The sequence below is a fragment of the Nerophis ophidion genome, linkage group LG26, assembly GCF_033978795.1.
Source record: "Nerophis ophidion isolate RoL-2023_Sa linkage group LG26, RoL_Noph_v1.0, whole genome shotgun sequence".
In the NCBI taxonomy this organism is placed as follows: domain Eukaryota; kingdom Metazoa; phylum Chordata; class Actinopteri; order Syngnathiformes; family Syngnathidae; genus Nerophis; species Nerophis ophidion.
Window position 1 is genome coordinate 25,081,622 of NC_084636.1, and position 55,471 is coordinate 25,137,092.

A 55,471-nucleotide genomic window follows, 5' to 3' on the forward strand; every position below is an offset into this window, starting at 1 on the left:
CTTCACTCAGCTACGAACCGATCCAGTGAGAGCTGAAGATCCTGGTCAGATGAAGCCATCAAGACCAGATCTGCAGATAGCAGAGACCTAATCCCGCAGCCACCAAACCTGACTGCACCTAGAAATTCTGTCCATAAAAGTTAGGAACAGAATCGGGGACAAAGGGCATCACCGGCAGGGTCCAAACTTCACTGAAAACGGGTCCGAACTAATTGCTGGCAATGTTAGTGATATATTGTAAAAAAAACTAAACAGTCCTAATGAGAGTATTATTGATAGAGTTTGAATGCAATTTTTTATTGCCGCTTTGCATTGTACACTAAGGGTGTTTAATATTTAACTGTTCAGCATTATAGACTGAATTAATATATTTCAAAATAAATGTTCCCTTCTCACACTACAATGATACAATCCACGTATCCATACCGTAAAATTAAAAACTCTAGGCAAACATTTTACAAAACTTGACTTTAATTTCCACACATCAATAACAGCTGTTAGAATGCGATCACTTTTCAATTATTTATTTTTTTTACAATCATCAGGCTTGACACCTTTTAAGTCCTCAGCGACATCATCATCATCAGGTATCCAATAGCTCGTCTTCCCAAAGTGTGCCTGTAGGGACAACTGGAAGCAATTCAAAGCTTAATAATAAAATATTAAAATTTTATTGTCTTTTTAATATGAACATATAAAAACCAAAAACATTTACACATCATGGATTGTAAGCCTCTGTCCATGCTACCTTAATGCAGGTTTACCATTATAATGAGATGCCACAGCACCCCCCCCCCCCAAACATCACCTGGCTCAGTTCCACACAACTTAGTGTAGCTTCCAATGTGAGGCAAACAAAGCACTGAATGGCCATCTTTTACAGCCTACAGCAACAAATAAGTGTCCTTTTTAATAGAAGCGTTTACGTACAAACATGATGGGTTTATTATATTATGTGTACTCCTCATTGAGAATAACCTATGGACATAGAAAGAAATCGGAAGACCAGATATAACCGAACCCTATTTTAAAAAGCAAATGTGTATGCGCAACGTAAGAGACATGCAGTCCTCACCTTTCCTGGTCCTCTTGAATGAAACAAGGTGTGCGAACAGTTCCAGCGACAACGTCTCTCAAGGACAACAGAAGTATGAAGCTTGGAGGTGGCCTTAATCGACACTGCCAGGAGGCCGACGGGGATTGACAACTTGTAATCCTATCAGTGACTCTTTTAAACTTGGTGGGCTTGAATTATCGACCAGCTGAGTTTGGATTGAATGTTGAGGCGCGCGGCAAAAAGCAGCAAAGTCCTGTGAAATAATGCTAGAATTCCCTGACCAATTACAAAGCCCAACGTCCAAACCGCTGCGATAGTAACCGTCCATTCAGAGACAAATGCGCGAGGTGAAAGGAAAACATGCGTGAACAATTTAGATACACGTCTGCGGGACATCTCAAGAAAAAGCACACAAGAGTTCTCTTCCGCTGACAACACAGCAAAGGCTCCCAAACATCACAATTGTCCTCTACTGGCGCCGATATTGAGCCTGGTAAATCCTGTGTCACATCACTCAAGATCCACTGCATAGAAGGTTTAAAAAATACAATAATGAAAACAACGAAGATCTCCAGTGTAAAAATGGGCTTCTAAGCTTTTTACCCCGCTGATCAGTCTGCTAAGTGTATAATGACTGAGGTAGGTTTTTTTGATCTACTACAAAATAAAAAAAGAATCTCAACACATTGAGGCCTGTGTTGTTATATACTTTCTCATAATAAAAAGGATAAATTCCTGAACAAAACAATTTTATGTGAGAGGATTCATCAAGCATCACATTTCCATCCTTGTTCAGAGTCTGTTGCCATTTTTCTGTCGCCCACTTTATCACAAATTCGCCCCCAACAAAGAAAACCAGATGCACGCTGAACACCTGCGGCTTAAAGAGAGTAGTTCCTGGTCGGAGAGCAATGAGGAAAAGGTCTGTCAAGAGGAGAACGAGAGAAAATAGGTGTTGGTGGAGAAGGGGGATGACGGGTTTACTGATCCATTTAATTTCTCTCACTGAGGAAGTAGACTTTGAATATTTGCTGCAGGGACAACGGTCGGCCAAAACTGGTAAATAGTGCCTTCCAGTGGTGTCAAGTACAAACAGGGGTCCTAATAACGACACAAGATCGAAGTTTACCGTGTGTGTTTTTGGAGTTTAGCAGAATTGCTAGAAGGTTCTGATGTTTGGCCGTCTAGCGCGTCTCTCGTGCTTTCAGCCCCCCATAGCTTTTTCCGCTCGTGTGTCAAGAGTCCATGAGGGTGTAATGGTAGTGGTGCACAGGGCGGAGGGAGATCAGTAAGCCGTGACCAAATCCTTGTCGTAGTTGTATCGACCTCTCTTGGAGGCGGGGCTTTCCGAGCTGTCCTCAGTGTCCTCGCTGTCGCCCCCGGCCCCGCCTCCTTCTTCCTCAGAGGAAGAGTCAAGAGTTAGATCGACCACAACGCCTCCGGGCTGTCCTGAGTCCTGAGCGCCTCCGGATTTGCCCGTCAGACTGGCACTGCTGTGGGCCGGCGAATGGCCGTTTGTCTCAAGAACACCTGCAGTCAGATGCAGACTAAATTAGGCTAACTGTGCGTACAACTTCACAGTTTCAAAAGTAGACAAAAGGAGTATTTTTTGTCTCACAACGAGCATGTGGATAAAAAAAATAACCCCCAGTGGCCTGCGTTCACAGTAGATTAATTTTTTGGTTTGCTCGTGCCAACATGTGCACACTGCAAAATAATTGTATGTATTATTTCCAGTCTTATTTCTTGAATTTCTTATGTGTAAAACTGACATGTTTGGATTGTGTTCAACATTTTGATTGTGCTTGTAAATATTAAAAACATGTTCAAAATAAACCTTAATAATTGATTTAAAAACAAACAAACGTGATGGCGGTCATCAAAACGTGTGGGAGGAGCTATTACATTAATAAAATTACCCTAAGACTTTACTCACTTTTATTGTGATTGTTGCTGATTTTGTAGCAGACTTTTCAAAAACGTGGAAAAAGTTGCCATTTTTTCCCCCCCTAAACAACATTGCATTAGCCTGAGTGTTCTTTGTAACCTTGACTCCAAAAGCTCTGGCTTTCAATGAATCAAATCAAATATTTATTTAAACACTATGTGCATAGTTAAAAATACTGTTGTTTCACTTGTTTTATTAGCAGTGTAATGAAACCTAACTTAAAAGTACATTCTCTATAACCATTGTCACATTATTGTATTATAAAAACAACCATTAAAGGCTGCCTTATTTGCTCATCTTTCTTTTTAAATAACCACATGCAGTTTCACAGTCAGTCCACAAGTTGTTGAAATTCTCCATTTATGTTTTGCAATTGAAAAGTACTAGTCGATTGTTAAATTTCATTATTGTGCCAACACCTTGCACATAATTTGCACACGTCCACATGTGTCAATCTAAACAAGCAAGTAAAGACATGGGTGTGTTGCTAAATCTTTGTATACTAGTAATGTAACAATTATGGGGTAAACATGTTGCACAGAATTTGCACACATACACATCTGTCATGTAAACAAGGAAGTCAAGATGTGGGTGTGTTGACTGTGTATTTATATACTACATTGCCCAAAAGGCTTGGCGATGAGGGGGTCTGAGCTACCAGTAAATACAAGCGCTGTGACTTCAGAGCAGGGATTTCTCACAAAAAGCCAAAATTCAAAGCACACTTTAAATTGTAGCTTGGATAGGATTATCACTAAATGTTTCTTTTCCATCCATACATGCATTTTCGGGGTCGCGGGGGGTGCTGGAGCCTATCTCAGCTGCATTCGGGCGGAAGGCGGGCTACACCCTGGACAAGTCGCTACGTCTTTGCAGTGGTTATTTTCTAATAAAGTTAATGTTGTTCAAGTACCTCCTTTGTGACAATTAATATAAAGCTACAGTATTTCATATGCACACAAAATCATTAGGGATCGTTTTTAAATTCAGGTCGGGATGTTGGTAAACAATGGCCATGTTTACTGTGCACACCAAGTCTTGATTTTTTTGCCCTCAAGTGATACAGATCTGATTTGTTTTTGCCAGTCGAAATGCTTCAAAGTGCTTAATCTGACCTTTTTACATCAGATTTGGGCTAAATCAGAAGGTAGTCCAAATCCGATTGGAATCGGATCTTTTCAAATGTGACTTCAGTCTAAACCGAAATGCGACCTGACTGTGACACGAATGTGAGTTTTTTGTAATCTATGGGCGAGCTAAATCATTCATGTGCGCGGGGAAAGACACAGCCCAACAGCGAAAGTTCATACATCATCCCAACTCTGGTTTCAGTAAACAAAATATTTTTTCGTCGGGCAAATTTTTAGTGTATTACTAGTCAATAGTGCGAAAAAATAGGCTATATTAAAGTTAAAGTACCAATGATAGTCACACACACACACACTAGGTGTGGCGAAATTATTCTCTGCATTTGACCCATCACCCTTGATCACCCCCTAGGAGGTGAGGGGAGCAGTGGGCCGCAGCAGTGGCCGCGCCCGGGAATCATTTTTGGTGATTTAACCCCCAATTCCAACCCTTGATGCTGAGTGCCAAGCAGAGAGGTAATGGGTCACATTTTTATGTATGTAATAGATGAATATATATATTTTGATTCCATAGAAATAGCGATTGTTAAAAGGACGAGAATTTTGACACTGTGGCAAATCTGCTTACATGTTACGTACATTGTGTAGATTTTTTTTTGTAACTGAGATGAAAAATAAAGCTCACATAGATCAACGCAGATGTCCGTGCCTCCTCTAACAGCTACAAAAAGATTAGAACCCTCCAAAATATAGTACACTACATATATCCAATCTTCCATTATATTATCGTACTTTATTTTCACGTGAAAAAACACTGATTTTTAAGGTGTGACAATCATATCTATGGTGGCAACTTTTATTTTTTAGTAGCTATATTTTTTGTTCATTAATGAAATCCGGTCAACTTCCCTTTTCCCAACTGCCCTGGCCAGATGTGCCTGGGAGTTGGACAGTTATATTTTAGTGCAGTGGTTCTCAACCTTTTTTCAGTGATGTACCCCCTGTGAAATTTTTTTTAATTCAAGTATCCCCTAATCAGAGCAAAGCATTTTTGGCTGAAAAAAAGAGATAAAGAAGTATAATACAGCACTATGTCATCGGTTTCTGATTTGTTAAATTGTATAACAGTGCAAAATATTGCTCACTAGTAGTGGTCTTTCTTGAACTATTTGGAAAAGATATGAAAAAAAAAATGTTGAAAAATAAACAAGTGATTCAATTATAAATAAAGATTTCTACACAGAAGTAATCATCAACTTAAAGTGCCCTCTTTGGGGATTGTAATAGAGATCCATCTGGATTCATGAACTTAATTCTAAACCTTTATCAAAATTTATGGAACATGTCCACAAAAAATCTAGCGGTCGACACTGAATATTGCATTGTTGCATTCCTTTTCACAGTTTACGAACTTACATTCATATTTTGTTGAAGTATTATTCAATAAATATATTTATAAAAGATTTTTGAATTGTTGCTATGTTTAGAATTTTTAAAAAAATCTCTCAAACCCCTTGGCATACCTTCACGGGTACCCGTAACCCCATTTGAGAACCACTGCTTTAGAGGAATACAGAGTGCAAATATTGTTATGCAGCTGTTTTAGATTTGTCAACACAAAAAAACATACATTTTAAACAGGCAATTGACACGCATGTTTAAGTGCTGCTCAGGAAACAGTTGAACTGTTGAATGGGGTTGCAGATTTTTGAGAAAAAAAATACATTGCGGGCTTCACGGTGGCAGAGGGGTTAGTGCGTCTGCCTCACAATACGAAGGTCCTGAGTAGCCAGGGTTCAATCCTGGGCTCGGGATCTTTCTGTGTGGAGTTTGCATGTCCTCCCTGTGAATGCGTGGGTTCCCTCCGGGTACTCCGGCTTCCTCCCACCTCCAAAGACATGCACCTGGGGATAGGTTGATTGGCAACACTTAATTGGCCCTAGAGTGTGAATGTTGTCTGTCTATCTGTGTTGGCGACTTGTCCAGGGTGTACCGCCTTCCGCCCGATTGTAGCTGAGATAGGCACCAGCGCCCCCCGCGACCCCAAAGGGAATAAGCGGTAGGAAATGGATGGATGGATGGATGGAAAATAGATTGCGATTTTTCTCTCCAAAATTGCGATAGCGATTCGTTTTGCAATTTTCATATTGTATACATATGCATACAACTGCAAAAAATAAGTGAAGGAAAACATGTTACTTTTAGATGTCAATCAACATATTCTTGACTCAAGGTTTCACACATTAGAATATGCATTAATTTACTTAAAAACATTTTTTGGCTTTATGCAAAGAGATTGTGTCTCCATCATGCTCTTAAACTAAATAAATATAACTGATAAAAACTATTAAGTGTTTATAATGTAATGTAATCATAATAATAATGCAAGTAACCGTTTAAAATTATATACACCTTTTATGGTCATTACTGTAGAATTGTTTATTATTGTAGTGTATTTGGGGGGTAAATAACTTTGTTGTCCTAAATAAACAACCGCCCCCCTAAAAAATTAATTTCTGTAAGCACAAAATGAACTTAAATGAATATTAAACATCTTAAAGTGCATTTTTCCCCAGATAGAAAAAACATCATCATACTTTATTGGTTGCCATCACGTGATCACAACATTCTCGCTCATTCGTCCGTGCTGATGGGCTCACATTGCCTATCCTAATTGAAATTGAAATGTTCCCACAACGCGACAAGTGGCTTAGTCATCATATTTATGTCCTCATTTTTGTCACTTTGTTTAACTTCTCACTAGCAAGTCGCGAGGCTCTCGGTTCGTGCTTCCTGTGTGTGTGGTATGGCTGAGTCGCTCTACGCCCACTGAAACAATGATTGTGAATGGCTGTGAAGACGGCTCACTGCGTTCAATAAATGCTACTGTTAAATGAACACGCTCAGGTGCTCAGAGCGACGTACAGAGTGAGATGTCTTTCTCCCTGTTTGAAGCGAGAAATAAAACGATAGGCTCAACAATTCTGATTGGCCATCAGGTCTGTCACTCACACTAGTCAGTTTCAGTTTATTTCCAACATGCATACAATACAATTACAATGTAATAATACATTACATATTTCCAGTGGTTTCATTACAGCATGTCCAAAAGTGTACTCCTGCATATTGCTGCGGTTACGTAAACGCACTATTTAAAACCTGAATGTTGATTTGATGCTGATTACTCGTGCAACCCTATTGTCGAAAATGACGATGCTTGCTGGGACGCTGCGAGGCTATGCATAATATGCAGGAGGTGGCATTGATCGCAAGATTACAAATTCTTGGAGGGTCCGTTTAACATGCCGTTGGTTTTAACTTCATGGATTAGTTTGAGACTTTCGATTTGTATTATAAAAGACGGCGATTATCAGTGGGAATTGCTGTAGAGCAGGGGTGTCAAACTCAAATACAGCGTGGGCCAAAATTTTAAACTGAACAAAGCCGCGGGCCAAGGTAGAACAAATTAACCTTTTAATAGGGACCCAAACAAGTTTTGCATTGAATATTGAACAAGCAAGGCTTGTATAACTTTATAGTGACATGCAAAATCGATTTTCAAATATTGTATCATCCCGGAAGAGTTAGTGGTGCAAGGGGTTTTGGGTATTTTTTCTGTTGTGTTTATGTTGGGTTACGGTGCGGATGTTCTCCCTAAATGTGGTTGTCATTCTTGTTTGGTGTGGGTTCACAGTGTGGCGCATATTTGTAACAGTGTTAAAGTTGTTTATACGGCCACCCTCAGTGTGACATGTATGGCGGTTGACCAAGTTACCCTTGCATTCACTTGTTAGTGTGTAAAGTCCGCATATAGTATGTGAGTGGGCCGACAATGTTTGTATGGAGAAAAAGCGGACGGGACGACAGGTTGTAGAGGACGTTGAATGCAGTGCCTTTAAGGCATGTCTCCAATTATGTTGTTTGGGTGGAAATCGAGAGAAATTCGGGAGAATGGTTGCCCCGGGTGATTTTCGGCAAGGGCACTGAAATTCGAGAGTCTCCCGGGAAAATCGGGAGGGTTGGTAAGTAGGAGTATTAGCGGTGAATGCGGTGTTATGATACCGGCGGGCCAGCTCTAATGTTAATTTGATATTGCCTCAAGGGCCAAATTAAATTACACGGAGGGCCAAATTTGGCCCGCGGGCCAGAGTTTGGCACCCATACTGTAGAGCGTTCACATTACAGTAAGGCCTTAGGTGTGCCCAAGAATATGAATGGTATAGTCTGCAAAAACACATTTAGAGAAAGCAACAAATACCCAACAGCACAAAGTGATGTTAAGCATTTTCCCACATACTTGTATCAAGCACAGAGTACTCTGGCGTATTGCTGCGTTCCCGTTCCTCCTTCTCTTTGTCGTCACTGAGGGACCGCCAGGAGCCGTCGGTCAGGTACTCAATTTCTTCAATATCCTCATTTGTCTCTTTGAGAATCTCGGACAACAACCTGTAACACAAAATGATCCATTATTACAACACTTTTAAATATATTTAAGTATATCCTCTGTTTTCTTAGGAGTCAAATGTTTGCATTGACAAGATTTTTTTTAATAGTGATTAATTCATTTATACACTTGTGTGACAAGGAAAGCTAAAATAGTGAAGTAAAAAATTAAATAAATAAACAATGGTTATCTTCTTTTTGCACTTCTAAGTAGGGCTGGGCGATATATACGATATATCGTGGGTTTGTCTCTGTGCGATATAGAAAATGACTATATTGTAATAAATCGAGTATACGTTCTCACGCAGGACTTTTAGCTGCGGGCGTACACTTCAGGGTCTCCTCGCTCTTTCCTGTGTCGCCTTCTCACAGACAAGCAGGCACAAATTCTTACATACGTCACAAACTGTGACGTCATACGTCACACGCCCTCGCCCAGCAGAGAGCTAGCGGCGTGGCTAACATTAGCTGCTAAGAAAGCCGTACGAGAGAAGGAAGGTGCGGATCTGATAAAAAAATTAAGGAAGACTTAATTCCCAATAAAATTAGCAGGGTTTCCATCGTCTGGCGGTGGTTCGGCTTTAGGTGGGAATATGTCGAACAGACAACCGTAATTTTTCAAGAGTGGGGGGAAAAAGCGTTGCTATGAAAAGTAGCATTACTGCTAATATGTAGCATCATTTGAAAAGTCACTCGCTAGAGAATGAAGAGAATTTCATAACCTTGGTAAGACACCACATAGTGAAGGACGAATAATATTTGATTTCCTATTATTCGGCTCATTTTTATTTGACACTTAAAATGTCTCTGACAATCTTGCAATTTATGTTTTGGAAATAATTTGAATGTTTGTGCCATTGCTTAAAAACTTTAATAAATACACTTTTGTTCAATTGACTTAGTTGTGATGTCCCTCTCTGCATGAAAGTTTAAAAGTAGCATATATTAATGCAGTATGAAGAAGCATGTTTTAATGTAGACACATAGAATCATCATACTGCTGTGATTATATGCATACAGTGTTCATTCAAGGCCAAGGCAAAATATCGTAATATATATTGTATGTCGCGATATGGCCTAAAAAGATTGCGATATTAAAAAAAGGTAATATTGCCCAGCCCTACTTCTAAGTAGGGATGGTTGCAAAACTCTGTTCCATAATGCCAGTGGTGCCAACAAACGGTAGTAACCATACCCAAAATACAAGTATCTATCTGTACATAATTTGGTGGCAAGTAAATGTAAATTCAGCTACCTGCAACAAGTGCTTGACGATGATATTGAGCAAGTAACATCTTGTAAGTAGGCACAAAGAGTCCGAAACTCTTTAAAAAAAACTTTACTGCCAGTCATAACACGTTAGTAACCGCAAGATCCACAGAATCCATCAAATATTACTAGTAACGGGCAGCAGTGAAACCTCGGAACAGATCACTTCTAATTCCATTGTTGGTCAAACCGGGAATTCATATTAAATTACTTTTTTGCCAATGTTCTAAGAATAACCAATGCTTTAGTGCCGCTGCATTTTTTGACATATTGCCGTGAGTAATGGCACCCTTCTCCAATTATGTGGGCTCTATCAATAGGTTTACTGATGACTTTAATGATGCTCTGCGCAACGCCACAAAATGGTGTGGCACCGTTAAAACCCTAAGAGGCACACCCCCTGGTTCATGGAAGAAACCAGAGCTCTCGAACACTTATGTAGACTGCAAATGGTGTGCAACCAAACTTGGTTTTCCGTCCGGCATGGAAGGATAGTTCAATGACCCACAAACCCGCCCTTGTTTTAGCTAAAACCAATTATTACTCCAATCTCACCTATCCAAAAAAATAGCCCAAACTTTTTTCAACATTGTAGCATTGTTAACCGAACAGAACCTGCCCCTAGGAGCTGCACCCACTCAACTAATGACTTTATGCAACTATTCCCTAAGAAAATTGAGCTCATTAGAAAGGAGATTGATAACAATGTCTCAACAACAAAGTTCTATTAACGCAGATACAAACGTTGAAATTAGGGCAAATGCTCTCCAAAACAATCTCTCATTTTGAGGAGGTAACGCTTGAGAAACTCTAACTCGTTAATGGGACAAAACAGACATGTTCACTTGACCCACTTCTTTGGAAACTCAGTAAGGAGCTGTTTTCAGTATTAGGAGTCAGTGCTAAATATTATGAACTTATCACTGTCCACTATTACTGTTCGCTTAGCATTCATAACAGAAGTTATTCATCTTATGCTTAGAAGACCTTTTCTAGACTCTGACTTTCTGAGCTACCGGCTGGTGCCACACCTCCCATTTATTTAAAAAAATCCTCAAAAAAAATAATTGCACATTGGGTAAATGAACACTTGGCGTCCCACAATCTCTTTGGACTTTTTCAGTCAGCTTTCAGGCCAAATCCCTCTGGAACGGCGGCCCTTGCAAAAAGAGAACAACTATGGAGGTTGATATGTCATCTTGTGTTGGTACTGCTTGATCTCATCACTGGCTTCGATACCTTCGATCACAACATTCTTTTAGAGTGCATCAAATCATGTATCTTCTGAGTACATTTAGGTCACCAGAGGAGTCCATCAAGTTTTGGGTTCTTTGCTCTGTACTATTCAGCATCTATATGCTGAATATCCTAAAAGCTGGCCAACACGCCAGATTATAGTCAACTGGTGGTGTCTTAATGAAATTAAACAATGGATGTTTTAACTGTAAAGAAACGGCGATGTTGATTATCGGTCTTACTGTACACAAGCGCTTGTTTAGGGATACCACTTTGAATTTCGACAATAAAACAACAGAGTGCAAAAAAATCTTGGGATTTTTGACTTATCTCTCTCCTTGCAGCTGCACATTGAGAATGTTGCTCAGTCTTCTTTCCGTAATATTTCTACTGTGTCCCATGTTTCCACTATTAACACAGCGATCATTATAGATTAGTTTGTTACGTCTAATCTTTCTTAGTGTAACATTATTTATGGGTCTTCATATGTAGCATTTCAAGTTCACTGAAGACTGCTAGACTTTTTACGCCTGCACTGGCTCCCGGTACACTTAAGGTGTGACTTTAAAGTTTTGTTACATATGTGCAAAACACAAAAAGGTCTACCAGCAGCCTTATCTTGCGGATTGTATCGTGCTGTATGTTTTGTCACAAAATCTGTGTTCTGAAATTGCTGTCTTATTAGTGAATGCAGGCTACAACGTTTTTTATTCGGGCTCTAGTACCCTGGAATGCCCTACCGGCAATGGTTAGAGAGGTTACCTCAATAGAAGCATTCAAGTCCCACATTAAAACTCACTTATGGAATGAGGTAAACAAGAATTTGGCAGCCACCAATTAAGCAAGTTTTCCTACTTAAAAATACGAGGTCTATTATTTTCATCAGTGCACTTTAAAGGCCTACTGAAATGAAGTTTTCCTATTCAAACGGGGATAGCAGGTCCATTCTATGTGTCATACTTGATCATTTCCCGATATTGCCATATTTTTGCTGAACGGACTTAGTAGAGAACATCGAGGATAAAGTTTGCAACTTTTGGTCGCTAATAAAAAAGCCTTGCCTGTACCGGAAGTAGCAGACGATGTGCGCGTAACGTCACGGGTTGTGGAGCTCCTCACATCTGAACATTGTTTACAATCATGGCCACCAGCAGCAAGAGCGATTCGGACCGAGAAAGCGACGATTTCCCCATTAATTTGAGCAAGGATGAAAGATTCGTGGACGAGGAAAGTGAGAGTGAAGGACTAGAGAAAAAAAAAAAAAAAAAAAAGGCGAGGGCAGTGAGAGCGATTCAGATGTTATTTGACACATTTACGAGGATAATTCTGGAAAATCCCTTTTCTGCCTATTGTGTTACTAGTGTTTTAGTGAGATTATATGGTCGTACCTGAAAGTCGGATAGGTGTGGCCACGGGTGTGGTGACCGCCAGTGTCTTCGATGGAAGCCACGTTTTTTAACGAGTCAAGGCAACCGGGCTGAGATTCCCACCCCCCCTCCTCCACGGTGTAAGCATCCGACCGTCAGGCGCGGCCGTTGGGAAGAGGCAAGAGAGTCCGCAGCTTTAGGAGGCGAGGCACGACGCAAGCTCTCCTCTCAAAACTACGGTAAGAGCAGACTTATATCCACCATTTTCTGACCCAAATCTGCTGGTTGACGTGGTAGGGAACCATGTTCGCTTGACGGCTGTGTTCCATAGTAAAGTTTCACCATCAGCTTTCGGGAATATAAAGAAGGAAACACCGGCTGTGTTTGTGTTGCTAAAGGCAGCCGCAATACACCCCTTCCCACCTACATCTTTCTTCTTTGACGTCTCCATTATTAATTGAACAAATTGTAAAAGATTCAATAACACCGATGTCCAAAATACTGTGTAATTATGCGATTAAAGCAGATGACTTATAAATTGGATCGGGGATGGAACAAAATGTCCGTGACAATCTGTAACATCACGCACACGCGTCGTCATACCGCGACGTTTTCAACAGGATACTTCACGCGAAATTTAAAATTGCAATTTAGTAAACTAATGGCCGTATTGGCATGTGTTGCAATGTTAAGATTTCATCTTTGATATTTAAACTCATCAGACTGCGTCGTCGGTAGTAGTGGGTTTCAGTAGGCCTTTAAATTTGAAACAGAATGTGAAAAAAAATCTAGAAAATAAATCAGTGTATGATTTTTAAACAATTTATCTGTATTAAAATATATTTTGCACCAACAAAACAAGCAATAATTCTGGCTCTCACAGACCTCTTACTTCTTTAAAGTACCAGTAGTGTAGAAAAAAGTTCCCTCTATATTGAAGTTAATTACAAATAAATCTGATATATAACACCGCAAGACTTATGTTTGCGAGTAAATCGATAAGATTCAAATAATATCAATCTCACTGAGATTCTTGAGCCATTTTGAGAGAGAATGAGCTATCGTGTCATGTTGAGGTAGGTACCGCATAGCTCTTCATCACAAACAATGCAAATCATGCAGACTTTGTGAGAGCCAACAACAATTACTTTGGAAAATTTAAGATCCAGAAAGTTATATTGTTTATCCTGAATATAAGGAGGATGAACTACAAGTTTTAGAAGCTCTGCTAAACAAGTGCTAACCAGAAATACAAACTACAAAAATAATAGCTTACTGTACAATGTCTGCTCTTACTTACTATGATGCACATATCTTCCCGTTTGTATGAAAAATTAATCATGATGCACACAAAGGGTTAAAAGAAAAGTCTACCTGATTGATAACTTTAAGTTATCAATCAGGTAGACTGCGTTAATAGAACTTGGTTGTTGAGACATGAAGTTATCAATCAGGTAGATTTTTCTTTTAACCCATTGTGTGCATCGAGATTAATTTTTCATTCAAACGGGAAGATATGTGCATCCTAGTAAGTAAGAGCAGACATTGTACAGTACGCTATTATTTTTGTAGTTTGCATTTCTGGTTAGTAGACTTTTCTTTTAACCCTTTGTGTGCATCAAGATTAATTTTTCATACAAACGGGAAGATATGTGCATTCTAGTAAGTAAGAGCAGACATTGTACAGTAAGCTTTAAGAAGCTCTTCTATCCTCATCTCGTTACCTGTAATAATTGAACCGATTTGAACTGGTTTATCTGCATTAAAAACACCTGTCCACACCATCAACAGTCAGACCCCAACTTCCATCATGATCAAGACCAGAAGCACAATTGTAGACCAGCATAAAGCTAAAATAAGCAAGCAGCTTGGTGAGAAGAGATGAACTGTTTCAACATGGAAGAAATACAAGAATAATGACAATCTTCCTCAACATGGGGTACCATACAAGATCTCACCTCACGGGTTACAAATGCTCTTGAGAACGGTGATGAATTAGCCCAGAACTACAAACGGGGAAACTGTTCAATGACCTGAGAGAGCTGGGACCACAGTAACAAAGGTTACTATACATTACGAAATCTTGCAGAACCCAAAAAGTCCCCCTGCTTAAATAAGCCAGCACGTGTTCAGGCCCATCTAAAATTTGACCATTTGAATGATCCGGAGGAAAATTGGGAGAAATTCATGTGGTGAGATGAGACCAATGTTTAACTATTTTACTAACTCGCCGTGTTTGGAGGGCAAAGAATGCGTAGTTGCATCTCATGAACATCATATCCACTGTGAAGCATGGGGGTGGTAAAATGTGGCTTTGGGGCGGGGACAAAACAACTGATCCGTATTAAGTAAATAATTATTGGGGCCATGTATTGTGATATTTTGGGTAAGAACCTCCTTTTGTAAGTGATAGATAGCATTGTAGGTGAAATTTGGCTAGGTCTTCCAGCATGACAATGATCCCAAACACACCGCACGGGTAAAGAAGAAGTAGCTCAAATAAGAAGCATGTCATGGTCCTGTGGTGGCTTAGCAAATCACCGGACCTCAACCCAATAGAAAATCTGTAGAGGGAGTTCAAAGTCATAGTTGCCGCAACAACAGTGCCAAAATACTGGTCTAGAGAAGCTCTGCATGGAATGGTCCAAAATACCAGCTACAGTGTGCGCAAACCTGGTAAAGACCTACAGGAAATGTTTGACCTATGTCATTGCAAACCAACTTTACAACAGAAGTATTTATTTTCAACACCATTTTACATATAAATTCTTAAAAATTCATACTGTGATTTCCTGGATTTCAAATATCTGGCGTGTGCCGCTGAGAGAGGTTTCAGGAGATCAGAGTGCATAATCGAGTATCAGTGACTTTGAGTGTGCTCTGAGAAAGCAAGTGATTGAACGTGTGAAAGTAAACTGTTGGCCATGTTTATTGTGTACCGAAGTCCAACTTAAACATATTTTCCTTTGATTTATGAGCAAAATGTACATACAAAGTAAACTGATTTTTTTTTATGATTAGTTCCAGCGCCAAAAACGATCTGGATGTTGCGGTCGTCATTGCATACTTCTACACAAAAAGGGAAATATCAAATCAACAGCTGTGGTTGCTCCCTCAGGAGACACTTCCCTTTAGCGTTTTGGAAGAGAATTGCAAGTCACGCATCAGCCTCTGTGGAAGAGCTAGAAACAAATCACAACGCTGTCAGCTACGTGACGTGAGAGCAATTTTCTGCCTTTAAAGTTAAAGTGCCAATGATTGTCACACACACACTAGGAGTGGTGTTAGTCCAGGGTTAGCAGTCTGCATGTGGGGTGAGAATGACCGGCATGAGTTGTGGCCATCAGCACTTCCTGTTGAATAAGTTTGTTACCGCTAATTAATTAAGTGATTAAAAGAGCATAAACAGTTCTGCCTCTCATTGAACACAAGTGGTGTGGTGCAAAAATGATGTGCTACATTCAACTGAATAGTTGAGGTGGGACTCTTTGGGCACCTCACAATTTGATCCGATCCCAATTCTTGGGGTGACAATTCTAGTTAGAATTGCTTCCTGATTCAAACAGATTTTTGCAATATGTTATTTGGTATATATAATACATATAATTTGGTACTATGATAAAAATATTTTTCAAAAGATGCTTTTGGTTGATGAAATGTGATGTAAAATGTAAAAAAAAAATAAAATCTATTTCGAATCAGAATAAATAAAAATCGCAATTTCAACGAGAAATATTTTTTTTGGAGCACCACTAGTAAGTTGGGGTAACATTTTAAATAGTATTTAAATTGCCGGTTACAAGAAAACAGTAACATACCGTTGGTAGCATTTTGGACAACTCCGTGAGCAACCACAACTCCTGTTGAGTAATTACCTTTTTAGCTTCCTTCATTGCACAACGAAAAAAATGGTAATTAAAAAGAATTGGGGAGTGTTATTGGAGCTGAAACTATCCAATAAGTTACAACAGCCCTTTTTAAAACTACAGAACTTACTCCGAAGTCGAAAAAGTCGTTTGTAAAAATGGGCTGTACGCCCTCTGAAGGAATGGTTTGCACGGGAGGAGCAAGCCTGTGTAAAATGCATACCGGAAGAGCAGCGAAACATACAAGGGTCAAAATGCGTGACAAGTGTGAACAATGCCACACCATGGCAAACACTAAAAAGGACCTAAAAACTAGTTTTGCTCAATGAAATATTTAAGTTATCCATGTTAACATGTCATCAATCACACAAATTAGTGCAGTATCAAAAAGCTTTTACAGCATTTGGTATTGCTCACCCATCAATAATGAGCAGTTCGAAGGGTGCAGGCTTGTCACAGACAGGGCAAGTCCATGTAGGCCTCTTCTCGTTCATCTGCAGGAAGAAGACTGCGTCGAAACACTGAAGGTGGGCGCAGGTTAAAACTCGGCACGGCACTCCAATTCGCATCTTCACCAGCTGATGAGAGAAGATGTCATGTTTTAGGTTGCTCTACAATACAATATTGCAACAACAACAACTAGTACTCACAGGACAAATAAGAGAAACCCTGAGGCCTGTAGTAGCGATCTCACTCTCTGGGTCAAAACGAAGTTTGTCTTGAACTACAAAGACAAGGACATTACATCAGCTTCTAAAAGACTATCTTTAATCGAAGAATAACAAATGAGTACTCACTACGCTCACGGCAGCGTTCTGCGCTCTCAACAGAGCATAGTTTGAGTTGGCTGAAGAGGTCTGCTGCAGTAAACATCCTCACCAAATAGACTGCTACAGAGTACCGCTGAAGACACATTCAAACTTATTACATACTGATAAACACTGATGAAAATACAAACTGGACATTATGACAGCATTGACTCTGACCTTGCCAAAATTTCCCCAGGTGATGGTGACTCGGTTAGTGAGGCTGGAGGGATGCAAACAAGGAGTGATGTTCACGGGACGACAAGGACGACGAGGTTCGACGCCAGGCTTGTTTGAGGGGTAGTAGCCCTGAAAAACACAAAGTATTTAATGTATATGCATTTAGATGCTTGGATTAAATTGATAATGCTCAGACATTCAAATAGTTAAAAAAAAATAAAATACTATGGGTACGGAAAGTATACAGACCCCTTTAAAAAATGTTCACTGTTTCATTGCAGCAATTTGCTAAAGTTAAAAAAAAGTAAATTTTATTTCCATGAATTGATTAAACAAGTTGAAAAACTTATTCGGGTGTTACCATTTAGTGGTCAATTGTACGGAATATGTACTGTACTGTGCAATCTACTAATAAAAGTATCAATCAATCAATCAATCAACGTACTAGAGATGCACGGTTTGCGGTCTCATCCGCAGAGTCCGTGGATAAACCGCGGGTCGGGCGGGTGACATGACGAAAAAATAGATGTTAATTAGATTCGGGCGGGTGAACCATTCGGAAATATTTTATACACACGGTTCAGGGATCGGTATCCTTTACCATTCAAAGAGCCATTTAGGACCCGTGTCACAAAGCGAAGAAGACAATTGATTGATTGGTTGGCTCGGTTGGTAGAGCGGCCGTGCCAGCAACTTGAGGGTTGCAGGTTCGAAACCCGCTTCCGCCATCCTTGTCACTGCCGTTGTGTCCTTGGGCAAGACACTTTACCCACCTGCTCCCAGTGCCACCCACACTGGTTTAAATGTAACTTAGATATTGGGTTTCACTATGTAAAGCGCTTTGAGTCACTAGAGAAAAAAAGCGCTATATAAATATAGTTCACTTCACTAATTAGAACTAAATGAACTTTCTTGATCTTAGCAAATGGCTGCAATGAAACAAAAAAAACATTTAAAGGGGTCTGAATATTCCATACCCACTGTAAAACTGCGGCAATTGCTGAGTTGCAACCATGTAACTTAGAAGCACTGCCGGTTTTGGCTCAGGAGACAAACATTCAATAGCTCCCATTCGAGTATGATATTGAATATATGAAGGATTAGAGCCGGGCAAACAAACAAGATATCAAAAAGTTGCTGAATGTGATGAATGGACCCATACACACACGAAGAAATATTTTTTTTTACAAGATTAGATTCTTAGGTATATCATGGGATGAATAAAGGTCTAACCTATCCTATCCTTATTTCACACCTCAACTATTACAAGAGCTTATCTCAACTATTGCAAGAGTTTATCAGGTTAGGTTGATATCCTTAAATCAATGAGGAATATCCTCAAAATACTACTTGCAGTAAACATTATTCATTGCTTAGTAAATAATCAATTTGCAGATTTGTATCTAATTTTATCTTGGAACCAACAATAGTAATTACGAACCACTGGGCTCGCTGTAGTTTTGTCTGTTCATCAAATATACAATATATAGCTGTACACCTTCCCTTCTTCCTCTTATGCATGTAACATAGGCATCAAACATGTCCTACTGGGGTTAAACAGTAAAGTAGACAATCATCATCCATCATAGCCCAAAAAGATGAATTTTTAGCGTCTTTCCTTACAAGTTTCATCATGAAGTTAACATTTTCCAAATATGTTGAATTCGACCCAAGCACTCAAATCAGCCCTGCCCACTGAATTCAACCTGTGCTTGACCCACCCAAAACAAGACAAATTTAACAAGCAACACTTGCCTTTTAAGACTAAATATATTTTTTTAATATGATATATTGTTAAATAACATATACTACAAACAACTACAATAGTTTCATAAAATTATGTAATTATATTGTCCAGCATTTACCTTGGGGAGCAGACTTTTTTGTAGGTGTCTCCTAAGGTCGCAGTGTTTTTCATAGTTTCGCCGGGGGTGCAATATATAATCCGGAGTGACTTATGTGTGAAACTATTAACACATTACTGTAAAATATCTAATATTATTTATCTAATTCGTGGAAGAGATGAAGAAAATGTCAGCAATCGTCACACACACGTCAGCAGTCGTCACACACACCTCAACCAATAAGAATTCGGCAGGGGAGTGTCATGGCAGAAGTGCATTGTTGGTCATGAGATTCTAACTGCTATATACTAAATGCTACTGCCATAGCTATTAAAATGGATCATTTCAAGGTTGGCGGTAACTTATAAAAACTGAGAAGGTCTGAACAAAAATGGCACAGAAAAGGAAATCATGTACTGCAGATTACAAGCTGGACATAGTGAAATATGCAGCAGAAAACGACAAGAGGAAGCGGCGCATACCTTTGGAGTTGGCAGAGTTGTTTAGAAGCGACATCGAGGAAAAGTATTTCATTGGATTTAGCGATGAGGAGTGAGATTATTTGGTAAACGTATAGCATGTTCTATATGTTATAGTTATTTGAATGACTCTTACCAAAATATGTTACGTTAACATACCAGGCACGTTCTCAGTTGGTTATTTATGTGTCATACAACGTACACTTATTCAGCCTGTTGGTCACTATTATTTATTCATTTTAAATTGCTATTCAAATGTCTATTTGTTGTGTTGGATTTTATCAAATAAATATTCCTCAAAAATGCAACTTGTACTCCAGTGCGACGTATATATGTTTTTTCCGTCTTTATTATGCATTTACGGCTGGTGCGACGTATGCTCTGGAGCGATTTATAATCCGAAAAATATGGTACGTAAAATTATGCCCACAACTTAAAGCATAACAAAATGTCAAGAGACAGCTCACATCTCAAACTACCACTTCATAGAGTTTCAGAGAAAGACATTTGGATTTTCTAACATTTAGACACAATTATATACACTTTGCAGACAATAGAGTTCTTAACGCTATCATTATGTTGTGATAATGCATGTTGCCACATTCTCGCTTTGTATGCAAACTAGACAGCGACAAGCGAAAAACACGTCTTCAAAGCAACAATGTAACATTCTAGCTAGCAGTGAACTTCCCTCCATGGCCACTTGGAAGTCAGCAGTCCTCGTCTCCGTGGCAGCAAATATGCTACACTTCTTGCAAGTATCATCCCAGGAGGACAAGGAATTGCTAAAAATTTTACAGAACCCACAGTAGGGGGATATACTGACGGCAAGCTAGAGCTTTTGAACGTTAAAGGTGGCCGGATCGATACAAATATTGACAGTAACGACACAAAGCATAACATCCAATATTTGTCATAAAAATATTTTCCCGTTTTTGTTATTGTTATAACGCAGGAAATAAATCCCTGCATACAAGAGGGCTTAAAGGGGAACTATCATATGTTTTTGTATATTTGGGATCTGCGCAAGTTTCAAAAATGTGAAATAAAAACATGGACGCATGGCAGAGACATTTATAGGACAATATTGTCTTCATTCATACTTCCTCCAACTGAGCAATTAGAAATTTACAAAAATGTTGATGTCTTCCAATATGTGACGATCAGAAAGCGGCTTGAAGATGGTCTGTAAAACTATCCATGGAAAAAATTTGACCAAAGAATCACCATTACATGCTACAAAGTGTTTTAAATGTAAAAATAAAATTCAATATGAACCCTTTAAGGGCAAAAGCCAAAGTATTATATTTAGAGCCATAGTTGGAAAAAATCTAAATATTTGATATTGTTACACCGCTATCCTGTGTTGTGATCAAAAATGCAATCAATCAATGATCTTCGAATATTTCAAGTGTCAGTAATGGTATGAAACTACTACCCAAATTTGTAGTATTTACCTAACTGAATGTAAAGTATCCAAACATAATAATTGTATATTACGGTACATTTTAACAGAAGTGTAGATAAAGCCATGTTGCAACAGATAGTAAACACCTACGACAGTCAATAAGTATATTAAGTTTTGAGAAAATAATACTACTTGGAAAAAACATTACCGCAAAAGTTAACATCTAAATAATAGCCTTTGTAACCCATTTTGAAATGGTTCCATTATTATTTAAACACAAAACCGTGCTATATAACGTAATCACAGGAGGCTGGAACATGTATTGTAATATACATTTATGGCCAGATCACCCATCCAGAGTGAACATTCATATTTTTACTGGTCTATACTTACTGGGACATGACAGTATGTCTGGTTAACTTTGACAGCAATGTTAGGAGGATACTGGTCCTCTTGGACACCAACAGAGTCCGCGTAACATATTCTGCAAGAAATAAAAGATTACTACATGAGAACAAATCTAAATCGGCACACACCAATGATAAGAGATTCTCTTGGCCAAGTGTGGTAAAAATGGCTTCCAAAGAAGAATAAATAATGATTTTTGTCTCTGTTTAACTGGAATGCTTTGTAATTAGCTCTAAGTTGGGTTATTTCTGACTTCCCTTGAGCATTTCTTTCGTTTATTAGACCTGGTAGATATGCAGTTTCTTACAAAAGTAGCAGTTTCTTACAAAGTACTAGCAGTCTCTTACAAAGTAGTATCACCAACTACTGGCCTGGCATGCCTTTTGCAGCACTTTCATTTTGATTCATATGACTCTTTTGAGAGTACTACTGTACTATCTTTTCTGTTTAGGAAGCTTCATAAGGCAAAATGAACAAAGTTACTGTTCTTAGTAGGCTGTTGTCATGTTAATGTACATTCAAATGAAAAAAAATATTACACAATACAGTGGGCAACATTCTATGAGAGCAACTACTTACCTAAGAACCACTTGGATTGATGTCATTTCTGGATGAATTTCACTGCAATAATCAAACATCAGAAGTCAGGCAGTTGTACTTGCTAAATAGGACAGACAAGGCTGAAAATGCTCAACATTCCCACCGTGCGTTTCTGATTTGGTCTGCTTGACTCGGTGTCAGCTCAAATATGCACTGATTGTCTTGCAGTTTCCCATTAGTTTGACTAACTGTTAAGACAAAAAAAAAAATTTACACGACACAAAAAGAGCAGGACTGTTCATTCAGGGTACCTCACACACTCACACATGAGCACTGCGTTGTAAGACACAAAGTCCTCACTCACTTAGCTCTGTCGGGTGCATCAGTGTTTCCAATGTTTGATAGAAGGGCAGGGACACCAGCTTGACCTCTAGAGGGGGGGTGGCCATCGGTTTGGAGATGCCGTTGAGGTATTCAATGCCCTGAGAGTTGGCAGAGGGGGACGAGCTGATGGACGAGTAGGATACCGGGATGCCGTCTGGGCGTCGCGCTGCCAGCCAGCCGGTGGTTTTGGGGAACCGCGACTCGTAGAGCTGCCGGACGTTCTTTAGTAGCTCGGGGCTGTATTCGGTCTGCACCAGCCTCAGTGCGCGTCCCACCAGGTCCTGCTTCAGCCCGCTTTTGCTGCGACCCATGGAGGCCAGCAGTGTCTGCAGGTCTGAGACCCGGAAACTTTTGACCATGTTCTGGATCGAGGATAAGAACTGGATGAAAATAAGAACTTCTCGTAAGAGCTGCAAAATGACTTTTTGTGTACTTAAAAAAATGTGAGTTTGAGTGCATTGTTTAAAGCTAACAAATGAAGGGAGAGGCTCCAACTGGCTCCAACCGATGCATATAAGCCATGTTCTCTATCCAGGCTGTTTAGCACTAGCACAATAAGTCACGTTTACATGAAGCAACTTGCTTCTTCCTTTAAAAATATGGGCAAGTCAACATTTGATCTCGTTAGTAACAGCGGTTAACTTCCCTTTACACACATGAAAAGGAAATATACATCAAACCTTAACGAAATAATTCATCACATTTCTATGCACTAAATTAGTTTTTCAAACAGTTTTTATTTTCACACCTGTGTGTGAAGTCCAAGTGTTTATGCACGCTCTCTAACGCAACAAATGGTCATATTCCATGTGCCTCCCATACACTGGGGGCAGAGCTTCGGGCGGGGAGCTTATTTAATTTTAGCGCAGGTAAATTAATTACGTTTCCGGTTGATCTAGGACATCACACTAGGCATTGCGGATCCTTACTGATGTCCATTGTAATATTGGCACAGACTACAACTATGTCGCTAATGGCTATGGTGACGTTAAATAGTAGACAGAATCAAGAAATGGGCTAAGATTGCGATACAAACATGATGCTACGGGGGCGGATGCAGCAAAGACCGGCTAAAGAGTTATTTCGAAAACATTTTTGGTCAGATAATCAAGGAAACCAAACTTTTGAACGTGTTGAAGTTCATTCATAAGGCTTTGTGGATTGATGGAAAGAGTTTTAAATCGGAAGTTAAAGACCATTCATGCCCCGACTGATACCGTTCCAAATGAAGGTTGCTATTATTCTGGAAAATCTTGCCACATGTACGGATAGTTAATCAGTTTGGAGTGCACAAATGCAGCGTGGAGAGGTTTGTGGAGACTTTATTATTCGCCTTTAATATACCTTCTTCATTATCTTTTGTTCAGGAGTCTGATTAAAGCTGGCATTTTACATTTCCTTAGCTACCATAAATAAATCTGTTTTTCTACCATCGATGCACTCCAAAATGTTCTGTTCTTTAAATTTGTGAAGCGAATAAACAAAACGCCTCCTCTTCATTACAATTATTACTATGTTTTTATTGAATCGTATCTGCTTCCGAGTTGTATCTGGCACGTTGTGACTGGAGCATGCACGATACGAAGGTGTGTTAGTTTGACTTTAGAAAAAACGAATATGATCAGATTAAAGGGTTTCAGTGGGTTGTAGAATGCTTATTTCGAGCCGAACCTTTTGAGAAATGGGACCAATGTAGTGCAGACACATACTGATACACTGTATAGTTTTGCTACGCAGGCTCCTTCTAGTGGTACGCCCAAAAAAAACCAATAAAATATACAAAGGGTATTACTGTTCAATGTGTGTAATGTTACAGTGGCCAAAAGTATTAAATGTAATTGTCAAATCACTAAAGTGTATATGTAAATGCTTTTCTATTGGTGTTAGACCTGTGATGAGGACAAGTGGTAGAAAATGGATAAATGAAATTAGGCCTACTAAGCTACTGTATTTTAATGTTGGTAATAAAGGTGGCACCTGGAGAGCCACCTGGAGAGCCAAAAGCTTAAGAATCACTGGTTTAGAGGCTTCAAGAAGGCAACAGTTTGACCCTGGAACAGAGTCAACCTTCAGAAATTCCACTGTACTGATTATCAATGTTGCTTTAGTTTGTGTATAGAAGGTACATCAGGTAGACAAAAACAAAGATTAATTAAAGCATCATGTAGATATTTTTTTTTTTTTTACTCCTTGACAGTAACTTCACCTGCAGGAAATGTCACCTATGATAAAATTGTCTAACTGTGGTGAAATCACTCAGCACTTGATCCATCCCCTTGTTCCACCCCCTGGGAGTTGAGGGGAGCAGTGAGCAGCCAGGCTGCGCTTGGGAATCATTTTGGTGATTTAACCCCCAATTCCAACCCTCGATGCTGAGTGACAAGCAAGAAGATAATGGGTCCCATGTTTATAGTCTTTCGTATGACTCAGCCGGTTTGAACTCACAACCTACGGCCAAAAGGATAAACAGTGCACTGACATTCTCAGTCTCAATATTGGTTAAATGTGCACCACAGAGGCAGCTACCTATTTTTTTGTGCGGCTATTCCCTGCTCCCTCCATTTTTTGTTTTAAAATCTTATGGTAATAGTGGTTCAGATCTTTTTACTCTTGCAACAATGGAAAATGGTTCACCCTGGAAAATGATTATTGTCAACTGAAGGGAAGATATAAACACAAGCTTGACCAGTGTTCTGAGATCAGCTGTATTGACCTTCCATTGCAGCTAATATTAAATGTTTTAGGTCATGTCCACACTAACAGATACTTTATAAACGCATAATTATCTCTGCGTTTAGGTCTCTTGTCCACACGCAGATGCATATTTGTGTCTTTAAAAACGCATACTTTTACAAACGCTGGCCAAAGTGTAAAAATCCAAAACTCTCCGCTTTATATACTCTATATAATTAAGCTCAACATCACTGCCTTCAAACACACTATAAGAGGACTTAATGTATGTTTGAAAATAAACATGCTGCTCTTTTCACTCAACAATATTTAAAGCAAGCAAGACTTTTGGCTGTGTGTCATAAGAAAGGTGCAACATTTTTTTAATGTTTTTAGTCCTAATTTAATGAGAAATCATGTCAAATTACATGTCTTGCGTCCATTTTTGTAGATGGAGTTGCGTAACAAGCAACTAAAAAATAGCGTCCTTCTTGTAGTGTGTACTGAGGTTAAAGAAAATATACACTTCATTATACATGTACCATCACTATATTGATGATTAAATGCTTTATAATTCCACAAGAGTTTTGCAGCAGTATACAAAATTTATATAGGCACTTAAACATGCAAAAGTGTTTCGTTAGTGCGTGCTGATTTTAGAAATAATGTGCACTTCCCTGCAGATGTAATACATTTCCATGTTGCTGAACATGTTATAATTCAATGAGTGGTGGGTTTTAGCAGCACAGGCGTGAATTCGCTCTGTAATAATGTCCCCAGGGCTCTATGTACGTGCAGGCAGCATGTAAAGATAATGTACGTCATTGTACATCTAAAGTTGATCAAAGTAAACATATTAGGAGGTGTAATGCCACCAAGTCAGATATTGCTGCTTTTTTCAGGCTTCTGATTGGACAAAATGTGCCTGACAGCAGGTGTAAGCGTTTGTGTGTAGGCAGAGACCGTTTTGAAACTACACTTGTGTGGATGAGATTGTTTTAACCCCAAATGTGTGTTTTTTTAACGCTGTGTTCGTGTGGACATGGCCTTAGGGTAACCTGACTCTCGCCAGATCCTTGTAGTTCGCTGAGCTCTACACAAGGATCTTGGACTTCTCAATAGGAGATGTATTTCAGAAGGCGGGGGCTTGTAAAAAGATGTTATTGTTGTATGTGATTGGATAAACCACTTGTCCGTTATCTTGAATGACATTCTACTTCAACCACTCACATCGAATTCAACCCTTGACGCTGATTAGAGCGACACTGTGAAATTCAAAACATAACGATATAGAGCTGTTTGCTCTATATCTCCTCCCTCTTGGATAGATTTTTAAGAGGCATGGAGTGTCTTATCACTTTTATGCAGACGACTGGCAAATTTATATGCCCCTTCTCAACTGTCTATGCGACGTCAAGGCTTGGTTAGCCCAGAATTTTTTTAATAATGAACGAGGGACAACCTTAAATTTTAGTTTTTGGTCCAGCCGTCATTGACTTGGTACCATTGCAAAATTATGTGCGTCCCAAGGTCACCAGCCTTGGCGTCACTATAGACAGTGATTTTAAACTTGACAAACAAGTCAATGGCGTTTAAAATCGTTTATCAACTTCGCCTTTTAGCAAAGGTAAAACCGTTTTTATCTTTTTTGAACAAGTCGTGCATGCTTTATTATCAAGTTGTCTGGACTACTGCAATGCACTTTATGCTGCCATTAGCCAAAAAGCTCTCTCCCGGTTGCAGTTAGTCCAGAACGCGGCAGAACGACTTTTAACAGGGCCAGGAAATGCGAGCATACAACCCCAATACTTGAGAGTCTGCACTGGCTCCCTGTTCATTTTAGAATTGATTTTAAAACATTGATGTATGTTTTTAAAGCTTTACATAGACTGGTACCTCATTATAGCTCGGACCTCATCAAAATTTACACTCATGCGCGCGTTCTGAGGTCTAAGAGCCAGCTCCAGCTCGTGGTGCCCAATACCAGACTTAAAACCGGGGGAGACAGGGCCTTCTCTGTGGTCGGCCCTAAGCTCTGGAACACTCTGCCCCTCCATGTTAGAACTGCTCCCACAGTGGAGTGTTTTAAGTCTCGTCTTAAGACCCACTTTTATTCTTTGGCTTTTAACACTACGTGAGTTGTGTGGTCCTCTGTGTTGTTGTTTTTTATATATTATTATATTGGTTTTATTTTTTATTCAGTAGTTGGTGGAGCTAAGGATATTTGAATATTTTTAATATTGTTGTGCAGCACTTTGGAAACACTTATGTTGTTTAAATGTGCTATACAAATAAAGTGGATTGGATTGGATAGAACAGCCAACATATTGGATAACGACAGAGCGAAAAGTTAAGAGAACTTTTACTGAAACAACGAAACCATGACAGTAGACAATCGATGTCGCAAAACAGTTGCAATAGCAAGAATCAATGTCAGCACACGACTGCTCGCTGGGTGCCGCCATTGTTGTTTGAATCGAACAGTCGCTTCGGCGCTACGTCTCATCTATGAAATCCCGCCGGGCGATCCTCATTGTTTCATTATATTTTTTTGCTTTCCTGAAAATTTGCAATGCCCTTGAGCCCAGAACCTTCTGAGGAGCTATGCAAACTACAAGGATCTGGCCAGGGTCCAGTTAGCCTCAGGGTGCTTACAGGGCTGGGCGATATATGGATATACGCTATATATTGCGAGTTTATTTGTATGCGATATAGAAAATTACTATCGTGATATTCGAGTATACGTTCACACGCAGTTGCTTTTAGCTGCTCACATTACACTGCAGGCTCTTCCCACTCCTTCTTGTGTCTCCTTCTCAGACTGTCAGCGCACCTTCTTACACACATCACATACTGTCACGTATTACGTCACATACGTATACGCTCTCACGGAACAGAGAGGCAGCAGACTGGGCAACGTTAGCTGTGATGCTAGCGAAGCCGTGCGAGTGGTAATACGAGAGAAAGAAGGTGCGAATCTGGTAACAAACGAAGAAAGAATTAATTCCCCAAAAAAAGCAGGGGGTCCATCGTCTGGCGGTGGTTCGACTTCAAGCGGGAAGATGTCGAATAGACAACTTTAAATTGGTCAAGTGTGGGGCACAAGCGTTGCTACCAAAAATAGCATTACTGTTAATATGTAGCATCATTTGAAAAGTCACCTGCTAATAACTGTTTAATAAATACAGTTTTGGTCAATTGACTTAGTTGTGATTTCCTTCTCTGCATTAAAAATTAAAATGAGTATATATTATTGCAGCATGAAGAAGAATGTTTTAATGTACACACAGAATCATACTGCTGTGGTTATATGTATCAAGTGTTAATTCAAGGCTGTGGCAAAATATCGAGATATATATCGGGTACCGCAATATGGCCTAAAAATATCGAGATTTAAAAAAAAAAGGCCATATCGCCCAGCCCTAAAACAACGCAACAATGTCAGTAGACGATCAATGTCGCAATGTCAGCACACGACTGCTCGCTGCGTGCCGCCATTGTTGTTTGAATAAACAGTCGCTTCGGCGCTACGTCTCATCTATGAAATCCGATCCTGATTGGGTCATTATATTTTGCTTTCTTGAAAGTTTGGAATTCCCCTCGAGCCCATATCCTTGTGTGGAGCTCTGTGAACTACAAGGATCTGGCGAGAGTCAGGTTAGCCTCAGGGTGCATACAATACTGATATGCACAAAAAAATACAAGTCCACTTTATTTGCTTCAATGGGAAAAGTATAAGCATAATTGCATAACAATAACAGTTGCATTAAAGGCCTACTGAAACCCACTACTACCGACCACGCAGTCTGATTTTTACATATCAATGATGAAATCTTAACATTGCAACACATGCCAATACAGCCGGTTTAGTTTACTAAATTGCAATTTTAAATTTCACACGAGGTATCCTGTTGAAAACGTCGCGGAATGATGACGCTTATATTGACGCGTGCTTGTGACGTTATTGGTTGGAGCGGACATTTAAGCCCAGCACCACTCACAGCTAAAAGTAGTCTCATTTCATCATATAATTACACAGTATTTTGGACATCTGTGTTGCTGAAGCTTTTGTAATTTGTTCAATTAAAAATGGAGACTATAAAGAAAAATGCTGTTGGTGGAAAGCGAAGGATTGCAGCTGCCTTTAGGAACCGAAACACAGCTGGTGTTTCTTTGTTTGTTGTGAAGCTTTAACACAGAGCGGTCAAGTGAACATGTTTCTCTACGTCAACCAGCAAGTTTTTGGATGGGAAAATTGCGATATTAAGTCGGTTCTTACCGGAGACATCAGAGGAGCTTCATTCCTGCTGCAGCAGCGTGACTTCCCTCAGAGACACTCGCAGTCAACACACCCGTGGCCACACCCCTCTGACTTTCAGGTACTATTTAATCTCACTAAAACACTAGCAACACAATAAGCAGATAAGGGATTTTCCAGAATTATCCAAGTAAATGTGTCTAATAACATCTGAAACACTCCCACTGCAATCACCTTTTTTTTTTCTAGTCCTTCACTCTAAATTTCCTCTTCCACGAATCTTTCACCCTCGCTCAAATTGATGGGGAAATTGTCACTTTCTCTGTCCGAATAGCTCTTGCTGCTGGAGGCTCTGATTTTAAACAATGTGAGGATGTGCGGTGCTCTTACAACCCGTGACGTCATGCCCACATCGTCTGCAACTTCCGGTACAGGCAAGGCTTTTTTATTAGCGACCAAAAGTTGCGAACTTTATCGTCGATGTTCTCTACTAAATCCTTTCGGCAAAAATATGGCAATATCGCGAAATGATCAAGGATGACACATAGAATGGACCTGCTATTCTCGTTTAAAAGGGAAAATCTCATTTCAATAGGCCTTTAAAGCAGACTACTTATAGCTTGGATCGGGCTGGAACAAAATGTCCGCTACAACCGGTGACGTAACAAGCACGCGTCATCATTCCGCGATGTTTTCAACAGGATACTTTGCGCGAAATTTAAAATTGCAATTTAGTAAACTAACCTGGCCGTATTGGCATGTGTTGCAATGTTAAGATTTCATCATTGATATATAAACTATCAGACTGCGTGGTCGGTAGTAGTGGGTTTCAGTAGGCCTTTAAAGGGCTACTGAAATGAGATTTTCTTATTTAAACGGGGATAGCAGGTCCATTCTATGTGTCATACTTGATCATTTCGCGATATTGCCATATTTTTGTTGAAAGGATTTAGTAGAGAACATCCACGATAAGGTTCGCTACTTTCGGTGCTAAGAGAAATGCCCTGCCTCTACCGGAAGACGCAGACGTCACATGTTGATGGCTCCTCACATATTCACGTTGTTTTTAACGGGAGAGCCTCCCAGAAAAACAGCTATTCAGACCGAGAAAACGACAATTTCCCCATTAAATTGAGCGAAGATGAAAGATTCGTGTTTGAGGATATTGATAGCGACGGACTAGAGAAAAAAAATAATAAAAAAAAAGCGATTGCATTGGGACGGATTCTGATGTTTTTAGACACATTTACTAGAATAATTCTGGGAAATCCCTTATCTTTCTATTGTGTTGCTTGTGTTTTATTGAGTTTAACAGTACCTGATAGTCGGAGGTGTACGTCCACGGGTGTGTTGACACGCAGTGTCTCAGGGAAGTCGACGGCAGCTATGGACGGCACAAGCTCAACTGATATCCGGTAAGAAGCAACTTTTTACGACAATTTTCTCACCGAAACCTGCTGGTTGACATTTGGTTGGGATCCATGTTCGCTGTGATCCATAGTAAAGTTTCACCTCCATGAATTTTAAACAAGGAAGCACCGTGTTTGTGTGGCTAAAGGCTAAAGCTTCCCAACTCCATCTTTTTACTTTGACTTCTCCAATATTAATTGAACAAATTGCAAAGGATTCAGCAACACAGATCTCCAAAATACTGTGTAAGTATGCGGTTAAAGGCCTACTGAAACCCACTACTACCAACCACGCACGCTGATAGTTTATATATCAATGATGAAATATTAACATTGCAACACATGCCAATACGGCCTTTTTAGTTTACTAAATTACAATTTTAAATTTCCCAGGAGTTTCGTCTTCGAAACGTCGAGTAAATATGACGTGTACGCAAGACGTCATGGGTTTTTAGGAAGTATGAACGCTATGCACACACACAGCTAAAAGTAGTCTGCTTTGACGGCATAATTACACAGTATTTTGGTGATCTGTGTTGCTGAATCTTTTGCAATTTGTTCAATTAATATTGGAGAAGTCACAGTAGAAAGCTGGAGTTTGGAAGCTTTAGTCTTTAGCCACACAAACACACGGTGATTCCTTGTTTAAAATTCCTGGATTTTAAACTTTCCTATGGATCAGAGCGCGGTCAAGAGAACATGGATCCCGACCACATGTCAACCAGCAGGTTTCGGTGAGAAAATTGTGGTTAAAAAGTCAGTTCTTACCGGAGAAAAGCTGAGCTTGTGCCATCCTTACAGTAGCTGCCGTCTACTCCCCTGAGATACTGCACGTCAAGACACCCGTGGAGACACCCTTCCGACTATCAGGTAATATTAAACTCACTAAAACACTAGCAACACAATAGAAAGATAAGGGATTTCCAAGAATTAACCTAGAAAATGTGTCTAAAAACATCGGACTCCGTCCCAATGCAATCGCGTTTTTTTCTTTAACCTTTTTTATTTTTATTTTTTAACAGTCCGTCGCTATCAATATCCTCAAACGCGAATCTTTCATCCTCGCTCGAATTAATGGGGAAATTGTCGTTTTCTCGGTCCGAATAGCACTTTTTGTTGGAGGCTCACATTAACAACAATGTGAATATGTGAGGAGCCATCAAACATGTAACGTCATCGTCTGCGACTTCCGGTAGAGGCAGGGCTTTTCTCTTAGCGGCGAAAGTTGCAAACTTTATCGTGGATGTTCTCTACTAAATCCTTTCAGCAAAAATATGGCAATATCGCGAAATGATCAAGTATGACACATAGAATGGACCTGCTATCCCCATTTAAGACAATCTCATTTCAGTAGGCCTTTAAAGCCGACGACTTTTAGCTGTGTGTGCGCAGCGCTCATATTCCCTAACAGCCCGTGACGTCAAGTGTATACGTCATCATTACGCAACGTTTTCAAGAAAAAAAACTCGGGAAATTTAAAATTGCAATTTAGTAACCTAAAAAGGACGTATTGGCATGTGTTGCAATGTTAATATTTCATCATTGATATATAAACTATCAGACTGCGTGGTGGGTAGTAGTGGGTTTCAGTAGGCCTTTAATGCAACATGCTGGCCGTGGCAGCTGTGATTATATCCTGCCAATGGATAAACAATGAATGAACGTCACATAGACAGATATCACCTAAAACAACTGACATCCTGCCAGCATATGTTTAGGCATCATGGGCATGCAAGCCTGGCTGTTAAACAAAAACAATGCACATCACAACGACACTGTTGACAATTTGGAAACAAATCTATAAATTTAATCATCAACACAGACTGCGTTGTTCATCTAAAGCCAGCCGTGTTAAACGGCACTCAATCACGGATACCAGACGTTTTGACAGGTGCACAACCCGGTAACCTACCAATGCGTTGTAAGACATTATAAATAAATCAGGTAGAAATGTTTGCTTGTATACAAGCAACAGCAGCCTGGGTGAATGACGGCGACAATCATTCATTTATCCCCCGGGGAAGGCAGCGCGATGCTGGCGTTCGATGCTAAGGGAGCCATGCTAGCACCGGAGGCTAGTTCATTTCGCCGCGAACCGTTCACGCCATTAATTGTCACCGCGCACGTCCTTTAACCGCATCCGCGCCGAGCCCGCAGTTTCCTTCGCGTTTACACCGGGTGCCCGACTGCCCCGCCGGCGCCCGTTTCCCTTTATCGCCAAGCAAATGAGGGTTCTACTTGCCAGCGCCTCCACCAGTTCGGCCGCCATCTTCACGCAGCAGTACCGCGAGAGTCCCGGTCGACGGGCTAGTCTTTCACCAATGGGACGCGGAGCTGGTGTTGAGTGACGGCCCACGCCAGCCAATCAGATCGCAGCCTTGCGTGAAGCCCCGAGGATTCCATTCTAAAAGGGCGGGACCAGCAGCTTTTAAAGTGACAGTGTAATTAAAACAAAAAGCACTAAGAGACGGGTCGCCTTTCTAATTTAGGCCTCGGTGTTTACTCCTAAAACCACCTGTCACGATTTTGGCAATTATTACTGATATAAGTTTATAGTGTCGCAGTTTTGCCAGCGTGGGCCGCCCCAGGTGTTTTAATTCAAGGTGCGGGTAAAGCAAGGGATGCCAAGCGGCTGAGGTCGCATGGTGCGATGGAGTCCCGTCCGTGCCTAAAAATCTATGTCGGGTTGTGAAAATGTGGCACTGGATGCTTTGTTTGAGACACCGTGAACATTTATTTAGAGGCAATGCAACTAATTAACAATGCACGTTTGTGCGTCAAGGCAACGACAAGTCACGTAGTGCCTTAACCCTAATTACAACAAGTCACGTGTTTGTGTACAAAAATGCATTCGTGCAGAGACCGTACATTTTTCTCAACTTTCTTTTGTGATCGGGTCCGGCTTTTCAATGGCTCCATAGTGCGTGCTCAAACATACCATTCTACCGACTGACAAAGCTACGGAAGGAATGGCATTATCATGATATTACGTCTGTTTTTTTGGAGGGGCCTAAAGTGACGTCACTAAGGCAACGCTCGTTTTTTCCCAAAAGGAAGACGTCAGTATGAATGCTTGATATTAAAGATGTTTTATGATTTGTAATAACCTATGAAAAATTACAGAATTGCGTCGGATACCCAGAAAAAAACATGATTCTCTATATCAGTGGTTCTCAAATGGGGGTATGCGTACCCCTGGAGGTACTTGAAGGTATGCCAAGGGGGTACGTGAGATTTATAAAAAAATATTCTAAAATAGCAACGAATCAAAAATACTTTACAAATATATTTATTGAATAATACTTCAACAAAATATGAATGTAAGTTCATAAACTGTGAAAAAAAATACAACAATGCAATATCCAGTGTTGACCGCTCGGTTTTTTGTGGACATGTTCTATAAATATTGACGTTAAAAGATTTCTTTTTTTGTGAACAAATGTTTAGAATTAAGTTCATGAATCCAGATGGATCCCTATTGCAATCCCCAAAGAGGTCACTTTAAGTTGATGACTACTTCTGTGTAGAAATCTTTATTTATAATTGAATAACTTGTTTATTTTTCAACAAGTTTTTAGTTATTTTTATATCTTTTTTTCCCAAATAGTTCAAGAAAGACCACTACAAATGAGCAATATTTTGCAGTGTTATACAATTTAATAAATCAGAAACTGATGACATTGTGCTGCATTTTACTTCTTTATCTCTTTTTTTCAAACAAAAATGCTTTGATCTGATTAGGGGGTACTTGAATTAAAAAAATGTTCACGGGGTACATCACTGAAAAAAGGTTGAGAACCACTTCTCTATATTATTACCATTAAATATATGGCGCAAACATTTTAAAAACATATGAATGATTTGAACATTAGCGGCCTCTGCTGGTCACAAAATATAGTTCATGTTCTACTGTTTAAACCAGGGGTGTCAAACTCAAATACAGAGTGGGACAACATTTAAAACTGAGGTTGAACAAATTCACCTTTTAATAGGAACCCGAACAGGTTTTGCATTGAATATTGAACTAGCAAGGCTTACATAACTTTATAGTGACATGCAACATCGAGTTTAAAATAATAATAAAAATATAAATGGGTTGTACTTGTATAGCGCTTTTCTACCTTCAAGGTACTTAAAGCGCTTTGACACTACTTCCACATTTACCCATTCACACACACATTTCCACACTGATGGAGGGAGCTGCAGGGTTTCCCACACATTCATTTATTTGTGGCGGCCCGCCACGAAAGAATTACAGCCGCCGCAAATAAAAATTACAAAAAAAATAAATAAATAAATAAAATAAAAATAATAATAATAATTAAAAAAAAGAATATATATATATATATATATATATATATATATATATATTTTTTTTTTTTTTTTTTTTTTTTTTTTTTTTTTCTTCGGCTTTTGACTCGCTCGACCGCTCATAAAAGCAATGGGACTTTGTGAATGGAGCTTGTAGTTAGTTCTTCTTGGTCATCCCCGCCGCCCGCCCTCTCCTCCCCTTCCCCCCAACAATGCTGAATTTCCCACAGAGATCAATAAAGTACTTTCTATTCTGTTCTATTATATTCTATTTTAAATAGCATGTTAGCATTGATTAGCTTGCAGTCATGCACTGACCAAATATGCCTGATTAGCACTCCAACAAGTCAACCTCATCAAAGCGCACCTTTGTGCATTCACGCACAGTATAAAATGTTTGGTGGACAAAATGAGATAAAGAAGGAGTGGAAGATTTTACATGAAAACAAACTATTGCGTTTGTTTGTATTCCCCCCCCCCCCACCATTTTTTTCCGTTTTCAATCCTTTTTTAATAATGCTCCAGGGACCCACCGGGCCGGCACTAAAGAGGCACTTGCTGCTTGAGAGCCATGGGTTGTTGACTCCCGGCGGAGGGCTACATGGTCCATGGTTTCAAACTAAGTCATCACTTATTGCAGTTGGCACAGTATATAAAACAACATGCAATAATAAAACAGACCTACCTAGATTTGGGTTGAGGTGAATGCAACAGGAAAGTATCTCACAATTACGATACTCTCCTAATACAATTCAGGAAGAAATACTCAAAAATATATATCTAAAAATTTTTTTTACTAAGTCTAAATCCAATCAAAACTTTGTAAGATAGTGTCAAAACACAATATATATTTATATACATTACCATCGTATTTATATAATATTTTGGTGGCTGCAGGATTAGGTCTCTGCTTTTTGCAGATCATCTGGTCCTGATGGCTTCATCTGGCCAGAATCTTCAGCTCTCACTGGATCGGTTTGCAGCCGAGTGTGAAGCGACTGGGATGAGAATCAGCACCTCCAAGTCCGAGTCCATGGTTCTCGCCCGGAAAAGGGTGGAGTGCCATCTCGGGTTTGGGTAGGAGACCCTGCTCCATGTGGAGGAGTTCAAGTACCTCGGAGTCTTATTCACGAGTGAGGGAAGAGTGCATTGTGAGATTGAAAGGCGGATCGGTGCGGCGTCTTCAGTAATGCGGACGCTGTATCGATCCATTGTAGTGAAGAAGGAGCTGAGCCAGAAGTCAAAGCTCTCAATTTACCGGTCGATCTACGTTCCCATCCTCACCTATGGTCATGAATACGGTACAGTCTTTTCCTTTTTATTTTGTTTTCTCTTTTTAATTTGTATGATGTTTTGTGTTTTTTTATTTTTTGTTTGTTTTTGAAGTCAACTTGCTGCGTTGTATTTTGCTTATTCTGTTGGTACACTCACAAGTAAATAGACATAGTTAGTGACAAAGTTCAAACTTATATTGTTTAATGTTAATGGACTATTGAACCAACTTAAATGCAGTAAAATTTTATTGAATTTTTTATTTGATGCGCCTGAAATAGTTTTACCTTAGAAAGGGGTTCTAGACAGGGATGCGCATGGTCACCATTACTCTTTGCATTATTTCTGGAGCCACTAGTTCAGTCGATGAGACAAAATGAAGTTATTAAGGGAATTATTAAAGGGAGAGAGTATAAATTGGCCTGCTATGTGAATGATGTTTTAGTCTACCTCGGGCACCCAACATACTCTCTTCTTAAATTAGCATAATCATTTGAATATAAAATCAAAATAGGTAAAACCCAGCTGCTCTCTAAACTCTCTACCCCAAGATCACGGGTCCAAGCGGCCGAAATGAGTTTCCTCCGCCAAGTGGCTGGGCTCTCCCTTAGAGATAGGGTGAGAAGCTCTGCCATCCGGGACGAACTCAAAGTAAAGCCGCTGCTCCTCCACATCAAGAGGAGCCAGATGAGGTGGTTCGGGCATCTGGTCAGGATGCACCCGAACGCCTCCCTAGGGAGGTTTAGGACATTACCGACCGGTAGCAGGCCACGGGGAAGACCCAGGACACGTTGGGAAGACTATGTCTCCCGGCTGGCCTGGGAACCCCTCGGGATCCCCCGGTAGAAGCTGGAAGAAGATGGATGGATCAATCTTGAGAAAGCATGACATTTCTTTTCATTGTAATGCCGATGACACATATTTATATTCCGTAAAAGAGAAAACATGCCTCTTCAATGCAGCCATTACTCGCTTGTCTTGATGATATCAATGCCTCGATGGCCCTACACGTTTTTAATTTTAATGAGAAGACTGAAGTATTAGTGTTTGTGTTTGGACCTCGTGCTATCTGTGAGACCCCCTGTTGACTTTGGCCCCTTGGCTCTGCAAGTTAAGTCAATAGTAACCAACCTGGGCTTTCGTGTTGATAGTGGTTTTAAAGGCCTACTGAAACCCACTACTACCGACCACGCAGTCTGATAGTTTATATATCAATGATGAAATATTAAAATTGCAACACATGCCAATACGGCCTTTTTAGTTTACTGAATTAAAATTTTAAATTTCCAGCGGAGTTTCTTGTTGAAAACGTCACGGAATGATGACGCGTATGATGACGTACGCTCGTGACGTCTCGAGTTGGAGGGGGACGTATTAGCGCAGCACCACTAGCGGCTAAAAGTCGTCTCTTTTTATTGCGCAATTACACAGTATTCTGGACATCTGTGTTGCTGAATATTTTGCAATTTGTTCAATTATTAATGGAGAAGTCAAAGTAGAAAGATGGAGGTGGGAAGCTTTAGCCTTTAGCCACACAAACACAGTGTTTCCTTGTTTAAAATTCCCAGAGGTGAAGCTTTACTATGGATCAGAGCGGTCAAACGAACTTGAATCCCGACCACTTGTCAACCGGCAGGTTTCGGTGAGAAAATTGTGGTAAAAAGTCGCCTCTTACCGGAGATCAGCGGAACTTCTGTCGTGCTGCAGCTGCCGTAACTAATTCCCTCAGAGACTAGCGTCAAGACACCCGTGGACACACCCCTCCGACTATCAGGTACTATTTAACTCACTAAAAGACTAGCAACACAATAGAAAGATAAGGGATTTCCCAGAATTATCCTAGTAAATGTGTCTAAAAACATCTGAATCGCTCACAATACAATCGCCTTTTTTTAATTTATTTATTTATTTTTATTTTTTATTTTTTTCCAGTCCTTCGCTATCAATATGATCAGCCACAAATCTATCATCCTCGCTCAAATTAATGGAGAAATTGTCGTTTTCTTGGTCCGAATAGCTCTTTTTGTTGGAGGCTCCCATTATAAACAATGTGAGGATGTGAGGAGCCCTCACACGGGTGACGCCATTGTCTGCGACTTCCGGTAAAGGCAAGGCTTTTTTATTAGCGACAAAAAGTTACAAACTTTATCGTGGATGTTCTCTGCTAAATCCTTTCAAAAAAACTATGGCAATATCGTGAAATGGTCAAGTATGACACATAGAAGGGACCTGCTATCCCCGTTTAAAAAAAAAAAAAATCTAATTTCAGTAGGCCTTTAAATTGGACCGTCAGATTCATTTATTTAAAGTGGCCAGGGTTAAAAACCTTCTTTCCAGGCAACAGTTTGAGACAGTAACCCATGCCCTTATCACATCCTGGCTGGATCACTGTAACTATGTATTTTGGAATCAGTCAGTCAACCCTCTCCCGTCTGCAGCTGGTCCAAAGTGCAGCTGCCCAACTTTTAACAAGTACAACCAAAATAAAGCACATTACTCCGGTTTTAGCCTCACTTCACTGGCTGCCTGTGTCTTTTAGAGTTTATTTTAAAATATTTTTATTTGTTTTAAATCCTTACATCAGGGGTGTCAAAGTCATATTAGATCGGGGGCCACATGGAGAAAAATCTACTCGTAAGTGGGCCAGAGTGGTAAAATCACGGCACGATAACCTAAAAATAAAGACGACTACAGATTTTCTTTGTTAAAAATAGAACAAGCACAATCTGAAAATGTACAAATTAGGTTTTTTTACACTTACATGTTGCAGTTAATAGTATTCTGTCTTTGTTTGTCGTTATTTATACTTTCTGAATAAATTACGTGATAATGTTCATCATTCAACTCATTGGTGTTAATTTTCAATCTATCAAGATAAAAAATATCAAAATGAAGTTACAGGATGTTATTTATGTAGTTTGCTCATTTTCCTCAACTGGTGCACTAACATTGTGGTTTATTTTGTAGCATAATCTACAAATATACAAATAATTGCTATTGTGACATCTAGTGGACACATTTAGAACTGTTTATTTCATTCCAAAATTTGGGCTTGTTTTTAAACTTAGCAAACTCATCCGGCAGGCCGGATAAAACCTGTTCGAAATCAAAATCGTGGCTGGAATACTGAAGTCTGCCCTGTGGAGGTTGTGTGCAGAGGGTTCGTGGGAACCTCTACCACAAAACTGCTGAGGGATTTGGGAGTCAGGGGCCAGTGCCTGCATACAGCAATCAAAGCCGCATCTGAAACAGCCGAAAAGAACAGCTGGTGGCTCTGGCTGAAGAGGAATGACCACAATTGGGCCCCCAACTAGTGCATCAGGAGGTATGCGGTCAGGCAGACCAAAATCTCACTCAGGGAACCGGACGCCCCTGCCATGCATAGTCCCCTCATATGTCTGCCAACAAGGTGACTTTCATGGCTAATTGGACTTGGGTCACAAGCTCAGGTCTGATCATCCTGTAGCTGGCCGCCTCTGGAGAGGGTGTATAGCAGGGGTGCCCACACTTTTTCTGCAGGCGAGCTACTTTTCAATTGACCAACTCGAGGGGATCTACCTCATTTATATATATCATTTATATTTATTTATTTATGAAAGAGACATTTTTGTAAACAAGTTAAATGTGTTTAATGATAATACAAGCATGTGTAACACATATAGATGTCTTTCTTTCACAAAGACAAGAATATAAGTTGGTGTATTACCTGATTCTGATGACTTGCATTGATTGGAATCAGACAGTAATGATGATAACGCCCACATTTTCAAATGGAGGAGAAAAAAAGTTGTCCTTTCTGCCTAATACCACATGAAAGTGGTTGGTTTTTGGCATCTAATTCATCCAGCTTCCATACACTTTACAAGAAAAACATTGGAGGCAAATTCCATAGCTTGCTTGATTGACATTCACGGCACCCGAGGGTCTTGTGAGATGACGCTTGCTGCTGCCAGTTCATTATTATGAAAAAATGACAGAGAGGAAGGCGAGAAACACTTTTTATTTCAACAGACTTTCGCGCCGTCCCTTCCGTCAAAACTCTAAAGGCCGACTGCACATTTCCTATCTTCACAATAAAAGCCCTGCTTCATGCTGCCTGCGGTAACAGAATAAGAGTCTCGGAAAGCTGGCGTGAACAAGTGATGTGCACGCCAGCTTTCTGAGGGATCGCTTGTGCAGGCCAGTTTTCCGAGACTGTATTTAGTTAGCACAGGCAGCATTAAGCAGGGCTTTTATTGTGAAGATAGGAAATGTGCAGTCAGCCTTTAGAGTTTTGACGGAAGGTACGGCGCGAGAGTCTGTTGAAATAAAAAGTGTTTCTCGCCTTCCTCTCGGTCATATTTTCATAATAATGATCTTGCAGCAGCCAGCGTCATCTCGCAAGACCCTCCGGTACCGTGAATGTCATTTAAGTGACGTCTTGGTGAAGATTGATGATCACTAATTTTTAGGTCTATTTTTTTTAAAAGCCTGGCTGGAGATCGACTGACACACCCCCCGCGGTCGACTGGTAGCTCGCGATCGACGTAATGGGCACCCCTGGTGTACAGTGTTAAAGACCAAAACACCCAGTGACCCAGAGGAACACTACTGATGCGCACCCATGATTTATTTTATCCTTCAGGTCTTCCATTCACGTTCACTGTTCACCCACAAGGCCACCAAGTGTATGTGCTCGCAAAGGATGCAAACACCTCATTCTGTTTTTAATTTGTTTTAGGAGTCTCTATAGTGATGTGTTTTAGAGTCATTTTTAATTTTTTAGAAGTCGGTTGTTGTGTTTTAAATGTTTTACTAGTCATTTTAATGTGTTAAGTCATTTTATGCATTTGTGATTCGCACAAGAGGTAGAACATCTCACTCTGTGTTTTCTGGAATCATTTGGGGGCCTGGTTCGGCCCGTGGGCCATACGTTTGACACCCCTGCCTTACATGATCTTGCTCCACCTCTGTCCCCACCTGGTCCCTCAGGTCAGCTGATCAGCTGCTCTTGGAGGCAGCGAAATCAAAATGCAAGCTCGGAGGGGACCCAAACAGGTTGCGGGTCCCAAACTCTGGAACGATCACCCTCTCCATGTGAGACATGCCCCTTCTTTGGCTACTTTTAAGACACTTCTTAGAACCCATTTTTGCTCACTGACTTTTAACCCAGCATGATATTTTCAACTGTTCAAACTGTTTTGAACGTTTTAACTGCCTTTTATCTAACAAATTGCTCTTGAGATAATTTTCATATGCTCTTTATATGCATTTTTTTTAACCTCTGTTTTAAATGATATATTTTAATCTGTCCTTTGCCTGTACTTCTCTGCTTTTTGTTTGTTTACTTTTTTGTGGTGTACAGCCTTTGGTTTTTCAACTGTGGTTGTTTTTAAAGGCTTTATAAATAAATTTGTCAAATGTATCCATCATGATATATGCTATATTATTTATGAATATAAATGGAATATAATAAAATATAATAATTTTTGTGTTAAATAATTATGACAAGTTGAGTTCCTCCCGGATGTCAGAGCTTCTCACCCTATCTCTAAGGGAGAGCCCCGCCACCCGGCGGAGGAAACTCATTTCGGCCGCTTGTACCCGTGATCTTATCCTTTCGGTCATGACCCAAAGCTCATGACCATAGGTGAGGATGGGAACGTAGATCGGCCGGTAAATTGAGAGCTTTGCCTTCCAGCTCAGCTCCTTCTTCACCACAACGTATCGATACAACGTCCGCATTACTGAAGACGCCGCACCGATCCGCCTGTCGATCTCACGATCCACTCTTCCCCCACTCGTGAACAAGACTCCTAGGTACTTGAACTCCTCCACTTGGGGCAGAGTCTCTTCCCCAACCCGGAGATGGCACTCCACCCTTTTCCGGGCGAGAACCATGGACTCGGACTTGGAGGTGCTGATTCGCATTCCGGTCACTTCACACTCGGCTGCGAACCGATCCAGTGAGAGCTGAAGATCCCGGCCAGATGAAGCCATAAGGACTACATCATCTGCAAAAAGCAGAGACCTAATCCCGTGGCCACCAAATCGGATCCCCTCAACGCCTTGGCTGCGCCTAGAAATTCTGTCCATAAAAGTTATGAACAGAATCGGTGACAAAGGACAGCCTTGGCGGAGTCCAACCCTCACTGGAAACGTGTCCGACTTACTGCCAGCAATGCGGACCAAGCTCTGACACAGGTCTCTCCCTTAGAGATAGGGTGAGAAGCTCTGCCATCCGGGAGGAACTCAACGTAAAGCCGCTGCTCCTCCACATCGAGAGGAGCCAGATGAGGTGGTTCGGGCATCTGGTCAGGATGCCACCCGAACGCCTCCCTAGGAAGGTGTTTAGGGCACGTCCAGCTGGTAGGAGGCCACGGGGAAGACCCAGGACACGTTGGGAAGACTATGTCTCCCGGCTGGCCTGGGAACACCTCGGGATCCCCCGGGAAGAGCTAGACGAAGTGGCTGGAGAGAGGGAAGTCTGGGATTCCCTGCTTAGGCTGCTGCCCCCGCGACCCGACCTCGGATAGGCGGAAGATGATGGATGGATGGATGGAATTATGACAAGTCAACCTTTACTTATTGATCACATATAAAAGTAAGGTTACAATAAAATACAATATTTATGATAAAATATGCTCAATTATTATATATACTTTGCATTTACTAAGAGCCCCTATAAATGTACAAATAATATATATGTCTGTGTTGGCCCTGCGATGAGGTGGCGATAGGCTCCTACAGTATGCCCACCACCACCCCGATAGGGACAAGCGGTAGAAAAATGGATGGATGGATGGATGTAACATTTTTAAAATACTGTACAATAAGATGACTAAAATGTTTTAAAGTATTTTACTATAGATGTAATAATATAATAAAACATCATTATGTTTATAATGAAATACAATATAAATAATTGTTTTTATATAAAATAATTTGTTTTGCACATAGAGCAAACAATGGCATCCCCATACAGAGCAGAGGGCTGGCATGAGAAGCATCCTGACTGCCTGATTGTGTCCTGGTTGCCATTCATGGACAGGTGAGAGAGCCAGCGATCAGACCCAAGGTATGGAGACAAAGTGGAACCAAAAATAAGAGGGCCCAACAGGAAATAATACAAAATACAAGAAATTATTTAGTGTCATGTAATACCACGACAGGAGTTGCAGTAATCTAGCCTGGAGGTCACAAAAGAATAAAAACATTTTTTCCATCATCAGCTATCCATCCATCCATCCATTTTCTACCGCTTATTCCCTTTCGGGGTCGCGGGGGGCGCTGGCGCCTATCTCAGCTACAATCGGGCGGAAGGCGGGGTACACCCTGGACAAGTCGCCACCTCATCGCAGGGCCAACACAGATAGACAGACAACATTCACACTCACATTCACACACTAGGGCCAATTTAGTGTTGCCAATCAACCTATCCCCAGGTGCATGTCTTTGGAAGTGGGAGGAAGCCGGATTACCCGGAGGGAACCCACGCATTCACGGGGAGAACATGCAAACTCCACAAAGAAAGATCCAGAGCCTGGATTTGAACCCAGGACTGCAGGACCTTCGTATTGTGAGGCAGACGCACTAACCCCTCTGCCACCGTGAAGCCCCATCATCAGCTAATAGCAGGAAATACTTAAAAAAAAAGCTGAACAAATGCTTTTCTTGACACTTGTTGGATGTTGAAATAAGGAAAAAAGATCTTAATCAAATGTTGGCAAAGTTCCTAACTATGCTGCTAGTTGTAAAAAGCCATCCATCTATAAGTTGTATTCAGTCTTGTGACGTTTGCACAGAAGTCAAAGGAAGTGGTGGTCCACCAAACCAACATGGCACACTGTACAGCAAACGGAGTGCAAACTATCTGAGTATGCAAAAGGCCTAGATCTTACCACTAAAAGCATCTAGGAGCAAACAACCTAGCTATTCAATGGAATCTTTCCCAATATGTAATTAAAAAAATGTGTTGAGTAATCGTAACGATTATCTTTCAGTGGCATTCCCAGACATGTTGAAAAATCTGGTGCGGCAGACGTCATTCTCCACGACAAAATAGATGCAAATTTGAAAAAAACATTGAGGTCTACAACTTCTTTTTGTGGCTGGGTCAGGGATTTTTTTTATTTAAAATTCTTCCGGATCAATCATGCATTGTTTTTTCTCGTGTAAGGTTGCATTTCATGATTTAACTTTGCGTCGACAGTCATGTTTGTTGCCCTGTTGTTGTTGCACGCACCGTTATGTGTTTTTCCTTGTCTTTATCAAAGTGTAACTATTGTCATGATCCACTATTTGGATCATGGCTTGTTCTGGTTTTGTTCTGTTTCGTTATCACATTCTGTCTAGTATTTGTCGTCCTCAGTTCCTGGGGGCACTTCCTGTTTTGTTTCCGAAACCTTAGCAACGCATTTGTGTCACCTGCCTTGTTTTTCGACGCACACCTGCCTCCTGATTTCTGTCCCTATTTAAGGCCGCCTTTGTTTGCCTTTCGTCCTCGGACTGTGGTTTGCTTTTCACGCAACAGGTGACGTCGCATTCCCGCATTTTGGTAAATACCCTTCGGACTTGATTAGCCCCCATGCTATTTTGTTATTTCGTTTTCCTAGCTCACATGCTAGCGTTCTTATGTAGTTCCTTCTAGCTTCTATGCTAGTTCTGTTTGTTTTGTTTGTTGGTGCATTTGTGCAAGTGCCTTTGTTCTTAGTTTGTTTTATAGTATAAATAAATCATTCCTGCCTTCGCGCTGTGTTCCATCTCCGCTGCACCCATTGAGAGAACGCAATCCACACCACGATGCTAGCCAAGCGTCACAACTATGACTGCTGCCTTGGGTAAAAGGTTTTAGGTTTTGCTCACATTTGCTTTCTTTTATTTAGACTCGCCGAGTTGGTGCTTTGCAAAACACTTGCAGCAAAAATGTGTTTTAAGAACTCCCAAACAAGATAAAATACAAATAGCATCAAGATACTGTAATACTTAAATGGGAAATACTAAACGTTAAAAGTGTATAAATTTAAGTGATCTCTGCAACTTGTATGTTCTTTGACTGTACTCCCTTTTCTTGTCATCTTTTGTAAAATCTTACACTATTTTGCTCTTCTTGATGATCTCTCCAGGTCTCGGAAGAAATGTATATCCTTTTCGCGATTGGAATGTTGACAACAGCCTAAAACATTGCAAGCATAGGTCATTTTTTTTCAAGGAAGGCAACGGGTCACCCAGTACGCTTTGACAACAGACGCTCGCTAGAACACTGCTTCGCCTCGCACATTTAATGAGCCGGTTGCGACATCAGGTGAATACAATCCATAGAGTAGTTATATCATTTGGAACATTTCCTATGAGAAGATGGGAGCCAAGGACTGACATTTCAGTTTGATTTGAGTTTAGTAGTAAAACGCTTGAAGTCATCCAGTTGATGTGTTTGAAACCTGTAGTATGGATATTTCAGCAGTGGTCACTGCTGCTGCTCACTCCTCCCCTCACCTCCCAGTGGGTGATCAAAGGTAATGGGTCATATGCAGAAAATAATTTCGCCACACCTAGTGTGCGTGACAATCATTGGTACTTTAACTTTAACTTAATAAGCTCAGTGGAGTTAATGTACCTTTGTGAAAAAACCTCCAGGTTATCATATTCCACCATAAGTGATTCACATTGATTTTTTTTGTGGTCAGCTTCGTTCATTTAGGGCTTTCTCGACTTTGTTAACTGCTCCACTTTAGCTGCGAAACCCTTTTCAGTTAATTTGGGTTGTCTCTTTTGTTTAACTTCTTCCGGCTTGCTTCCATCTGCACGTTTTGCAAGGAGATTTTCTCACACCACATTTGCATCGCGTTCCTCATATTCAAACACTTTTGCATCAAGTTCTTCATATTCAAACACATCACCGGCGTCTTTGTATTCAATTGACATTTTGTCGACAAGTTAAAAGCGCAAATACGCGCAAGTCACTTGCAGAATGTAAAGCAAATTAAACTCCGAAGTTCCATATTCAATTCGTGTCATCAACGTAGGCATACGGGTTATTCCGTTCAAATAATCCTCATGTCAAACAAGACTTTAATCACAGTATCAATCAATCAATCAATGTTTATTTATATAGCCCCAAATCACAAATGTCTCAAAGGACTGCACAAATCATTACGACTACAACATCCTCGGGAGAACCCACAAAAGGGCAAGGAAAACTCACACCCAGTGGGCAGGGAGAATTCACATCTAGTGGGACGCCAGTGACAATGCTGACTATGAGAAACCTTGGAGAGGACCTCAGATGTGGGCAACCCCCCCCCTCTAGGGGACCGAAAGCAATGGATGTCGAGCGGGTCTAACATGATACTGTGAAAGTTCAATCCATAGTGGCTCCAACACAGCCGCGAGAGTTCAGTTTCAAGCGGATCCAAGACAGCAGCGAGAGTCCCGTCCACAAGAGACCATCTCAAGCGGAGGCGGATCAGCAGCGTAGAGATGTCCCCAGTAGTTTCTCCTTAGCTCTGTTCCGGTTAGAATTCTACAATCCAGGGAATACTTCTTGAGAAAATTTTCAACTTTTGTCTCGGCTTTCAAACAAATGTAAGTCTAAAGGACTGTGATGAGATCCTGAGTTCCTTTGTGGTGCAATTCATCCACGACCGTCACCTCATGTTGCAGAATGATATTGCACGACCCCATGTTGCAAGGATCACTACACAATTCTTTGAAGTTGAAGACATCCCAGTTCTTGCATGGCCAACATACCCGTTGGACATGCAACCCATCAAGCATTTTTAAGATGCTCTGGGTTGGCGCATAGATGGCATGTTTCACTTCCTGTTAATATCCAGCAACGACCATTTAAGAATTTGCTCCAACATTCCACAATAGACAACCTGATCAACTCTGTCAAAATGCACAGTGTGAGGCAAATAGTGGTCACACCAGATACCGAGTGACTGGTTCACTTACCCCACAGAATCTCCCACACACTTATAGTGAAACTGCACATTTTGCCGTGGCCTTTTGTGGGCAACTTAGAACACACACTAGTGCCGTAATTATGCTGTCTAATCTGCAAAACACTTTTGAAGTGGAATAATTATTTCTGAAAAAAAAAGGGCTGTCGAACAAACATACACTTGTCAATATTGAAGCGAAATAGGTTTTTTGTATACAAACCAATTTCACTTTTTTGAATTTAGCGCATGTAAAATGGGAAAATATAGACAGATATTTCACATCAGTGAACTTATCTGCATGGTCCGCAAGAAGTAAAGTGTTGTGACTTTTACTGAAAGGAAGGAAGGTGGGAAATAAACAAGGATGGAAGGGAGAGAGAGAGAGACTGACAGAGCGTTAGGGAGGCAGGAGGGATGAATTAAGACAGAGAGAACAATAGAAAAGAAGGAAAGGTGAGGAGAGCAGAAAGAAAAAAGGTAGAGTTAAAGTTAAAGTACCAATGATTGTCACACACACACACGGTGTGGGGAAATTTGTCCTCTGCATTTGACCCATCCCCTTGATCACCCCCTGGGAAGTGAGGGGAGCAGTGGGCAGCAGCGGTGCCACGCCCGGGGATAATTTTTGGTGATTCAACCCTCAATTCCAACCCTTGATACTGAGTGCCAAGCAGGGAGGCAATGGGTCCCATTTTTATAGTCTTTGGTATGACTCAGCCGGGGTTTGAACTCCCAACCTACCGATCTCAGGGCGGACACTCTAACCACTAGGCCAGTGGTTCTCAACCTTTTTTCAGTGATGTACCCTGTAAACATTTTTTTAATTCAAGTACCCCCTAATCCGAGCAAAGCATTTTTGGTTAAAAAAAAAAGATAAAGAAATAAAATACAGCACTATGTCATCAGTTTCTGATTTATTAAATTGTATAACAGTGCAAAATATTGCTCATTTGTAGTGGTCTTTCTTGAACTATTCGGAAAAAAGATATAAAAATAACTTAAAACTTGTTGAAAAATAAACAAGTGCTTCAATTATAAATAAAGATTTCTACACATAGAAGTAATCATCAACTTAAAGTGTCCTCTTTGGGGATTGTAATAGAGATCCTTCTGGATTCATCAACTTCATTCTAAACATTTCTTCACAAAAAAAGAAATCTTTAAAATCAATATTTATGGAACATGTCCACAAAAAAATCTAGCTGTCAACACTGAATATTGCATTGTTGCATTTCTTTTCACAGTTTATGAACTTACATTCACAATTTGTTGAAGTATTATTCAATAAATATATTTATAAAGAATTTTTGAATTGTTGCGCTTTTTAGAATTTAAAAAAAAAATCTCACGCACCCCTTGGCATACCTTCAAGTACCCCCAGGTGTACGCGTACCCCCATTTGAGAACCACTGCACTAGGCCACTGAGTAGGGTGATGTAGGAAAAAAGGAAGGAAGACTAAGCAAGATAGGAAGGGAAGAAGGTAGAGAAAGAGACAAAAACTAAATATATGCATATATATATATATATAATATATATAGATATACATATAAACATTCATACATACTTCATAAATATGCACATACACATAAAAATATGCAGATCCCAATGGTACTTGTAGGCTTAAAGATTCCTCCTTTGACAACGTCTGGTATCTGCTTCCTGAGGTGGGTGGGGGCACCAAGATCGTCACTTCCTGTCTTTCATCCAGTGAGACCTCCACTGCCAGCTATCCGTCCAGCAAGGCTGCATCCTCCTGCAAGGCCTCCACTGCCTGTCCTACGGCCGCCGCTCTGTCCAATATCTAGCCCAGCAGCCTGATGCTCCGGCTATGCAAACACCGCCAGCAACTCCAGTGGGACTGCAGACGCCCCCAGCATCGTTCCATCCAGTGTGGCAGTCAGCTCCAGCTTTGTCGCATCCAGTGCGGCAGCCTTCGCGACCTCCAGCTTGCCTGCCAGACACAACGTCCCCCCCCCCCCAGGTCTGGACTGCAGGCGGGCCAGGAAAGTACCCACACTCTTTTTTTAACAAAGCCACGCTGTTTTAAGACGTGCTGAATGTGGCTTGGCATTGTCTTGCTGAAATAAGCAGGGGCGTCCATGAAAAAGACTTCGCTTAGATGGCAGCATATGTTGTTCCAAAACCTGTATGTACTTTTTAGCATTAATGGTGCCTTCACAGATGTGTAAATTACCCATGCCTTGGGCACTACTGCAGCCCCATACCATCACAGATGTTGGCTTTTGAACTTTGCGTCGATAACAGTCTGGAAGGTTGGCTTCCCCTTTGGTCCGGATGACACAATGTCGAATATTTCCAAAAACAATTTGAAATGTGGACTCATCAGACCACAGAACACTTTTTCACTTTGCATCAGTCCATCTTAGATGATCTCGGGCCCAGAGAAGCCGGCAGCATTTCTGGATGTTGTTGATAAATGGCTTTCACTTTGCATAGTAGAGCTTTAACTTGCACTTACAGATGTTTCGACAAACTGTATTTAGTGACAGTGGTATTCTGAAGTGTTCCTGAGCCCATTTGGTGATATCCTTTAGAGATTGATGTCGGTTTTTGATACAGTGCCGTCTGAGGGATCGAAGGTCACGGTCATTAAATTTCGGTTTCCGGCCATTCCGCTTACGTGAAGTGATTTCTTCAGATTCTCTGAACCTTTTGATGATATTATGGACCGTAGATCTTGAAATCCCTACATTTCTTGCAATTGCACTTTGAGAAACGTTGTTCTTAAACAGTTTGACTATTTGCTTACGCAGTTGTGGACAAAGGGGTGTACCTCGCCCCATCCTTTCATGTAAAAGAATCAGCATTTTTTGGTAAGCTGTTTTGATACCCAATCACGGCACCCACCTGTTCCCAATGATTATTTGCAAGAAAAAAAAAAAAAAGTTTATCAGTTTGAACATCAAATATGTGGTCTTTGTAGCATATTCAACTGAATATGGGTTGAAAAAGATTTGCAAATCATTGTATTCCGTTTATATTTACATTTAACACAATTTCCCAACTCATATGGAAACGGGGTTTGTAGATGCATGGCATTTTTAATTCAATTTTATGTTCCAGTAAACCCAGGAAAGTTCATAAAGTACATTCTGTTAATGCCAGTGACACATTTTATGCTGAAAAATATTTTTTTATGATACATGCTTTGCATAAGCTATTCACATTTGAAAATGAATATTGTTAACAGGGCCTCTGACTTTTTAGTGTGGCTTGTTGGTGTAATGCATCTGATAATTGAGGGTAGGGAGGAATACACATTTCCTGATATTTGGGGTCCCCATTTGACCTTCCCCATTTCTTACGGAGGTTTTCAGAAATAAAGTGACTCTCGGAGAAAGTATAGTGGAAATATACGCCATAACATTTATATTCAAGTTCAAAGAAACCGGTATCAAAACCGGAATCGTCCAAATTCAAATGGCGCCCAAACCCGCCTCATCAGACGCAAAAACAGCAAGATAATGGGATATTTGTTTTTGATAAGTATATTTTTAAACACTGTTGATTCAAACTAATTCAATACTACCCCTTCTCCATACCTATTTCAAATATTTTATACATTTTATACACCATACATATGTATAATATTTGGTTTGCTTACCTTTTGTCATTAAATTTTGAGTTTGTTCACTTCCTATGAGAAAATAAAGTAACGTGGTGAAAAATATCAATAAGCAAAAATTTGTGTTAAATAGAGTACATTGTGTTTGTGTGGAGTGAAATGACTGCCCGAACTCCACAAACTCAAGAAAATGTTCACAAATTTAAAAAAAACTTTTCGTTCTTCAATTTTCTTCAAGTTAATACGTTTGGTAAGGTTAAACATGCCAAAAGTATTAACTTAAAGACATTTTTTTCTACTTGCGAATATTTTAGTGTTGTATGTTTTTTTTTGTTTGTGAAACATGTTTTTTGAGTTTGTGAAACATTTTTGAGTGTGTGAAACATTTTTTTTTTAGTTTGTGGAGTTTTGGCATTGATTTAACTCTATGATATTTCCTAAGGGCTCATTATGTCTTTTCATTCATACACTTTTTCAAATTTTCTTGTAATCAAACCGTATTTTAGGTGTATTAGATGGAATCAGACTGCAGATGATATGGCAGGTAAAAATTCCAGCTAATATACCGAAAATATGGTCTGATTACAAGAACATTTTAAAAAGTATGTCAATGAAAAATATAATGTTCAGTTTGAATCCGATTTATTATACACTATGCACTGACTAATTGACTAATGCATCGTTGGGATGAACCCAATAGTTGCAAGAACTGCAGTATTATAATTTAACATTTTTTCACATACGTAGATTTTTGAAAAAATATTAACCCGTGGCCCTTTAATTACTGCTCCTTTGTAATTGAGGTAATTCTTTGGACAGCATCCTGCATTGACAAAACAACTTTAACAGGATAACACTGGCATTTAAAAGGCCTTTGACTCTACAGCATGCACCCTGGGCGCTCCATGTCTTGCTAAATCTCAAGTGTTTAATCTCCCGTAATTACACAGATTTGCTTTAGGTTAATAAAAATAATCCGCCTAAATTGAGACCCCCTACCTCGACCTCCCCTGTGCCTCCTTTGCCCCTTTCTGTGAGGGTTGAATTCACAGTCATATAAATAGTCACCTTCGCGAGCCCAACTTTGATTTCAAGTCTACTCATTACTGACAAGGCTCCCGAAATTCATCGCGTTTGACCTGGCGGGCTGACGTCATTTCCATGCGGTGAGATTGTGTCGCTGATGAGCGCATGAAGGTTAACAACAGTTGAGAGGCTCATCTTTATCTGTGATCTTGTCAACAGTAAGACTTCGGCGAAAGATCCCGGGGGCATTGCGACGCTACCTTTTCAGGACCTGATTCTTCGAAGACCGTTCTCTTAATTACCTGTGCCGTTTTTGTAATGAGTGCCAGATATCCAACAGAAGAAATGACGACACTGACGGAGGACAGAAGCGGACGGGAGCGACTCGGACTGAGCTTCACTATCGACTACCTTCTCTTCAACAAAGGAGTCAAAGGAGTGCCAGGAGCAGAGGAGCAGACTGCGAACAATGTGGTCGCCGCACAGAAATCGCTAGAGAGGTCAGCAGAGACCGGAGAAAGGAAAGTCCTCGAACAGGAGGGGGATGAAGAGCAAAAAGAGAAGGGGGAGGAGGAGGCGACCAGTACCACCACAACCACATCGTATGGCGGAGATTTGGACAAGTCTGAGGACAAACCCAACCAGTCTTATATCGCGCTCATTTCTAAGGCCATCCTGGCATCTGAGCAGAAGAAGCTGCTTCTGTGTGACATCTACCAGTGGATCATGGACCACTTCCCTTACTTCAAGAGCAAGGTACTTTCCCATTATCCCTATATCCATTTTCTACCATTTATCCCGGTCAGCAGGTCAGGCCGTAATATTTTTCTTTCGATAAACGTTCATTGTTGGCCATTTTTTCCGCAAACAAAGCGACCTACTTGGCACAGGTAATCTGTCTGAGCAGTTCGAGACAATCAAGGACTCCGCATGATCCCGTTGTTGGCAAATTCACAAATAAACTAATCCTGTTGCTAGGTTGCAAACCACCTCCGCCTTTAGCAGGTGCGGTGGCAGATTGAACGTAGGCTATTGGATTACGCTTGATCGCCTGTTTGACGTGCTAAAAAAGTAACGTAGGGTGTCGAGATCGTACTCGTGTCTTGACACGCCATGCCGCCAAGGTGACATATTCCGAAAGGAGGATCAAGTTAACACCCGCTTATGTCAGTTTACCCTTTGTTTTAACTCCCGCTGTTTCTTCTTACTTGGTCATTCCAGGACAAAAACTGGAGGAACAGCGTTCGGCACAACCTGTCTCTGAACGACTGCTTTGTCAAAGCCGGCCGCAGCGACAACGGTAAAGGCCACTTCTGGGCCATCCACCCGTCAAACTACCAGGACTTTTCCAACGAGGACTATCACTGCCGGAGAACCCGACGGCGGGTCCGAAGGGTGGCCGGACAGCTTCAGCTCTCGCCTCTCAGCTTGCCCTATAACTTTACCCGTCAACACAGGACAACCTGCTGGTGCTGTCCACCGGTCCACTCGCTCCCCCTGCCCTGCTTGGCCCCCAGACTCTACTGGCCTTGGTCACGTGTGCAGGGGCTTGTTGGCTGTCCACCTAGTCTGCATGTCGCTGCACCCTAAGGACTGACAACTACATCCATGAGCAGTTTGGCAGTGGTTCAACGTCCAGTCATTTTAGATTATTGTATTAATATTTGTCAATGGTTATGTCTTGGTCACCATGTCTTCTCTGGTTTAGGGTAAACCAAAAATGCATGAAAGAGTACTGTGCAAAAAATTCTAGGACACTACAATGTCACACAACAGTCATCATATAGGAGTATTTCACTATTTATACATGAAACGGTCCTTTACCCAGAATCGTCAAAATGGTGCTGCCCATCCGTCCATCATCCCTCATGAACCACGAAGTAGCCTGCTAACAGACTTTTGCACAGTACTGCAGTATTATAGTGAAAGACCAAAGTAAAACTTGCATTGATCTAACTTTATTCTACGAAACGAATTGCACTTCTTGTTTGTACTTATTGCCTGTTTGTGGAATAAAGCAAATGTTTTGTCACTATCAAATTAAACTGTCACATTGCTGTCATTCCGTGCGTGTGTGTGTGTGTGTGTTTGTGTGTGTGTGCGTGATTGTACTAAAAGTGAGCCCGCTGCTAAAATACCACCCGGCGTCACATGCTAATTAGTCAAAGCTGTCGGGATGCAAAAATCTGCTGCCTAAGAGACTAAAATCAGGCTTTCCAAAGCCAACTCCTCAAGTGTTCGAGGCCGGATAATCCCAGCCAATCCCAAGCAGTTTCAAGAAATAGGAAGCTTATCACACAATGTAATCCGTAACCATTGCTGCAGTAAGAGGAGGGGGTTAGGGGTGAGGCAGAGGAAAGGGAAGGATGGAGGGAGGAGAGAGGATATAAAGGAAAGAAAATGATGATGGAATTGAAAGATAATGAAGAGAAGCAAGGCTTCACGGTGGCAGAGGGGTTAGTGCGTCTGCCTCACAATACGAAGGTCCTGCAGTCCTGGGTTCAAATCCAGGCTCGGGATCTTTCTGTGTGGAGTTTGCATGTTCTCCCCGTGAATGCGTGGGTTCCCTCCGGGTACTCCGGCTTCCTCCCACTTCCAAAGACATGCACCTGGGGATAGGTTGATTGGCAACACTAAATTGGCCCTAGTGTGTGAATGTGAGTGTGAATGTTGTCTGTCTATCTGTGTTGGCCCTGCGATGAGGTGGCGACTTGTCCAGGGTGTACCCCGCCTTCTGCCCGATTGTAGCTGAGATAGGCGCCAGCGCCCCCCGCGACCCCGAAAAGGAATAAGCGGTATGAAATTGATGGATGGATGAAGAGAAGCAAGGCGAGGGTCTACAGTATACTAGGGCTTAGGGTTGTACGGTATGCCGGTATTAGTATAGTACCGCAATACTAATTAATCATATTTGGTACAATACCACCCCTGAAAAGTACCGGTCCAACTCCTGAAAAACAACCCCACACTATAATTCCTCCTCCACCAAATTTCACACTCGGCACAATGCAGTCCAAAAGTACCGGTCCAACTCCTGAAAAACAACCCCACGCCATAATTCCTCCTCCACCAAATTTCACACTCGGCACAATGCAGTCCGAAATTTAGCGTTCTCCCAGCAACCTCCATACCCAGACTCGTCCATTAGATTGCCGGCTGGAAAAGCGTGATTCGTCACTCCAGAGAAGGCGTCTCCACTGCTCTAGAGTTCAGCGGTGTCGTGCTTTACACCACTGCATCCGACTCTTAGCATTGTAATTCGTGATGTGTGGCTTAGATACAGCTGCTCGGCAATGGAAACCCATTCCATGAAAGTCCCTGCGTACTGTACGCGGGCTAATTGAAAGAAAACATGAAGTTTGGAGCTCTGTAGCAACTGACTGTGCAGAAAGTCGGCGACCTCTTTGCAGTATGGGCCTCAGCATCCTCTGACCCCTCTCTGTCAGTTTACGTTGGCCTACCACTTAGTTGCTGTTGTTCCCAAACTCTTCCATTTACTTCTAATAAACATTTTCTTATGATAAAGCTGACAGTTAACTTTGGAATATTTAGGAGCGAGGAAATTTCACGACCGGATTTGTTGCACAGGTGGCATCCTATGACAGTTCCACGCTGGAAATCACTGAGCTCCTGAGAGCGGCCCATTCTTTCACAAATGTTTGTAGAAACAGTCTCCATGCCTAAGTGCT

General features: G+C 40.8%; 2 protein-coding genes across 3 annotated transcripts; one reads left to right on the forward strand and one right to left on the reverse strand.

Moving 5' to 3' along the window:
• Positions 1–453: 453 nt before the first annotated feature.
• Positions 454–33,061, reverse strand: pias4a (protein inhibitor of activated STAT, 4a). 2 transcript variants are annotated; one of them, XM_061888770.1, is made up of 11 exons: positions 32,903–33,061; positions 22,304–22,685; positions 22,103–22,187; positions 21,979–22,020; positions 21,385–21,475; positions 17,261–17,389; positions 17,072–17,177; positions 16,925–16,998; positions 16,692–16,852; positions 8,391–8,539; positions 454–2,587 (listed from the first exon to the last, which is right to left on the reverse strand). In XM_061888770.1, exons 1-11 carry the CDS (start codon positions 32,927–32,929, stop codon positions 2,343–2,345), a joined length of 1,491 nt encoding a protein of 496 aa, XP_061744754.1. In that variant the 5' UTR covers positions 32,930–33,061; the 3' UTR covers positions 454–2,342. The 2 variants fall into 2 exon arrangements, with proteins under 2 accessions (XP_061744754.1, XP_061744753.1); XM_061888769.1 differs by lacking the exon at positions 32,903–33,061 and adding an exon at positions 32,573–32,869.
• Positions 33,062–51,276: 18,215 nt separating this feature from the next.
• On the forward strand, positions 51,277–53,722 carry foxq2 (forkhead box Q2). Its single transcript, XM_061888345.1, has 2 exons — positions 51,277–52,538; positions 53,004–53,722. The coding sequence occupies exons 1-2, from the start codon at positions 52,101–52,103 to the stop codon at positions 53,370–53,372; spliced, it is 807 nt and encodes a 268-aa protein (XP_061744329.1). The 5' UTR covers positions 51,277–52,100; the 3' UTR covers positions 53,373–53,722.
• The last annotated feature ends 1,749 nt before the right edge of the window (positions 53,723–55,471 follow it).

Excerpts from the sequence above, each read along its gene's own strand:
- pias4a (XM_061888769.1), bottom strand. The coding sequence starts at position 32,668 with ATGAATGATTGTCGCCGTCATTCACCCAGGCTGCTGTTGCTTGTATAC. Across the intron at positions 22,188-22,303 it reads GATGCACCCGACAGAGCTAA|TTAGTCAAACTAATGGGAAA; the intron begins GTGAGTGAGGAC and ends TTGTCTTAACAG. Across the intron at positions 17,390-21,384 it reads AGACATACTGTCATGTCCCA|GGCTACTACCCCTCAAACAA; the intron begins GTAAGTATAGAC and ends TGTGTTTTTCAG.
- foxq2 (XM_061888345.1), top strand. The coding sequence starts at position 52,101 with ATGAGTGCCAGATATCCAACAGAAGAAATGACGACACTGACGGAGGAC. Across the intron at positions 52,539-53,003 it reads TCCCTTACTTCAAGAGCAAG|GACAAAAACTGGAGGAACAG; the intron begins GTACTTTCCCAT and ends TGGTCATTCCAG.